Below are 59,177 nucleotides of genomic sequence, written 5' to 3'. Positions count from 1 at the left end.
GCCTTGGGCCTGAGCCGAGATCTCACCCGGACCACTGGACCTAGCCTTCTGTGACAAAGGGGAATATGAAAGAGAGTCACGTGGAAATGAGGTCCCCCGAGATATGGAAATGTTCCAGAACCTTCGTTGCGTGGTAGTTGATCTGGAGCCAAGCTCACTGTGGTGTGTGTGGCTCTGAGCATTAAGGCAACGCTGGAGGGTAACCCTGACCAGCAGAGCTTGGAGTGCTGCTTGTCTCTTCCTGTTCTACCTCATTTGTTTTATCCCTTCCAGGGAGAAGAAAGGACCCTCGGGAGAGTAGCAGACAGAAGGCCGTGGTCTGAAGGAGGATGAAGGGACCGGCACTCAGTCTAACATCATATGACGATAGAAGCGTCCTATGCAATAAAGGGCATTTTCCAAACCTTTCCTGGAGCTTTTATTTAATTACATTTTTCTATCTATGCATCTATCTGTCATCTACATCTGTATCTTTCAAGGTTTGTGAACAAGCTTTCACATAAGCACTAGAGACGTCCACCAGCATTTTCCAGAAGAGGCCTGCAAATTGCTGGGGACTCCTCACAAATAGGGAATGGCCACAACCCCTGCCACACAGACTATGCGCGTGGCCCTCCTGACGTACTCCCACTCTCTCTCTGAATTTCCCAACGTCTGAGATGAGGGTGCTGGCTGGAGGCAATGATCACGTGCAGGCTGAATCTTCTCCAGATTCTGATTCTCTTCCTGGGCCTATCGTCCTCAAGCACAGTCTCCATGTCCCTGGCCACACTGATCTCTCTCCTTCAGTCCTTCCCTCCCTCGCTCTCCTGCCTCCCAGTGCAGAGAATACTGTTTTGCATTTGAGACGACATTTAGTTTTTGTTCACAGAATTCTCACCTGTTCTACTGTGGCCTCCGTTGTGAACATTCCAAAGCTGAGAATTTTCTTTTTTTCTCCCTCATTTCTGCTGAGTCTTTACCTTCCTAATGCAGTGAACTCAGAGTGCCTAGCTGACTGGATGGGGACAAAAATCCAGGGAGCAAAGAGAAATAATAAAAGAATATATCAGTTAATTTTTCATAGTGTTATCCAACTACATATTTTTAAAATTTTGGAATACTATTAGGAATCTTCTCTTTATAAAAAACTGAATTATTGGGCTTCCCTGGTGGAGCAGTGGTTAAGAATATGCCTGCGAATGCAGGGGACATGGGTTCGAGCCCTGGTCTGGGAAGATCCCACGTGCCACGGAGTAACTCAGCCCGCGCGCCACAACTACTGAGCCTGCGCTCTAGAGCCCGTGTGCCACATCTACCGAGCCCACGTGCCACAACTACGGAAGCCTGCGTGCCTAGAGCCCATGCTCCGCAACAAGAGAAGCCACTGCAATGAGAAGCCCGTGCACCACAGCCAAGAGTAGCCCCCGCTCACTGCAACTAGAGAACGCCCGCTAGCAGCAACAAAGACCCAATGCAGCCCAAAATAACTTAATTAATTTTAAAAAATTGAATTAGTTTCAAGGGTACAATGTATAAAAGTACAATAAAAGCCCCCCTTCAGAACCCCCCAACCCCACTCTCAAGATGGAATAGATATGCTGTGATACAATTTATAGTCGTAGCACTACTACTCCTCCCACCACATCCCAAATCCTCTGAGCCAGGTGCAGCAGCTCCCTTTCACAATGCTAGCACCCGCCACACGACAGATGATAATCCCTTTGGACGTTTCAAGGAGCGGCACCAAGGCAACAGTACCTGGGAAATGCCACTGACAGCTCAGAATATCCATGGCATTTCTAGAGCCTCGGCACTGCTCTCGCTCTGGGAATGAAGGTCCAAAAAGCACATCGGAGAATGTTCATAGTTGTAAACAAGCTCCACCTTTGAAACACAATCTACATAGAACCACATATACAAGCCTGCACGATGGAGGAAGCCAAGGTCTCCTCCATGATTTCCCTTCTGACCACCTTATTGTCTCCTCAACCATAAAAGGTGAACTTGAAACTCAGGACCTTGCCTTGTCACCAGAAACATCCAAGCTTGGATCAGTCTTTCTAAGACCAGATCCTTGCTCTCTGAACTATTAGAGACTTGTCACATACACAGAGGTAGAACAGGATTATTTCTATCTACCTGGGGACCTGGAGTCTTTCACATTGCTCCTGTTAAAACACTCACAACAGCAAAACTTTACCTACAAAGGGTTCAAGCTATGACACTCCCAATTTCCACAAACCTCCTCAGCTCTTGTGAGTCACATGCAGCCAATTCCAGGAATTGGAAACATGGTTGTGAGGATGAAACTGACTTTGGGGCTCCCCTTGGATATGGTCTTCCAGACTTACCAAAAGGCCATTAAGAGGAAGGTTTACCCCACCTCAGGGAAACCCGAGGCAGTACTTGCAGTCATAGGGCTGGCCATGGCTTCTGAGCTACATCCAAAAAGAATTTCATACTGTACCTGGATCTGCTGAAGCCATTTCTGACTGTCCGAGAGCCAGCATGTACCGCTTCTCAACTGCCTCCATTGTGGATCATCAGTAGGGCTGTCAGATTTAGTAAATATAAGTACAGGATACCCAGTTAAACCTGAACTTCACATGAATAATAAGTCATTATTTTTAGTATAAGTAGATCCTATGAACTCTTTGGGGCATACTAATCTTAAAAATGTACTTGTTGTTTCTCTGACATTCAGATTTAACTAAACAGCCTATATTTTATCTGTCAACCCTACCCTTCAGAAATGATGGAGGCTCATAGAGATCCAGGAGACGCCTCAGCGCCTCCTCAGCTTTTATTTCTACGTCCTGGACAGCGAGCACGAACCTTCCAGCCCCAGTCTTTGGCTAGAATGGAGGATATTCTCTGTTTTAGAGCGTTTTCTACTTGTCATTGTTATTATCTTCCTTATTTTAAAGAGATGTTTATTTTTTCCCAAACTTCATAGCTCATCCAAAAGTATTTCAAAGTTCATTAGACAAGGGAAAAACAACATGGGTCTGAAAAGTGAAGGAAACCGCCTGGTGTTTAGTAAAGAAGTAGTAGGGAGACTGAAAAAGCCAAACTTAATAAGCAAATCTCTCCAAGGGTATTTTCAGAGCTTGATACCCTCCCACACCCTGAAAATATTATTACATCAAAAACGTAGAACTGCTAACCAAATGTAAGGCTCCCATATGATTCTATCAAAGTGAGGATGCTTCTTTACTAAGCAGTGAGCACACTTGCTGCCCCAGGGACCTTGGCAGTTGCAACGTAGGGCTCTTCCCTCTGGGATGGAAACAGCAAGTTTTCCTGTGGTCTACACGCTGGCCCCAAAAATACTACACTCCCAATACTTGTCAACTTTAAGTATTTTTCTACATATCTCCATTTTTCTGTTACTATTTGGACTACATCCTAGACTTGACACTACATAAATTGCATTCAAGAAGCTATTTTTAAAAGTTGGTAGGAAACCTTAAATCTATAGCTTGCAGTCCCTGGTTTACTTTCATCCAGGTGCATAAGTGTTTTCAAAAGTAGTCAGGTTAGTTACCCCATATCACAGCCCCACGCTTGTGTCACAGATATAAAAATGGAACATGATATTTAAGGTTTTAGTTGCCAAATCATCAAGCCTCCCAGACAGAGGCAATAGGGCAAAATGATTACACAGGCATGGATTTTGATTTGCTCCAGTGTCTTGGGCAAGTCACTTGGCCTCTGTATTTATTTGTACTTATCTGCACTTATCTGTCACTTGGGGGTCATAACTGTACCTGGTCCATGGGTACGTTGTACAAATGATCTGTAAAGTAGTTACAAGAAACCGACACAGAGTAAGCACTCCACAGACATTGGCTATTAGCTATTGGAAATATTTCTCCATGAAACAGATGACTTTATCAGTGGATGACTCGGTGGGAGACAGTGAATCACAGAATCACAGCATGTTGAAAGTGACCTAGTTCACACTCTTATGTGAAAAAAAGAAAAGTGTGCCTGGGTAGAAAATGTCTGAAAGCTTACCTAACAAATAGTTTATCATGTTAACTTGGAGAATTAGAATAAAACAGGAAAGCAGGAAAGAAAAACTTGAGTGTAATTCAATTTCTCTATCATTTGTGTTTCTACACTGAGACTCTGAATACACTGGAAGCGCAATGTTTTTTAATGTGGCGGGATAAAGGTTTTCACGTTTTCCTGATCCATCCGTATTATTATCTCAGAATTGCTGGCAGTTCTTGCCATCTTTGGATCTACAGCCATCTGAGTCAGGGGGCCATTCTGGACGGAGGAGATAATAGAGCAGAAGTGAAGTGAGAGGAAAGGAGGGACAAGATTTTCTCTTTTCTCTTCCAAGAGGAAAGGTCTTTGGAATGGGAACAACTCACAACCAAACTTTGGGGAAAGGATGTGATGGAAAATGAGACAAACATCCTACCCCTGTGATGAGAAGGATTCCCTGGGCTGGATGGAGGGAGGTCACAGGTGGCTGGACAAGGAAACCAACTAGGGAGAAACACACACAAGTGCAGAGCAAACACCCTGAGGCCACTCAGCCTGACTCCATGCAAACATGTGTCCAGCAGCCAGCCCTTCACCTGTGGCTCCCCAGCAAGACAGGTACCTCGGGGGTGCCAACTCATTCTGAGTCCATTATGCCTGGCCATTCATAAACCGCTGTCTAACGTGTGAGGAATAAACTCTCAATGTTTATGAGGAAATTGGGGAAGGAGATTGAAAGGTTACTTAAACGGAAAAAAAAGAAGTTCAGCAAGGCAGGATGGTAGAGAGACAAGAAAAAGACCTTAAAAGATAGAAAGGATTTGCCAAAGAAGAGAAAGAAAAAGAAATGATTCCGAATGGCTTAACCTGCAGCTAGGAAGTTAAGGAAGATTATTGATGGGTGAAGACTATGGAATAAAGTGAATAAAAGTTTTCAGAAGTTGCTGAGAATATGGTAAGAAGCATGATTATCCAATTATGAATTGGCTGCAATGGCATTCTAGGGGGACACTAGGAAGGGGAAGCAAATGTTCCTGAGATGACAGTGGCAGGTGGAAAGTTGTTTCAGGGGAAGAGCAGTCTTGCAGAGGGTGTATCAGAGGAGGGCAAGTGTGAGCAAGCAAGGAAATACTAAGTGTATACGGTTCCTTCACTGAGTGCACCCAGCCCCGTGGTCAGCCTTGAGAACAAGCAGGACTTCAGGTACTGGAGCTACATTTCAGTCATCAAGACTTGAGAAGACACCCTTAACTCAGGTCTTCTCTTCAAACTCCATCTTTCCTTCTTGACCTTCATTTGGCCTCTTCCCTTACCCTCAAGCTGTGGACTGAGGCCACAGAGCAAGATGGGTCACTAGTGTCCTCCATCCCCTGGCGACTGTGGTTCACATCAGTGGAGTACCAAAGGCAATAGCCAAGTAACAGACACAAGAGTGTATGAAGAAGAAGAGATTCTGATAAGGCTTTCTGTGACAGTGTGGGCCAAGTCGGCTCTATATGGCTGGTATCACCTGAATTATGAGCAGCCTTAGGGGAGAAGTTCTCAGAAGGCAGAGCCTGGCTCTCTAGAGGCTCTGCGTGCTCACAGCCCACTCCAAGACCTCAGTTACACCTTCGGCCCCCAATATCTCTCCCTCTGCCTGCTCAGAGTTTTTGAAGGCTTCTTTCCTCCACATTTCTCTTGAGCGGTGGAGGAGGAAGATGAGCTTCAGGCCAGCTCAGACTCCCCTGGGATCCCAGCAGGATGCCTATCATTAACCTCCCACCTTCTAGGAAGCTCCTAAGATCTTCACATTTGGGGCAGTTTTCATTTCAGCTGTGCTTCAAATTGCTGGCTGGAGACGGCCTGTTGGAAGGTGGCTGAAAGCAAGTAGCAATCCTTCGGGCAGCCTGGCCCTTCTCGACTGTCAGACATCTTCAGGGATATTCTAGGAAATGTTGTTTGTTCTAGAGAAGGGAGGGAAACAATCCAATTGTCCAATAATGCTTGAATGGAAAATAAATGATGCTATATGCATGTGATGAAATAATATCAAGCAGTCAAAAATCAAAGACCTAGATCTATATGGATTCACGTGGATAAATCTTGAAAACATAATATTGATTGAAAGAAAATAAGATCAAGAATGTTAGATTGTGATAACAGGTATGTAAGTATTTAAATATTTAAATCAATTCAACATATTGCTTCTATATATATATAGATGCAAGAAAATAAACTTTATCCAAAGAACACATTATTTACATTTCCTATGCTCATTTATCTAGGAGACCCAAAAGAACCCACAGATAAACTAGCAGGAACTAATAAGACGGTTCAACAAGGCACACACATACAAGATCAATAAATTTTAAAAGTCAATCAGGCTCCTCTACACTGGCGATAACAAATTAGAAAGTGTAAAAGAAAATAAGAAAAAAAGAAGATCTAAAAATTGTCACAAGAGCCATATAAATTATTTAGAGCTAAGCATACGTAGAAGGCAATATAACTAACAAACTGAGTACGAACAGTTAAACTCCACCCAACCCAAGGTTAGGAAAAGACTGTTGTTACTTTATGAGAACAGACCCTCTTCTTAAGTGGCAGATCAGTAAGTGAGAGTGAATCAAAGAAACACGGCATTTGAAAAGTCAGCTAGTCCAAGCCTCTTGATGGCACATACAGAAGCTGAAGCCCAGATAGGTTGAGTTACTTGGTAAAGGGCCCAACGTCCTGACTCAAGGACTAGCATTTTTCACTCATTCGTAAGACACAATCAAATGCAGTACCTTGGAAAGAGATGGGAAAAAAATGAAGAAATCAATTATATAGTTCCTCATCTTTAAGTACAGAAATAGCTGTGACAAAATTACACGTATTGAGGGAAAATTGAAGTGCAGAGTTTAAAATGTCAATAATCCACAGGGAAACTGGAGACCACTGAAAATATTCATATTAAATCTCTCTAGAAAAGACATGAAAAGATCTCCACTCAAAATGTGAATTTTATAATAGACATGGTATGATACAATTTATAATAGATATGGTATGAACCTTTCCCTTTCACGGGAAAGGTTCAGCTGGGAAAAAGGAAATGTTCTTGAAAATGGGGCCTGTGCTATTGCAGACACTGTGCTCCACCTAGGTCCACGGAATGCTCTGATGTCATCACTGAGGTCACAGAATTCCACTGTGCGCCTGGCAACCTTGCAAACATAACAGCCCTGGTGAGCACTAGGCAGTACTGCTGGTTCACTAAGTGGTACAAGTTTTTCAGCCATTTAGGAGACTTGACTATTTTTATTTGTATTGAATCATTTCAACGGATTGCCCAAGAGCCAACAAGGGCCAACCTGTAGGGAAGAGGAGGAGTTGGACATCTCTTGAGGCATCTTCTAAGGGAGACTTCTAGTTGGTACCATGAAACGGCGACAAAAGAGGAAACATCTGGAAAATGAAGAGTCCCAGGAAACTGCCGAGAACGGAGGAGGTATGTGGGGGGCAACATGCTGGGGCACATGGGTTTCTGCCAAACTAAACCTTCTCTAGGATGGGGCGGACTGAGAACGTGTCACCTGTGAAGCAGGGAGCGAGAGATCTTGTCTCACTGACGCTGCCGTATCCATCCGGAGGGTCCCTGTGGTGTGAGATGGCACAGAACGGCCAGATGCCCCCTGGGAGATGGGAGGTCAGCTCCGCTGGTCTGAGGACTCTCCCCTGGGGCAGCCGGGCCTGGAGCTTTGTCGGACTCATAGCAGGCTGCATCCTGCTTGCACAGACCTAGAGGTGCAGCTTTTCTCAGTCCCCGATTTCTCTCTTATTCTCTTGGATCGTTCCCTGGGGTCATGAGGTGGGGGATGTGAAGGATGCAAGGATGCTGAGAGAGACCCATGAGTTGCTTGGCCTCTTTTACCAAAGTGGAAAGAGAAGCCCCATGAGTTGAAGGCCCTGTTGAAAAATATCTTGACAAGTGGAATGCACTTTGAAAGAAGATTGTTTGTCTAGGGATGGTGTCATATTGAAAGCAAGGAGGTTTTATTCCTTCAACAGGAAGAATTTCCCAAAGGAGATCAAGGGAAGGGAAGGGTTTTCCAGAGACTGAGACCGCGTGAGCAGGGGTGAGAAATGGCCTCAGGGTCCTGCGGGGAGCTCTGAGAGCCACGGGCCACGGGGTGCCTGCGTGCATTAAATGTAGGCGAGTAGCTTGCCCTGGGAGAGGGGTGGTCACCCCAGAGCTCCAGCTAGAGGCCTCTGCCCCAGATTAGAGCCCAGTAGCTCCTACCAGGCCCAGGGCCCTGGAGACTGTAGGATGGGCCCTGGGAATGGAGCTCTAGACAGCAGGCAGATTTCCAGGCAGTGGCTGGGACAGGCTGGGGAAGGCAATGAGTGCCCCTGACCATTCAGAATATTTTGCTCTGTGTTCCTGTGTGTGAGTGTGTGTGTGTGTGTGGGGGGGGGTAGTGCAGAGAAGAGCGAGATGAATGGGGTTAGAGTGCTTACCAGATATAAAGTCTGCGTGGTAAAGTTCTTGTCACCCTGCCTGGACCTGGCTGACACTCGGTGTACGTAAGAGTGTATACAGAATTCTTGTTAGGGGTGTTTCATGAGACAGTAACTCATACACCCATGTACACTCTGATACAGCAAAAATATCACACACCCCACATATAACTTCCTTAGTAAACCACACACAGCACATGGAGGTATATACATGCATCCCTTCTCTACTACGTTCTCATACAACCCACCTGTATCACAATCGTCTCCTCTAACACCAAACGCTGGAGATGAGATATGTATATAGACACACACACTATATATATAGGACACACACACACACACACACACACTATATATATATGTATCTCCTCAACTCTTGCACAAACACAGCTAACTTCAGCCATCTCTAAATACCTCTATAAGAACCAGTCACGTGTCATACACACCACACTTATAACACATTCTTGAGTAATGCCAGACCCGCTTTGTACAAACCACAGTAAACCACAGTCTCAGTAACCCAGGTCAGGATTGCCAGAGAAAATATGGGCTATCCAGTTCAATTTGAATTCCAGATAAACAACAAGTAATTTTTCAGTAGCAGTATGTCCCACATATTGTATGGGCCATACTTACACTAAAACTAAGTCAGGCCAAACACTGCATGGGAATACTTACACTAAAAAATTATTCTGGGTTTATCTGAAACTGAAATTTAACTGGGTGCCTTGTATTCTTGTTCGCTAAGTCTGGCAACCCTTATATACTTACCACCAGCTGATGTATTATATATTTATTGTAGTTTTGTTTAGTGTGTGTCTTCCCCTACTAGAATGTGCAGCGTTACCAAAGACTACAACAATGGAAGAGTGCCGGATACACAGGAGTAGCTGCTTACTGAATCTTGGTGACTGAATGAATGAACACGCACCATAAATACAAGCCACACCATGTAATGAGGAAAAGTTACATGTCCCAGAATTCCTGACTTGTGAACAGAAACCATGCACACAAAGGCCACAGACACAGATAGACACATCTGCACTGTGCTCCCCATGCCAACCCCACACTTACCACAGACTTAACTGATACACATCACTCACTCTTCCCACACACTCACAGTCACCACCGAGGCCTACATTACCAACTAGACAGTGAGAGAATAAGTATGGATTGGAATTAAATCCTGGAGTATCCACTGGGAACCACACTCTCAACTGTGTGTATTCACTGCACCTGACACGTGTCACACACTCAGTAAATATTTGTGGACAGAGGACTGATGAACCCACCCTGAGCCTTTCATTCTTCCCTCAGGAATCTCGAAGTCACAAGAGGATCCCCCTCGGCTTGGATCCACTGTGGTGGCCCAAGGCTGCAGCCCAGGGCCAGGGGAGGTCTCCTCTGCCTCTAAATACTTCTTCTGTACTTCTACTCGGCGCAAGCTCAGCTACGCTGGTAAGGGCGCAGGGCTCCTCAGGTGAGGGGGTGCTTGGCTGTGAGGCAGGAGGCACACAGATCCCAGGGAGGCTGAGAGGAAACCCAGGGTCATCAGAGGTGATGAGGGCTCTGTGGAGGAGCCTGGGCAGGATGGCTGAGCTGTTCCGAGGGCGTGGATGCCAGCTGAGTCTGGGTGTGTGTGTGTGACTACTGCTACTACCATGGTGGGGAAGTCAAGGAGCAGGGGCCGGAAAGGTCTGGGCTTGAGGTGGAGGGAAGAGGGACCAGATTAAGCATCTTCAGAGGAAAATGTAGGCTTTGTCTTTGCCTTTGCTTCCAGAGAAGGACAGAGTTCTGCATCATACACCTCCAGCCTGAGAGCAGGACCATCCAGCTCAGGTCCACACAGCTCACACATACACGCGCCCTCCAGGCACAGCCCTTCTCAGTGCACATCAACCCCAAGCACGTGCTCCACAGTACTCTCCTCCTGCACCACAGCCCCATTCCACAAGGAATGCACCACCGATATTCCCAAACTCACACTCCTCGTCGTACACGCATCCAGCCGCATCCCTCACATACCACAGCCCTCACCACCATACTCCACACCCCTGTATACAGACACCGCTCCAGTATCCCCCCCACGCACATGAAAAGCCCACAGATGACACCAGATACACCACTCCGTCCTACGGCCAACAGACACCAAGCTCGCGACATAGCTATGTCGTGCCAATGTCCCTCTCTCGTCTACCACACCTGCTCCCTCAGCTTCCGGCATGGCCCATGCATGTTATTATGATTTTAATTTCCTTTTTCAGGAATCCGGAGATTTCATCGAGACACTGCCCAGCCTAGAGCACCCCTAGCCCAGGATCAGGGAGAAGGAGAGACCGCTCCCCCATCACACTGTGTCTCCTCCTCACCCTCTTCACCCTCTAAGAACTATCTGCACCCAGACAAAGAGGAAAGGGGCATGAAAATATACTACATGCAGGTACAAGTGAACAAGGGTGTCGCTGTCTCCTGGAAGACAAAGAAACCCTTGGAGTTGCCTGAAAAGCAGCTGAGGATAGAAGAAGTGACCCTTCCTGAGGATGTGTGCGCAGTAGCCACTGAGCCCTCTTCTGATGTGTCCACCGAAAGCCTCCTGTCTGACAGTGAGCCCACTGGGGAGGAGAAAGAGTATGAGGAAAGGGCAGAGCCAGGCAGCCCATCAGGGCCACCTGCCGTCGAGGAGAGACCCAGCGCCAAGACAGCGGACTGGATGGTGACCATGGAGACCGGCTTCAGGTGCATGGCCTGCTGCCGGGTCTTCCCCGCCTTGGAGATCCTCCAGCAGCACGTGAAGTTCGGCATCCTGGAGGGCTTCAGCTGCTGTGTCTCTCATCTCACCATGGTCCAGCTGATGGGCAATGTGGAACCCAAGAGCACCCCTGAGGAGGAGGACGAGGAGGAGGAGGAGGAGAACGAGGAGGAGGAGGACGACGAGGAGGAGGAGGAGGAGGAGGAAGAGAAGCAAGAAGAAAAGGAGAATGAGGGAGCGCAGCCCACGGGGGAAGGCCCCAGCCCAAAGAGACCCCGCAGGCAGGGTCTTTTCTCTCCTTTGAGTTCCAAACAGCAACTGAGATTCATGGGACCGAAGATCCTGGAAGACGGTGTGGCCGTCCCTCGGAAGAGGTAAGGCTTGAGGCTGGCAGTCTTCTGAGCCTATGTCACGAGGGCCCAGAGGAGTCTAAGGGAAGGGGCCGCACACATGTGCTGGTTGACCTAATGGCTCTGCAGTTGCATCAAATGGGACACACCCAGCACTACCAAAGGCATTGAGCTCTGTTGACGTAAACAAGAAGGTGGAGCCTTTTCCTAGGAGTTTTCTCAGGGTCTGCACGACGGACCTCAACTCTTAGAGGACGTACTGCCAGCAGCGCCTTCTCGGCAGAGAGAGCCAGGAGTGGTCTCCAGAGAGGACAGGGGCCCTGGCAGGACCAGACCGTTGAGGTCTGAGAGCCTTGGGCCTGAGCCGAGATCTCACCCGGACCACTGGACCTAGCCTTCTGTGACAAAGGGGAATATGAAAGAGAGTCACGTGGAAATGAGGTCCCCCGAGATATGGAAATGTTCCAGAACCTTCGTTGCGTGGTAGTTGATCTGGAGCCAAGCTCACTGTGGTGTGTGTGGCTCTGAGCATTAAGGCAACGCTGGAGGGTAACCCTGACCAGCAGAGCTTGGAGTGCTGCTTGTCTCTTCCTGTTCTACCTCATTTGTTTTATCCCTTCCAGGGAGAAGAAAGGACCCTCGGGAGAGTAGCAGACAGAAGGCCGTGGTCTGAAGGAGGATGAAGGGACCGGCACTCAGTCTAACATCATATGACGATAGAAGCGTCCTATGCAATAAAGGGCATTTTCCAAACCTTTCCTGGAGCTTTTATTTAATTACATTTTTCTATCTATGCATCTATCTGTCATCTACATCTGTATCTTTCAAGGTTTGTGAACAAGCTTTCACATAAGCACTAGAGACGTCCACCAGCATTTTCCAGAAGAGGCCTGCAAATTGCTGGGGACTCCTCACAAATAGGGAATGGCCACAACCCCTGCCACACAGACTATGCGCGTGGCCCTCCTGACGTACTCCCACTCTCTCTCTGAATTTCCCAACGTCTGAGATGAGGGTGCTGGCTGGAGGCAATGATCACGTGCAGGCTGAATCTTCTCCAGATTCTGATTCTCTTCCTGGGCCTATCGTCCTCAAGCACAGTCTCCATGTCCCTGGCCACACTGATCTCTCTCCTTCAGTCCTTCCCTCCCTCGCTCTCCTGCCTCCCAGTGCAGAGAATACTGTTTTGCATTTGAGACGACATTTAGTTTTTGTTCACAGAATTCTCACCTGTTCTACTGTGGCCTCCGTTGTGAACATTCCAAAGCTGAGAATTTTCTTTTTTTCTCCCTCATTTCTGCTGAGTCTTTACCTTCCTAATGCAGTGAACTCAGAGTGCCTAGCTGACTGGATGGGGACAAAAATCCAGGGAGCAAAGAGAAATAATAAAAGAATATATCAGTTAATTTTTCATAGTGTTATCCAACTACATATTTTTAAAATTTTGGAATACTATTAGGAATCTTCTCTTTATAAAAAACTGAATTATTGGGCTTCCCTGGTGGAGCAGTGGTTAAGAATATGCCTGCGAATGCAGGGGACATGGGTTCGAGCCCTGGTCTGGGAAGATCCCACGTGCCACGGAGTAACTCAGCCCGCGCGCCACAACTACTGAGCCTGCGCTCTAGAGCCCGTGTGCCACATCTACCGAGCCCACGTGCCACAACTACGGAAGCCTGCGTGCCTAGAGCCCATGCTCCGCAACAAGAGAAGCCACTGCAATGAGAAGCCCGTGCACCACAGCCAAGAGTAGCCCCCGCTCACTGCAACTAGAGAACGCCCGCTAGCAGCAACAAAGACCCAATGCAGCCCAAAATAACTTAATTAATTTTAAAAAATTGAATTAGTTTCAAGGGTACAATGTATAAAAGTACAATAAAAGCCCCCCTTCAGAACCCCCCAACCCCACTCTCAAGATGGAATAGATATGCTGTGATACAATTTATAGTCGTAGCACTACTACTCCTCCCACCACATCCCAAATCCTCTGAGCCAGGTGCAGCAGCTCCCTTTCACAATGCTAGGACCCGCCACAAGACAGATGATAATCCCTTTGGACATTTCAAGGAGCGGCACCAAGGCAACAGTACCTGGGAAATGCCACTGACAGCTCAGAATATCCATGGCATTTCTAGAGCCTCGGCACTGCTCTCGCTCTGGGAATGAAGGTCCAAAAAGCACATCGGAGAATGTCCATAGTTGTAAACAAGCTCCACCTTTGAAACACAATCTACATAGAACCACATATACAAGCCTGCACGATGGAGGAAGCCAAGGTCTCCTCCATGATTTCCCTTCTGACCACCTTAGTGTCTCCTCAACCATAAAAGGTGAACTTGAAACTCAGGACCTTGCCTTGTCCCCAGAAACATCCAAGCTTGGATCAGTCTTTCTAAGACCAGATCCTTGCTCTCTGAACTATTAGAGACTTGTCACATACACAGAAGTAGAACAGGATTGTTTCTATCTACCTGGGGACCAGGAGTCTTTCACATTGCTCCTGTTAAAACTCTCACAACAGCAAAACTTTACCTACAAAGGGTTCAAGCTATGACACTCCCAATTTCCACAAACCTCCTCAGCTCTTGTGAGTCACATGCAGCCAATTCCAGGAATTGGAAACATGGTTGTGAGGATGAAACTGACTTTGGGGCTCCCCTTGGATATGGTCTTCCAGACTTACCAAAAGGCCATTAAGAGGAAGGTTTACCCCACCTCAGGGAAACCCGAGGCAGTACTTGCAGTCAAGGGCTGGCCATGGCTTCTGAGCTACATCCAAAAAGAATTTCATACTGTACCTGGATCTGCTGAAGCCATTTCTGACTGTCCGAGAGCCAGCATGTACCGCTCCTCAACTGCCTCCATTGTGGATCATCAGTAGGGCTGTCAGATTTAGTAAATATAAGTACAGGATGCCCAGTTCAACTTGAACTTCACATGAATAATAAGTCATTATTTTTAGTATAAGTAGATCCTATGAACTATTTGGGGCATACTTATCTTAAAAATGTACTTGTTGTTTCTCTGACATTCAGAGTTAACTAAACAGCCTATATTTTATCTGTCAACCCTACCCTTCAGAAATGATGGAGGCTCATAGAGATCCAGGAGACGCCTCAGCGCCTCCTCAGCTTTTATTTCTACGTCCTGGACAGCGAGCACGAACCTTCCAGTCCCAGTCATTGGCTAGAATGGAGGATATTCTCTGTTTTAGAGCTTTTTCTACTTGTCATTGTTATTATCTTCCTTATTTTAAAGAGATGTTTATTTTTTCCCAAACTTCATAGCTCATCCAAAAGTATTTCAAAGTTCATTAGACAAGGGAAAAACAACATGGGTCTGAAAAGTGAAGGAAACCGCCTGGTGTTTAGTAAAGAAGTAGTAGGGAGACTGAAAAAGCCAAACTTAATAAGCAAATCTCTCCAAGGGTATTTTCAGAGCTTGATACCCTCCCACACCCTGAAAATATTATTACATCAAAAACGTAGAACTGCTAACCAAATGTAAGGCTCCCATATGATTCTATCAAAGTGAGGATGCTTCTTTACTAAGCAGTGAGCACACTTGCTGCCCCAGGGACCTTGGCAGTTGCAACGTAGGGCTCTTCCCTCTGGGATGGAAACAGCAAGTTTTCCTGTGGTCTACACGCTGGCCCCAAAAATACTACACTCCCAATACCTGTCAACTTTAAGTATTTTTCTACATATCTCCATTTTTCTGTTACTATTTGGACTACATCCTAGACTTGACACTACATAAATTGCATTCAAGAAGCTATTTTTAAAAGTTGGTAGGAAACCTTAAATCTATAGCTTGCAGTCCCTGGCTTACTTTCATCCAGGTGCATAAGTGTTTTCAAAAGTAGTCAGGTTAGTTACCCCATATCACAGCCCCACGCTTGTGTCACAGATATAAAAATGGAACATGATATTTAAGGTTTTAGTTGCCAAATCATCAAGCCTCCCAGACAGAGGCAATAGGGCAAAATGATTACACAGGCATGGATTTTGATTTGCTCCAGTGTCTTGGGCAAGTCACTTGGCCTCTGTATTTATTTGTACTTATCTGCACTTATCTGTCACTTGGGGGTCATAACTGTACCTGGTCCATGGGTACGTTGTACAAATGATCTGTAAAGTAGTTACAAGAAACCGACACAGAGTAAGCACTCCACAGACATTGGCTATTAGCTATTGGAAATATTTCTCCATGAAACAGATGACTTTATCAGTGGATGACTCGGTGGGAGACAGTGAATCACAGAATCACAGCATGTTGAAAGTGACCTAGTTCACACTCTTATGTGAAAAAAAGAAAAGTGTGCCTGGGTAGAAAATGTCTGAAAGTCTACCTAACAAATAGTTTATCATGTTAACTTGGAGAATTAGAATAAAACAGGAAAGCAGGAAAGAAAAACTTGAGTGTAATTCAATTTCTCTATCATTTGTGTTTCTACACTGAGACTCTGAATACACTGGAAGCGCAATGTTTTTTAATGTGGCGGGATAAAGGTTTTCACGTTTTCCTGATCCATCCGTATTATTATCTCAGAATTGCTGGCAGTTCTTGCCATCTTTGGATCTACACCCATCTGAGTCAGGGGGCCATTCTGGACGGAGGAGATAATAGAGCAGAAGTGAAGTGAGAGGAAAGGAGAGACAAGATTTTCTCTTTTCTCTTCCAAGAGGAAAGGTCTTTGGAATGGGAACAACTCACAACCAAACTTTGGGGAAAGGATGTGATGGAAAATGAGATAAACATCCTACCCCTGTGATGAGAAGGATTCCCTGGGCTGGATGGAGGGAGGTCACAGGTGGCTGGACAAGGAAACCAACTAGGGAGAAACACACACAAGTGCAGAGCAAACACCCTGAGGCCACTCAGCCTGACTCCATGCAAACATGTGTCCAGCAGCCAGCCCTTCACCTGTGGCTCCCCAGCAAGACAGGTACCTCGGGGGTGCCAACTCATTCTGAGTCCATTATGCCTGGCCATTCATAAACCGCTGTCTAACGTGTGAGGAATAAACTCTCAATGTTTATGAGGAAATTGGGGAAGGAGATTGAAAGGTTACTTAAACGGAAAAAAAAGAAGTTCAGCAAGGCAGGATGGTAGAGAGACAAGAAAAAGACCTTAAAAGATAGAAAGGATTTGCCAAAGAAGAGAAAGAAAAAGAAATGATTCCGAATGGCTTAACCTGCAGCTAGGAAGTTAAGGAAGATTATTGATGGGTGAAGACTATGGAATAAAGTGAATAAAAGTTTTCAGAAGTTGCTGAGAATATGGTAAGAAGCATGATTATCCAATTATGAATTGGCTGCAATGGCATTCTAGGGGGACACTAGGAAGGGGAAGCAAATGTTCCTGAGATGACAGTGGCAGGTGGAAAGTTGTTTCAGGGGAAGAGCAGTCTTGCAGAGGGTGTATCAGAGGAGGGCAAGTGTGAGCAAGCAAGGAAATACTAAGTGTATACGGTTCCTTCACTGAGTGCACCCAGCCCCGTGGTCAGCCTTGAGAACAAGCAGGACTTCAGGTACTGGAGCTACATTTCAGTCATCAAGACTTGAGAAGACACCCTTAACTCAGGTCTTCTCTTCAAACTCCATCTTTCCTTCTTGACCTTCATTTGGCCTCTTCCCTTACCCTCAAGCTGTGGACTGAGGCCACAGAGCAAGATGGGTCACTAGTGTCCTCCATCCCCTGGCGACTGTGGTTCACATCAGTGGAGTACCAAAGGCAATAGCCAAGTAACAGACACAAGAGTGTATGAAGAAGAAGAGATTCTGATAAGGCTTTCTGTGACAGTGTGGGCCAAGTCGGCTCTATATGGCTGGTATCACCTGAATTATGAGCAGCCTTAGGGGAGAAGTTCTCAGAAGGCAGAGCCTGGCTCTCTAGAGGCTCTGCGTGCTCACAGCCCACTCCAAGACCTCAGTTACACCTTCGGCCCCCAATATCTCTCCCTCTGCCTGCTCAGAGTTTTTGAAGGCTTCTTTCCTCCACATTTCTCTTGAGCGGTGGAGGAGGAAGATGAGCTTCAGGCCAGCTCAGACTCCCCTGGGATCCCAGCAGGATGCCTATCATTAACCTCCCACCTTCTAGGAAGCTCCTAAGATCTTCACATTTGGGGCAGTTTTCATTTCAGCTGTGCTTCAAATTGCTGGCTGGAGACGGCCTGTTGGAAGGTGGCTGAAAGCAAGTAGCAATCCTTCGGGCAGCCTGGCCCTTCTCGACTGTCAGACATCTTCAGGGATATTCTAGGAAATGTTGTTTGTTCTAGAGAAGGGAGGGAAACAATCCAATTGTCCAATAATGCTTGAATGGAAAATAAATGATGCTATATGCATGTGATGAAATAATATCAAGCAGTCAAAAATCAAAGACCTAGATCTATATGGATTCACGTGGATAAATCTTGAAAACATAATATTGATTGAAAGAAAATAAGATCAAGAATGTTAGATTGTGATAACAGGTATGTAAGTATTTAAATATTTAAATCAATTCAACATATTGCTTCTATATATATATAGATGCAAGAAAATAAACTTTATCCAAAGAACACATTATTTACATTTCCTATGCTCATTTATCTAGGAGACCCAAAAGAACCCACAGATAAACTAGCAGGAACTAATAAGACGGTTCAACAAGGCACACACATACAAGATCAATAAATTTTAAAAGTCAATCAGGCTCCTCTACACTGGCGATAACAAATTAGAAACTGTAAAAGAAAATAAGAAAAAAAGAAGATCTAAAAATTGTCACAAGAGCCATATAAATTATTTAGAGCTAAGCATACGTAGAAGGCAATATAACTAACAAACTGAGTACGAACAGTTAAACTCCACCCAACCCAAGGTTAGGAAAAGACTGTTGTTACTTTATGAGAACAGACCCTCTTCTTAAGTGGCAGATCAGTAAGTGAGAGTGAATCAAAGAAACACAGCATTTGAAAAGTCAGCTAGTCCAAGCCTCTTGATCGCACATACAGAAGCTGAAGCCCAGATAGGTTGAGTTACTTGGTAAAGGGCCCAACGTCCTGACTCAAGGACTAGCATTTTTCACTCATTCGTAAGACACAATCAAATGCAGTACCTTGGAAAGAGATGGGAAAAAAATGAAGAAATCAATTATATAGTTCCTCATCTTTAAGTACAGAAATAGCTGTGACAAAATTACACGTATTGAGGGAAAATTGAAGTGCAGAGTTTAAAATGTCAATAATCCACAGGGAAACTGGAGACCACTGAAAATATTCATATTAAATCTCTCTAGAAAAGACATGAAAAGATCTCCACTCAAAATGTGAATTTTATAATAGACATGGTATGATACAATTTATAATAGATATGGTATGAACCTTTCCCTTTCACGGGAAAGGTTCAGCTGGGAAAAAGGAAATGTTCTTGAAAATGGGGCCTGTGCTATTGCAGACACTGTGCTCCACCTAGGTCCACGGAATGCTCTGATGTCATCACTGAGGTCACAGAATTCCACTGTGCGCCTGGCAACCTTGCAAACATAACAGCCCTGGTGAGCACTAGGCAGTACTGCTGGTTCACTAAGTGGTACAAGTTTTTCAGCCATTTAGGAGACTTGACTATTTTTATTTGTATTGAATCATTTCAACGGATTGCCCAAGAGCCAACAAGGGCCAACCTGTAGGGAAGAGGAGGAGTTGGACATCTCTTGAGGCATCTTCTAAGGGAGACTTCTAGTTGGTACCATGAAACGGCGACAAAAGAGGAAACATCTGGAAAATGAAGAGTCCCAGGAAACTGCCGAGAACGGAGGAGGTATGTGGGGGGCAACATGCTGGGGCACATGGGTTTCTGCCAAACTAAACCTTCTCTAGGATGGGGGGGACTGAGAACGTGTCACCTGTGAAGCAGGGAGCGAGAGACCTTGTCTCACTGACGCTGCCGTATCCATCCGGAGGGTCCCTGTGGTGTGAGACGGCACAGAACGGCCAGATGCCCCCTGGGAGATGGGAGGTCAGCTCCGCTGGTCTGAGGACTCTCCCCTGGGGCAGCCGGGCCTGGAGCTCTGTCGGACTCATAGCAGGCTGCATCCTGCTTGCACAGACCTAGAGGTGCAGCTTTTCTCAGTCCCCGATTTCTCTCTTATTCTCTTGGATCTTTCCCTGGGGTCATGAGGTGGGGGATGTGAAGGATGCAAGGATGCTGAGAGAGACCCATGAGTTGCTTGGCCTCTTTTACCAAAGTGGAAAGAGAAGCCCCATGAGTTGAAGGCCCTGTTGAAAAATATCTTGACAAGTGGAATGCACTTTGAAAGAAGATTGTTTGTCTAGGGATGGTGTCATATTGAAAGCAAGGAGGTTTTATTCCTTCAACAGGAAGAATTTCCCAAAGGAGATCAAGGGAAGGGAAGGGTTTTCCAGAGACTGAGACCGCGTGAGCAGGGGTGAGAAATGGCCTCAGGGTCCTGCGGGGAGCTCTGAGAGCCACGGGCCACGGGGTGCCTGCGTGCATTAAATGTAGGCGAGTAGCTTGCCCTGGGAGAGGGGTGGTCACCCCAGAGCTCCAGCTAGAGGCCTCTGCCCCAGATTAGAGCCCAGTAGCTCCTACCAGGCCCAGGGCCCTGGAGACTGTAGGATGGGCCCTGGGAATGGAGCTCTAGACAGCAGGCAGATTTCCAGGCAGTGGCTGGGACAGGCTGGGGAAGGCAATGAGTGCCCCTGACCATTCAGAATATTTTGCTCTGTGTTCCTGTGTGTGAGTGTGTGTGTGTGTGGGGGGGGGGGTAGTGCAGAGAAGAGCGAGATGAATGGGGTTAGAGTGCTTACCAGATATAAAGTCTGCGTGGTAAAGTTCTTGTCACCCTGCCTGGACCTGGCTGACACTCGGTGTACGTAAGAGTGTATACAGAATTCTTGTTAGGGGTGTTTCATGAGACAGTAACTCATACACCCATGTACACTCTGATACAGCAAAAATATCACACACCCCACATATAACTTCCTTAGTAAACCACACACAGCACATGGAGGTATATACATGCATCCCTTCTCTACTACGTTCTCATACAACCCACCTGTATCACAATCGTCTCCTCTAACACCAAACGCTGGAGATGAGATATGTATATAGACACACACACTATATATATAGGACACACACACACACACACACACTATATATATATGTATCTCCTCAACTCTTGCACAAACACAGCTAACTTCAGCCATCTCTAAATACCTCTATAAGAACCAGTCACGTGTCATACACACCACACTTATAACACATTCTTGAGTAATGCCAGACCCGCTTTGTACAAACCACAGTAAACCACAGTCTCAGTAACCCAGGTCAGGATTGCCAGAGAAAATATGGGCTATCCAGTTCAATTTGAATTCCAGATAAACAACAAGTAATTTTTCAGTAGCAGTATGTCCCACATATTGTATGGGCCATACTTACACTAAAACTAAGTCAGGCCAAACACTGCATGGGAATACTTACACTAAAAAATTATTCTGGGTTTATCTGAAACTGAAATTTAACTGGGTGCCTTGTATTCTTGTTCGCTAAGTCTGGCAACCCTTATATACTTACCACCAGCTGATGTATTATATATTTATTGTAGTTTTGTTTAGTGTGTGTCTTCCCCTACTAGAATGTGCAGCGTTACCAAAGACTACAACAATGGAAGAGTGCCGGATACACAGGAGTAGCTGCTTACTGAATCTTGGTGACTGAATGAATGAACACGCACCATAAATACAAGCCACACCATGTAATGAGGAAAAGTTACATGTCCCAGAATTCCTGACTTGTGAACAGAAACCATGCACACAAAGGCCACACACACAGATAGACACATCTGCACTGTGCTCCCCATGCCAACCCCACACTTACCACAGACTTAACTGATACACATCACTCACTCTTCCCACACACTCACAGTCACCACCGAGGCCTACATTACCAACTAGACAGTGAGAGAATAAGTATGGATTGGAATTAAATCCTGGAGTATCCACTGGGAACCACACTCTCAACTGTGTGTATTCACTGCACCTGACACGTGTCACACACTCAGTAAATATTTGTGGACAGAGGACTGATGAACCCACCCTGAGCCTTTCATTCTTCCCTCAGGAATCTCGAAGTCACAAGAGGATCCCCCTCGGCTTGGATCCACTGTGGTGGCCCAAGGCTGCAGCCCAGGGCCAGGGGAGGTCTCCTCTGCCTCTAAATACTTCTTCTGTACTTCTACTCGGCGCAAGCTCAGCTACGCTGGTAAGGGCGCAGGGCTCCTCAGGTGAGGGGGTGCTTGGCTGTGAGGCAGGAGGCACACAGATCCCAGGGAGGCTGAGAGGAAACCCAGGGTCATCAGAGGTGATGAGGGCTCTGTGGAGGAGCCTGGGCAGGATGGCTGAGCTGTTCCGAGGGCGTGGATGCCAGCTGAGTCTGGGTGTGTGTGTGTGAATACTGCTACTACCATGGTGGGGAAGTCAAGGAGCAGGGGCCGGAAAGGTCTGGGCTTGAGGTGGAGGGAAGAGGGACCAGATTAAGCATCTTCAGAGGAAAATGTAGGCTTTGTCTTTGCCTTTGCTTCCAGAGAAGGACAGAGTTCTGCATCATACACCTCCAGCCTGAGAGCAGGACCATCCAGCTCAGGTCCACACAGCTCACACATACACGCGCCCTCCAGGCACAGCCCTTCTCAGTGCACATCAACCCCAAGCACGTGCTCCACAGTACTCTCCTCCTGCACCACAGCCCCATTCCACAAGGAACGCACCACCGATATTCCCAAACTCACACTCCTCGTCGTACACGCATCCAGCCGCATCCCTCACATACCACAGCCCTCACCACCATACTCCACACCCCTGTATACAGACACCGCTCCAGTATCCCCCCCACGCACATGAAAAGCCCACAGATGACACCAGATACACCACTCCGTCCTACGGCCAACAGACACCAAGCTCACGACATAGCTATGTCGTGCCAATGTCCCTCTCTCGTCTACCACACCTGCTCCCTCAGCTTCCGGCATGGCCCATGCATGTTATTATGATTTTAATTTCCTTTTTCAGGAATCCGGAGATTTCATCGAGACACTGCCCAGCCTAGAGCACCCCTAGCCCAGGATCAGGGAGAAGGAGAGACCGCTCCCCCATCACACTGTGTCTCCTCCTCACCCTCTTCACCCTCTAAGAACTATCTGCACCCAGACAAAGAGGAAAGGGGCATGAAAATATACTACATGCAGGTACAAGTGAACAAGGGTGTCGCTGTCTCCTGGAAGACAAAGAAACCCTTGGAGTTGCCTGAAAAGCAGCTGAGGATAGAAGAAGTGACCCTTCCTGAGGATGTGTGCGCAGTAGCCACTGAGCCCTCTTCTGATGTGTCCACCGAAAGCCTCCTGTCTGACAGTGAGCCCACTGGGGAGGAGAAAGAGTATGAGGAAAGGGCAGAGCCAGGCAGCCCATCAGGGCCACCTGCCGTCGAGGAGAGACCCAGCGCCAAGACAGCGGACTGGATGGTGACCATGGAGACCGGCTTCAGGTGCATGGCCTGCTGCCGGGTCTTCCCCGCCTTGGAGATCCTCCAGCAGCACGTGAAGTTCGGCATCCTGGAGGGCTTCAGCTGCCGTGTCTCTCATCTCACCATGGTCCAGCTGATGGGCAATGTGGAACCCAAGAGCACCCCTGAGGAGGAGGACGAGGAGGAGGAGGAGGAGAACGAGGAGGAGGAGGACGACGAGGAGGAGGAGGAGGAGGAGGAAGAGAAGCAAGAAGAAAAGGAGAATGAGGGAGCGCAGCCCACGGGGGAAGGCCCCAGCCCAAAGAGACCCCGCAGGCAGGGTCTTTTCTCTCCTTTGAGTTCCAAACAGCAACTGAGATTCATGGGACAGAAGATCCTGGAAGACGGTGTGGCCGTCCCTCGGAAGAGGTAAGGCTTGAGGCTGGCAGTCTTCTGAGCCTATGTCACGAGGGCCCAGAGGAGTCTAAGGGAAGGGGCCGCACACATGTGCTGGTTGACCTAATGGCTCTGCAGTTGCATCAAATGGGACACACCCAGCACTACCAAAGGCATTGAGCTCTGTTGACGTAAACAAGAAGGTGGAGCCTTTTCCTAGGAGTTTTCTCAGGGTCTGCACGACGGACCTCAACTCTTAGAGGACGTACTGCCAGCAGCGCCTTCTCGGCAGAGAGAGCCAGGAGTGGTCTCCAGAGAGGACAGGGGCCCTGGCAGGACCAGACCGTTGAGGTCTGAGAGCCTTGGGCCTGAGCCGAGATCTCACCCGGACCACTGGACCTAGCCTTCTGTGACAAAGGGGAATATGAAAGAGAGTCACGTGGAAATGAGGTCCCCCGAGATATGGAAATGTTCCAGAACCTTCGTTGCGTGGTAGTTGATCTGGAGCCAAGCTCACTGTGGTGTGTGTGGCTCTGAGCATTAAGGCAACGCTGGAGGGTAACCCTGACCAGCAGAGCTTGGAGTGCTGCTTGTCTCTTCCTGTTCTACCTCATTTGTTTTATCCCTTCCAGGGAGAAGAAAGGACCCTCGGGAGAGTAGCAGACAGAAGGCCGTGGTCTGAAGGAGGATGAAGGGACCGGCACTCAGTCTAACATCATATGACGATAGAAGCGTCCTATGCAATAAAGGGCATTTTCCAAACCTTTCCTGGAGCTTTTATTTAATTACATTTTTCTATCTATGCATCTATCTGTCATCTACATCTGTATCTTTCAAGGTTTGTGAACAAGCTTTCACATAAGCACTAGAGACGTCCACCAGCATTTTCCAGAAGAGGCCTGCAAATTGCTGGGGACTCCTCACAAATAGGGAATGGCCACAACCCCTGCCACACAGACTATGCGCGTGGCCCTCCTGACGTACTCCCACTCTCTCTCTGAATTTCCCAACGTCTGAGATGAGGGTGCTGGCTGGAGGCAATGATCACGTGCAGGCTGAATCTTCTCCAGATTCTGATTCTCTTCCTGGGCCTATCGTCCTCAAGCACAGTCTCCATGTCCCTGGCCACACTGATCTCTCTCCTTCAGTCCTTCCCTCCCTCGCTCTCCTGCCTCCCAGTGCAGAGAATACTGTTTTGCATTTGAGACGACATTTAGTTTTTGTTCACAGAATTCTCACCTGTTCTACTGTGGCCTCCGTTGTGAACATTCCAAAGCTGAGAATTTTCTTTTTTTCTCCCTCATTTCTGCTGAGTCTTTACCTTCCTAATGCAGTGAACTCAGAGTGCCTAGCTGACTGGATGGGGACAAAAATCCAGGGAGCAAAGAGAAATAATAAAAGAATATATCAGTTAATTTTTCATAGTGTTATCCAACTACATATTTTTAAAATTTTGGAATACTATTAGGAATCTTCTCTTTATAAAAAACTGAATTATTGGGCTTCCCTGGTGGAGCAGTGGTTAAGAATATGCCTGCGAATGCAGGGGACATGGGTTCGAGCCCTGGTCTGGGAAGATCCCACGTGCCACGGAGTAACTCAGCCCGCGCGCCACAACTACTGAGCCTGCGCTCTAGAGCCCGTGTGCCACATCTACCGAGCCCACGTGCCACAACTACGGAAGCCTGCGTGCCTAGAGCCCATGCTCCGCAACAAGAGAAGCCACTGCAATGAGAAGCCCGTGCACCACAGCCAAGAGTAGCCCCCGCTCACTGCAACTAGAGAACGCCCGCTAGCAGCAACAAAGACCCAATGCAGCCCAAAATAACTTAATTAATTTTAAAACATTGAATTAGTTTCAAGGGTACAATGTATAAAAGTACAATAAAAGCCCCCCTTCAGAACCCCCCAACCCCACTCTCAAGATGGAATAGATATGCTGTGATACAATTTATAGTCGTAGCACTACTACTCCTCCCACCACATCCGAAATCCTCTGAGCCAGGTGCAGCAGCGACCTTTCACAATGCTAGCACCCGCCACACGACAGATGATAATCCCTTTGGACATTTCAAGGAGCGGCACCAAGGCAACAGTACCTGGGAAATGCCACTGACAGCTCAGAATATCCATGGCATTTCTAGAGCCTCGGCACTGCTCTCGCTCTGGGAATGAAGGTCCAAAAAGCACATCGGAGAATGTTCATAGTTGTAAACAAGCTCCACCTTTGAAACACAATCTACATAGAACCACATATACAAGCCTGCACGATGGAGGAAGCCAAGGTCTCCTCCATGATTTCCCTTCTGACCACCTTATTGTCTCCTCAACCATAAAAGGTGAACTTGAAACTCAGGACCTTGCCTTGTCACCAGAAACATCCAAGCTTGGATCAGTCTTTCTAAGACCAGATCCTTGCTCTCTGAACTATTAGAGACTTGTCACATACACAGAGGTAGAACAGGATTATTTCTATCTACCTGGGGACCTGGAGTCTTTCACATTGCTCCTGTTAAAACACTCACAACAGCAAAACTTTACCTACAAAGGGTTCAAGCTATGACACTCCCAATTTCCACAAACCTCCTCAGCTCTTGTGAGTCACATGCAGCCAATTCCAGGAATTGGAAACATGGTTGTGAGGATGAAACTGACTTTGGGGCTCCCCTTGGATATGGTCTTCCAGACTTACCAAAAGGCCATTAAGAGGAAGGTTTACCCCACCTCAGGGAAACCCGAGGCAGTACTTGCAGTCATAGGGCTGGCCATGGCTTCTGAGCTACATCCAAAAAGAATTTCATACTGTACCTGGATCTGCTGAAGCCATTTCTGACTGTCCGAGAGCCAGCATGTACCGCTTCTCAACTGCCTCCATTGTGGATCATCAGTAGGGCTGTCAGATTTAGTAAATATAAGTACAGGATACCCAGTTAAACCTGAACTTCACATGAATAATAAGTCATTATTTTTAGTATAAGTAGATCCTATGAACTCTTTGGGGCATACTAATCTTAAAAATGTACTTGTTGTTTCTCTGACATTCAGATTTAACTAAACAGCCTATATTTTATCTGTCAACCCTACCCTTCAGAAATGATGGAGGCTCATAGAGATCCAGGAGACGCCTCAGCGCCTCCTCAGCTTTTATTTCTACGTCCTGGACAGCGAGCACGAACCTTCCAGTCCCAGTCATTGGCTAGAATGGAGGATATTCTCTGTTTTAGAGCTTTTTCTACTTGTCATTGTTATTATCTTCCTTATTTTAAAGAGATGTTTATTTTTTCCCAAACTTCATAGCTCATCCAAAAGTATTTCAAAGTTCATTAGACAAGGGAAAAACAACATGGGTCTGAAAAGTGAAGGAAACCGCCTGGTGTTTAGTAAAGAAGTAGTAGGGAGACTGAAAAAGCCAAACTTAATAAGCAAATCTCTCCAAGGGTATTTTCAGAGCTTGATACCCTCCCACACCCTGAAAATATTATTACATCAAAAACGTAGAACTGCTAACCAAATGTAAGGCTCCCATATGATTCTATCAAACTGAGGATGCTTCTTTACGAAGCAGTGAGCACACTTGCTGCCCCAGGGACCTTGGCAGTTGCAACGTAGGGCTCTTCCCTCTGGGATGGAAACAGCAAGTTTTCCTGTGGTCTACACGCTGGCCCCAAAAATACTACACTCCCAATACTTGTCAACTTTAAGTATTTTTCTACATATCTCCATTTTTCTGTTACTATTTGGACTACATCCTAGACTTGACACTACATAAATTGCATTCAAGAAGCTATTTTTAAAAGTTGGTAGGAAACCTTAAATCTATAGCTTGCAGTCCCTGGCTTACTTTCATCCAGGTGCATAAGTGTTTTCAAAAGTAGTCAGGTTAGTTACCCCATATCACAGCCCCACGCTTGTGTCACAGATATAAAAATGGAACATGATATTTAAGGTTTTAGTTGCCAAATCATCAAGCCTCCCAGACAGAGGCAATAGGGCAAAATGATTACACAGGCATGGATTTTGATTTGCTCCAGTGTCTTGGGCAAGTCACTTGGCCTCTGTATTTATTTGTACTTATCTGCACTTATCTGTCACTTGGGGGTCATAATTGTACCTGGTCCATGGGTACGTTGTACAAATGATCTGTAAAGTAGTTACAAGAAACCGACACAGAGTAAGCACTCCACAGACATTGGCTATTAGCTATTGGAAATATTTCTCCATGAAACAGATGACTTTATCAGTGGATGACTCGGTGGGAGACAGTGAATCACAGAATCACAGCATGTTGAAAGTGACCTAGTTCACACTCTTATGTGAAAAAAAGAAAAGTGTGCCTGGGTAGAAAATGTCTGAAAGCTTACCTAACAAATAGTTTATCATGTTAACTTGGAGAATTAGAATAAAACAGGAAAGCAGGAAAGAAAAACTTGAGTGTAATTCAATTTCTCTATCATTTGTGTTTCTACACTGAGACTCTGAATACACTGGAAGCGCAATGTTTTTTAATGTGGCGGGATAAAGGTTTTCACGTTTTCCTGATCCATCCGTATTATTATCTCAGAATTGCTGGCAGTTCTTGCCATCTTTGGATCTACACCCATCTGAGTCAGGGGGCCATTCTGGACGGAGGAGATAATAGAGCAGAAGTGAAGTGAGAGGAAAGGAGGGACAAGATTTTCTCTTTTCTCTTCCAAGAGGAAAGGTCTTTGGAATGGGAACAACTCACAACCAAACTTTGGGGAAAGGATGTGATGGAAAATGAGACAAACATCCTACCCCTGTGATGAGAAGGATTCCCTGGGCTGGATGGAGGGAGGTCACAGGTGGCTGGACAAGGAAACCAACTAGGGAGAAACACACACAAGTGCAGAGCAAACACCCTGAGGCCACTCAGCCTGACTCCATGCAAACATGTGTCCAGCAGCCAGCCCTTCACCTGTGGCTCCCCAGCAAGACAGGTACCTCGGGGGTGCCAACTCATTCTGAGTCCATTATGCCTGGCCATTCATAAACCGCTGTCTAACGTGTGAGGAATAAACTCTCAATGTTTATGAGGAAATTGGGGAAGGAGATTGAAAGGTTACTTAAACGGAAAAAAAAGAAGTTCAGCAAGGCAGGATGGTAGAGAGACAAGAAAAAGACCTTAAAAGATAGAAAGGATTTGCCAAAGAAGAGAAAGAAAAAGAAATGATTCCGAATGGCTTAACCTGCAGCTAGGAAGTTAAGGAAGATTATTGATGGGTGAAGACTATGGAATAAAGTGAATAAAAGTTTTCAGAAGTTGCTGAGAATATGGTAAGAAGCATGATTATCCAATTATGAATTGGCTGCAATGGCATTCTAGGGGGACACTAGGAAGGGGAAGCAAATGTTCCTGAGATGACAGTGGCAGGTGGAAAGTTGTTTCAGGGGAAGAGCAGTCTTGCAGAGGGTGTATCAGAGGAGGGCAAGTGTGAGCAAGCAAGGAAATACTAAGTGTATACGGTTCCTTCACTGAGTGCACCCAGCCCCGTGGTCAGCCTTGAGAACAAGCAGGACTTCAGGTACTGGAGCTACATTTCAGTCATCAAGACTTGAGAAGACACCCTTAACTCAGGTCTTCTCTTCAAACTCCATCTTTCCTTCTTGACCTTCATTTGGCCTCTTCCCTTACCCTCAAGCTGTGGACTGAGGCCACAGAGCAAGATGGGTCACTAGTGTCCTCCATCCCCTGGCGACTGTGGTTCACATCAGTGGAGTACCAAAGGCAATAGCCAAGTAACAGACACAAGAGTGTATGAAGAAGAAGAGATTCTGATAAGGCTTTCTGTGACAGTGTGGGCCAAGTCGGCTCTATATGGCTGGTATCACCTGAATTATGAGCAGCCTTAGGGGAGAAGTTCTCAGAAGGCAGAGCCTGGCTCTCTAGAGGCTCTGCGTGCTCACAGCCCACTCCAAGACCTCAGTTACACCTTCGGCCCCCAATATCTCTCCCTCTGCCTGCTCAGAGTTTTTGAAGGCTTCTTTCCTCCACATTTCTCTTGAGCGGTGGAGGAGGAAGATGAGCTTCAGGCCAGCTCAGACTCCCCTGGGATCCCAGCAGGATGCCTATCATTAACCTCCCACCTTCTAGGAAGCTCCTAAGATCTTCACATTTGGGGCAGTTTTCATTTCAGCTGTGCTTCAAATTGCTGGCTGGAGACGGCCTGTTGGAAGGTGGCTGAAAGCAAGTAGCAATCCTTCGGGCAGCCTGGCCCTTCTCGACTGTCAGACATCTTCAGGGATATTCTAGGAAATGTTGTTTGTTCTAGAGAAGGGAGGGAAACAATCCAATTGTCCAATAATGCTTGAATGGAAAATAAATGATGCTATATGCATGTGATGAAATAATATCAAGCAGTCAAAAATCAAAGACCTAGATCTATATGGATTCACGTGGATAAATCTTGAAAACATAATATTGATTGAAAGAAAATAAGATCAAGAACGTTAGATTGTGATAACAGGTATGTAAGTATTTAAATATTTAAATCAATTCAACATATTGCTTCTATATATATATAGATGCAAGAAAATAAACTTTATCCAAAGAACACATTATTTACATTTCCTATGCTCATTTATCTAGGAGACCCAAAAGAACCCACAGATAAACTAGCAGGAACTAATAAGACGGTTCAACAAGGCACACACATACAAGATCAATAAATTTTAAAAGTCAATCAGGCTCCTCTACACTGGCGATAACAAATTAGAAAGTGTAAAAGAAAATAAGAAAAAAAGAAGATCTAAAAATTGTCACAAGAGCCATATAAATTATTTAGAGCTAAGCATACGTAGAAGGCAATATAACTAACAAACTGAGTACGAACAGTTAAACTCCACCCAACCCAAGGTTAGGAAAAGACTGTTGTTACTTTATGAGAACAGACCCTCTTCTTAAGTGGCAGATCAGTAAGTGAGAGTGAATCAAAGAAACACAGCATTTGAAAAGTCAGCTAGTCCAAGCCTCTTGATGGCACATACAGAAGCTGAAGCCCAGATAGGTTGAGTTACTTGGTAAAGGGCCCAACGTCCTGACTCAAGGACTAGCATTTTTCACTCATTCGTAAGACACAATCAAATGCAGTACCTTGGAAAGAGATGGGAAAAAAATGAAGAAATCAATTATATAGTTCCTCATCTTTAAGTACAGAAATAGCTGTGACAAAATTACACGTATTGAGGGAAAATTGAAGTGCAGAGTTTAAAATGTCAATAATCCACAGGGAAACTGGAGACCACTGAAAATATTCATATTAAATCTCTCTAGAAAAGACATGAAAAGATCTCCACTCAAAATGTGAATTTTATAATAGACATGGTATGATACAATTTATAATAGATATGGTATGAACCTTTCCCTTTCACGGGAAAGGTTCAGCTGGGAAAAAGGAAATGTTCTTGAAAATGGGGCCTGTGCTATTGCAGACACTGTGCTCCACCTAGGTCCACGGAATGCTCTGATGTCATCACTGAGGTCACAGAATTCCACTGTGCGCCTGGCAACCTTGCAAACATAACAGCCCTGGTGAGCACTAGGCAGTACTGCTGGTTCACTAAGTGGTACAAGTTTTTCAGCCATTTAGGAGACTTGACTATTTTTATTTGTATTGAATCATTTCAACGGATTGCCCAAGAGCCAACAAGGGCCAACCTGTAGGGAAGAGGAGGAGTTGGACATCTCTTGAGGCATCTTCTAAGGGAGACTTCTAGTTGGTACCATGAAACGGCGACAAAAGAGGAAACATCTGGAAAATGAAGAGTCCCAGGAAACTGCCGAGAACGGAGGAGGTATGTGGGGGGCAACATGCTGGGGCACATGGGTTTCTGCCAAACTAAACCTTCTCTAGGATGGGGGGGACTGAGAACGTGTCACCTGTGAAGCAGGGAGCGAGAGACCTTGTCTCACTGACGCTGCCGTATCCATCCGGAGGGTCCCTGTGGTGTGAGACGGCACAGAACGGCCAGATGCCCCCTGGGAGATGGGAGGTCAGCTCCGCTGGTCTGAGGACTCTCCCCTGGGGCAGCCGGGCCTGGAGCTCTGTCGGACTCATAGCAGGCTGCATCCTGCTTGCACAGACCTAGAGGTGCAGCTTTTCTCAGTCCCCGATTTCTCTCTTATTCTCTTGGATCTTTCCCTGGGGTCATGAGGTGGGGGATGTGAAGGATGCAAGGATGCTGAGAGAGACCCATGAGTTGCTTGGCCTCTTTTACCAAAGTGGAAAGAGAAGCCCCATGAGTTGAAGGCCCTGTTGAAAAATATCTTGACAAGTGGAATGCACTTTGAAAGAAGATTGTTTGTCTAGGGATGGTGTCATATTGAAAGCAAGGAGGTTTTATTCCTTCAACAGGAAGAATTTCCCAAAGGAGATCAAGGGAAGGGAAGGGTTTTCCAGAGACTGAGACCGCGTGAGCAGGGGTGAGAAATGGCCTCAGGGTCCTGCGGGGAGCTCTGAGAGCCACGGGCCACGGGGTGCCTGCGTGCATTAAATGTAGGCGAGTAGCTTGCCCTGGGAGAGGGGTGGTCACCCCAGAGCTCCAGCTAGAGGCCTCTGCCCCAGATTAGAGCCCAGTAGCTCCTACCAGGCCCAGGGCCCTGGAGACTGTAGGATGGGTCCTGGGAATGGAGCTCTAGACAGCAGGCAGATTTCCAGGCAGTGGCTGGGACAGGCTGGGGAAGGCAATGACTGCCCCTGACCATTCAGAATATTTTGCTCTGTGTTCCTGTGTGTTCGTGTGTGTGTGTGGGGGGGGGGGGGGTAGTGCAGAGAAGAGCGAGATGAATGGGGTTAGAGTGCTTACCAGATATAAAGTCTGCGTGGTAAAGTTCTTGTCACCCTGCCTGGACCTGGCTGACACTCGGTGTACGTAAGAGTGTATACAGAATTCTTGTTAGGGGTGTTTCATGAGACAGTAACTCATACACCCATGTACACTCTGATACAGCAAAAATATCACACACCCCACATATAACTTCCTTAGTAAACCACACACAGCACATGGAGGTATATACATGCATCCCTTCTCTACTACGTTCTCATACAACCCACCTGTATCACAATCGTCTCCTCCAACACCAAACGCTGGAGATGAGATATGTATATAGACACACACACTATATATATAGGACACACACACACACACACTATATATATATGTATCTCCTCAACTCTTGCACAAACACAGCTAACTTCAGCCATCTCTAAATACCTCTATAAGAACCAGTCACGTGTCATACACACCACACTTATAACACATTCTTGAGTAATGCCAGACCCGCTTTGTACAAACCACAGTAAACCACAGTCTCAGTAACCCAGGTCAGGATTGCCAGAGAAAATATGGGCTATCCAGTTCAATTTGAATTCCAGATAAACAACAAGTAATTTTTCAGTAGCAGTATGTCCCACATATTGTATGGGCCATACTTACACTAAAACTAAGTCAGGCCAAACACTGCATGGGAATACTTACACTAAAAAAGTATTCTGGGTTTATCTGAAACTGAAATTTAACTGGGTGCCTTGTATTCTTGTTCGCTAAGTCTGGCAACCCTTATATACTTACCACCAGCTGATGTATTATATATTTATTGTAGTTTTGTTTAGTGTGTGTCTTCCCCTACTAGAATGTGCAGCGTTACCAAAGACTACAACAATGGAAGAGTGCCGGATACACAGGAGTAGCTGCTTACTGAATCTTGGTGACTGAATGAATGAACACGCACCATAAATACAAGCCACACCATGTAATGAGGAAAAGTTACATGTCCCAGAATTCCTGACTTGTGAACAGAAACCATGCACACAAAGGCCACACACACAGATAGACACATCTGCACTGTGCTCCCCATGCCAACCCCACACTTACCACAGACTTAACTGATACACATCACTCACTCTTCCCACACACTCACAGTCACCACCGAGGCCTACATTACCAACTAGACAGTGAGAGAATAAGTATGGATTGGAATTAAATCCTGGAGTATCCACTGGGAACCACACTCTCAACTGTGTGTATTCACTGCACCTGACACGTGTCACACACTCAGTAAATATTTGTGGACAGAGGACTGATGAACCCACCCTGAGCCTTTCATTCCTCCCTCAGGAATCTCGAAGTCACAAGAGGATCCCCCTCGGCTTGGATCCACTGTGGTGGCCCAAGGCTGCAGCCCAGGGCCAGGGGAGGTCTCCTCTGCCCCTAAACACTTCTCCTGTGCTTCTTCTCCGCGCAAGCTCATGTACGCCGGTAAGGGCGCGGGGCTCCTCAGGTGAGGGGGTGCTTGGCTGTGAGGCAGGAGGCACACAGATCCCAGGGAGGCTGAGAGGAAACCCAAGGTCATCAGAGGTGATGAGGGCTCTGTGGAGGAGCCTGGGCGGGATGGCTGAGCTGTTACGAGGGCGTGTATCCCAGCTGAGTCAGGGGTGGGGGGCGGGTGTGAATCCTGCTACTACCATGGTGGGGAAGTCAAGGAGCAGTGGCCGGAAAGGTCTGGACTTGAGGTGGAGGGAAGAGGGACCAGATTAAGCATCTTCAGAGAAAAATGTAGGGTTTCTCTTTGCCTTTGCTTCCAGAGAAGGACAGAGTTCTGCATCATACACCTCCAGCCTGAGAGCAGCGCCATCCAGCTCAGGTCCACACAGCTCACACACACATGCGCCCTCCAGGCACAGCCCTTCTCCGTGCACACATGAACCCCAAGCACGTGCTCCACAGTACTCTCCTCCTGCACCACAGCCCCATTCCACAAGGAATGCACCACCGATATTCCCAAACTCACACTCCTCGTCATACACGCATCCATACGCTTCCCTCACATACCACAGTCCTCACCACTGTACTCCACACCCGTGTATACAGACACCGCTCCAGTATCCCCCAACACGCAGATGAAAAGCCCACAGATGACACCAGATACACCACTGCCTCCTACGGCCAACAGACACCAAGCTCACGACATAGCTACGTCATGCAAATGTCCCTCTCTCGTCTACCACACCTGCTCCCTCAGCTTCCGGCATGGCCCATGCATGTTATTATGTTTTAAAATTCCTTTTTCAGGAATCCGGAGATCACATCGAGACACTGCCCAGCCTACCGCACCCCTAGCCCAGGTTCAGGAAAAAGGGGAGACCGCTCCCCCATCACACTGTGTCTCCTCCTCACCCTCTTCACCCTGTAAGAACGATCTGCACCCAGACAAAGAGGAAAGGGGCATGAAAATATACTACATGCAGGTACAAGTGAACAAGGGTGTCGCTGTCTCCTGGAAGACAAAGAAACCCTTGGAGTTGCCTGAAAAGCAGCTGAGGATAGAAGAAGTGACCCTTCCTGAGGATGCGTGCACAGTAGCCACTGAGCCCTCTTCTGATGTGTCCACCGAAAACCTCCTGTCTGACAGTGAGCCCACTGGGGAGGACAAAGAGTATGAGGAAAGGGCAGCGCCAGGCAGCCCATCAGGGTCACCTGCCGTCGAGGAGAGACCCAGGGCCAAGACACCGGAGTGGATGGTGACCATGGAGACCGGCTTCAGGTGCATGGCCTGCTGCCGGGTCTTCCCCACCTTGGAGATCCTCCAGCAGCACGTGAAGTTTGGCGTCCTGGAGGGCTTCAGCTGCCGTGTGTTTCATCTCACCATGGCCCAGCTGATGGGCAATGTGGAATCCGAGATCACCCCGAGGAGGAGGACGAAGAGGACGAGGAGGACGAGGAGGACGAGGAGGACGAGGAGGACGAGGAAGAGAAGGTAGAAGGCCCCAGCCCGAAGAGACCCCGCAGGCAGACTCTTTTCTCTCTTTTGAGTTCCACACAGCAACTGAGATTCATGGGACAGAAGATCCTGGAGACGGTGTGGCCTTGGAAGAGGTAAGGCTTGAGGCTGGCAGTCTTCTGAGCCTATGTCACGAGGGCCCAGAGGAGTCCAAGGGAAGGGGCCGCACACATGTGCTGGTTGACCTAATGGCTCTGCAGTTGCATCAAATGGGACACACCCAGCACTAACAAAGGCATTGAGCTCTGTTGACGTAAACAAGAAGGTGGAGCCTTTTCCTAGGAGTTTTCTCAGGGTCTGCACGACGGACCTCAACTCTTAGAGGACGTACTGCCAGCAGCGCCTTCTCGGCAGAGAGAGCCAGGAGTGGTCTCCAGAGAGGACAGGGGCCCTGGCAGGACCAGACCGTTGAGGTCTGAGAGCCTTGGGCCTGAGCCGAGATCTCACCCGGACCACTGGACCTAGCCTTCTGTGACAAAGGGGAATATGAAAGAGAGTCACGTGGAAATGAGGTCCCCCGAGATATGGAAATGTTCCAGAACCTTCGTTGCGTGGTAGTTGATCTGGAGCCAAGCTCACTGTGGTGTGTGTGGCTCTGAGCATTAAGGCAACGCTGGAGGGTAACCCTGACCAGCAGAGCTTGGAGTGCTTCTTGTCTCTTCCTGTTCTACCTCAGTTGTTTTATCCCTTCCAGGGAGAAGAAAGCACCCTCGGGAGAGTTGGTAGTAAACCAGGGTATATCCTCCCTCAAGGGGACCCGGCCTGCCCTTCATTCAAGATGCTCTGGAAATGGGAACTGACTCATGTTATCCAATTGGCTGAGGGAGCACAACTCCCATGTTGATTCCAGTCAGACATGTTCATCAGACCTAGAGCTTTTCTCCTGATTCAAATCAAGTAGGGTATTAGTAGAGTTCCCATTTATTTCAGCCCTAGAGATAGCACATGAGCAAATAAAAAATCTTTGTGTATCAAAGCATTCTAATGAGCCCTTTCATTTTGCTGTTCATTGTGAAAAACACGCTCACTTTATCTCTGCCAATGAAGTGTTTCCACTTGACCAATGATGCCCCACGATCCCATTAGCCTCACTGAATTTAGGGAGCCCATTATGATGACATCATTTCCCTCTCATTCTTGGCCTGCAGAGAAGAGCAGCTACAGAGCATTCCAAGACTGCTAACGCTCCCCTCACCAATACGTTTCTTAAACCTCTGGCAAAGGAAGTGTCCTCTGAGCCCTCCCAGGGCACATAGGGGGTTTGGGTGAGCAGATCTTATATGATAAATCCACTCCAGTGGTCTGGCATTCCTATGCCTTTGTAAACCTTCTACAGTGGTGGTTCTCAGCTGGGGACACTTTTGGTCCCCCCTCCCAGGAAATATGTGGCAGTGTCTTGAGACTTTTATTTTATTTTTTTTTTGTGGTACGCGGGCCTCTCACTGTTGTGGCCTCTCCCGTTGTGGAGCACAAGCTCCAGACGCACAGGCTCAGTGGCCGTGGCTCACGGGCCTAGCCGCTCCACGGCATGTGGGATCTTCCCGGGCCCTGGCACGAACCCATGTCCCCTGCATCGGCAGGCGGACTCTCAACCACTGCGCCACCAGGGAAGCCCCTTGAGACTTTTTTCTTTAAGGAGCTGTGTTATGAATGAGCCCCACGTGGCTGGTGCACACGGATGTATCAAGGCACTTTTTTTTTTTTTTTTTTTTGGTACGCGGGCCTCTCACTGTTGTGGCCTCTCCCGTTGCGGAGCACAGGCTCCGGACGCGCAGGCTCAGCGGCCATGGCTCACGGGCCCAGCTGCCCCGCGGCATGTGGGGTCTTCCCGGACCGGGGCACAAACCCGTGTCCCCTGCATCGGCAGGCGGACTCTCAATCACTGCGCCACCAGGGAAGCCCTCAAGGCACTTTTTATTGTTACAACTAGGGTGGCAGGGAAGAGTATGTGCCACTGGCCCATCTTACATTGCACAGGACAGCTCCCAACAACAAAGAGCTATCCAGTTCAAAATGTCAGTCATGCCAACGTCAAGAAATTTTGCTACAACATACTTAGAAAGTCCTGGCATTTTGACTTTAGCCTACGCTAACTTTGGGTACAGGTTTCAGTCATTTGAGCAAACTGCTGAAGGCATTCCCAGGTAGCCAAGCTAACACGCTGAGTCTGGAATGGGTGTTGAATGCACTCGTATCAACAAATCCAGCCTAACCCAATATTACATTACTCCCACCTGCTTCAATACCTACAAACTCCACACACATTATTTCTCAGGTTTCTATTGATATAAGTTATAAAATTCCGTATTTTAGCAGATAGTGTCTCCTCATGGTCATCCTTTATACCCGGTGGGTACCCACCCCTTCCCTGCTCCCGTCCCCATTTCAAGGACTCTAGTCTGATTACTAGGTCTGGAAAAACGAGAGGTAGTGGAGGCAAGTCTTGAGGATCCACAGACCCCTGCAAGGAAACTACCTCAGAGTAGAGGCAGACTTCCTTCTAATAGCACAGCAGGCTCAACTAAGAGGTCACAGGTCAGAGGTCACAGGCCTCAGCTTTGTTGGAATCTGCCCATATATTTCCACCTCAAATTTCCAGGATTCTACTCCTTCCCACTGATGCCCTATGACATAAGAGAATCTACAAGGTTGTGAATCAATGTGTTGTCATTCAGCCACTGACTGAATTTGACTTTGGATCCCCTTAAAAAAATAAATAAATAAAAAGGAAGGAAAGAAAGATAGAAATGCTGATTATAACAAGTCCCCCAAAGTGTTGCTATGTAGCCAAGCTCAAAGCTAAGACAGAAAATCCCCAACGGTAAAAACAGATTTCGAGCTCAAGCTATCAACTGGGACTTGAAACTGAAGGCCCTACAAAGGTCAATGGAACTGGATACAAAGCTAAAGATTTAGTCTTTAGCATAGATGGGAGTCAAGGTTAGAGGAAGCCACGCACTGGGAGTGAGTTGTGAACTACTCAACACTAAGAATGGAAGAGCAGCTCTTTCATTGAATGTGAAGAAAGAAACAGGTAGTCCCTAGTTGCTACCACTGTCTTTGAACCAAACTAAAGAACAAGGTCAACCAGAAGGGCAGATATGAGAATCAAAAAGGAAACCTCTCTGGAATCCTCACTGAACCAAGTCTAAGTTCTGCTCTACTTGTGGTCTTTCACTTACAGAGACAAACCTTTTGGGCTTACCACAGGGATCAACAGACTTTTTCTCTGAAGGGCCAGAAAGTAAATATTTTAGGTTTTGTGGGCCATCAGTGCTCGTCACAACCACTGAACACTGTCAGCACAATGGGAAACACTCAAAGATGGTAAATAAATGGATGGGCCAATAAAGAGCTTTTAGGTTCCAATAAAGCTTTAAAGGCAACGAGCCAGGTTGGGCTCACAGGAGGTAGTTTTCCAGCCCTTGACTTAACTCACTAAACTACAAATTACCTTGAGAGTTGGTGGTTTGATATCTACCAAACCAAACCAAACAAGAAAGCCCTAGGATTTCTGACATCTAATGCAATGCAATTTGAGGTAGCATGGACTTTACATACACATGTGAAGGTGTGGTCTAGGAAACCAATCTTGGAAACCTGCCTCTCACATTAAATACATCTTTTGCTGAGTAAAGCCCTTTAACCAAGTAAGTGTTAAACATCAGTGAAATGACCAAGAAGTAGGAAATGGTATGCAAACCTCCTCCTTAACAACTTGTTCCCATCATTCTAGGTTTCTTCCCTATGCACATTTTTCCTTAGGGAATCGTTGATAAATTTTACCTCTAAAACTTACCTATTTCCACTCTCTATCTTCAGGATTTGCCCAATCACTGTTACTTTGTAAACAATTTAAAAAGTTTTTTGGGGGGTAAATTCCTCTTTTCCCACAGCTAATGGTTCTCTGTGTCATAGTGTCTGGAACGACCCAGCTACTTCTCCAGTCAGACCAAGCACTTGAAAGGACAAGCCGGTACCCCGAGCTATCCATCCATTCACCCAGTAAGGAAGCCTGATGAGGAGAACTAGGATGTGTACATTTCTACTGTTGGAATTAAAACAGAATATTCTGGGCTGCATGGATTTATCCTAAACTTCAAATGCATTAATTATAAATAGACCGTTACACTGACTAATATTCTGTCTCTTTGAATAACCATATACATTTTTTCTTTTTTATAACTGATTTCTAGAGGTCTATTCCTTAATTTTGGCCATATATATGTATACCTCATGATGATAGGATTTCTTACTGTGAGGGATTAATATGTTCTTAGTAATTTTTAATATTATATTTTACATTATTTTACTACCTATGTTACTATAAAAATAACAGTATTTTACTGGAAAATTGATGCTCAATGAAAAATTTAAAATATGGAAGTTAAATGTGGAAAAAATCCCTGAAAATCTTGCCACTGTTTACATAAGGGTGAATATCCCTTTACAGATGATAGGATGCATTAACACACACACATGCATGTTTGATAAAGGTATGTGATGTACCTACCTAAAATACATTAAACTGTTACATGCTTCTGTCATTAAGTTTAAGCCATCATTTTAACAGACCTGTCATTACATAAGTATCTTAAAATATAAAGACATTCCTATTGAATATTTCACTTTTACAAAATTTAGTAACATTGACATGCTACTCACCTTTTCTACTTGAATTTCCTAATTATAAGGTCCTATTCTGTGATTTCTATATCAAAGGGACGCACGTTCTATGTTTTGATATGTACTCAGCAACTTCACTTTGAAAATCAATTTTTCAATCCACCGCTAGGAAAAAGTGTGCAAGTCAGTCATTGAATAAATATGTTTGATGAAATTACCAAATTTCAACAAATAATTTTTTTCTTTTTATCTCAGGCCAGAGAGGAGTAAGGAGATAGAGAACTTGACAAAAGTAATCTACTTCACACAGCCTCTTTTCTCTACTTAAGAAGTCCTGATGAAAGTAATGCTAAAACCCTTGGGAGACAATCACATCAAAACCTAGACGGAAATGTGGTGAGTAAGAAACCAACGATCAGTTCATTTACTAAGAAATGTTTGTCCTCTGTCACTGTCATTAGGAACTCTTTCTGACACTTAAACCTCTGCCTTGACGTTCTTGAAAAAAGGGTCAACAGTATGCTTTCTGTATTGCAAGATGAACAATCCATTTTCAGTAAGTCTATACTGTCACAAAAGATAACCAAATTTGTACTGTATAAGGTTCACAGAATATTAGATAGACAAAGTCCAAGATAAGATCCAACTTGAAGCGAGGCTGGGGGGAGACAAATGGAGCTCATCATAACAGGACGATGCCACATTAATATTACAAATTGCAATACTGAGTGGTTTTCTAACACTTCAAATTTTTGTCTCCCTGAATTACTTTTAAGGCCAGATTTAGGTTAACTCCTCTGAATACAAATTTTTATGAAATTTTGGAGGGGATTGCAACATAATTTTCAAAAAGTTTTTCCTCGTTCATTAACTGAACAAATATCGAGCACCTACAAAGTAGCTGACAATGTTCAGACTGTAGATTCAGAACAAATGTCGCTGCATTCGTGGAATTTACGTTGTAATGGGCATAAATTTTGGCATGTTCATCATACTTTTGTACAAGGCCTGCTAAAACTCACACTAAGGCTTCTCCCCTAATATTTAATAGAGGTCAAAGTTCAAACTTACTACACCATTTACCAGAGTTCTCTGCCGTGTGGCCTCCTGGCTACTGGGACATGTTGAGCTATGGCTGAAACACCGACTTTAATGAAACAAATGATTTTTTTTTCTTCTGAACTTGATGACTGGAAGAATTCACATGACACCTGAGTTGTTTCTGTCTCTGTTTTCATCATTTTATGGAACTTTTTTCGTGTGTGGGCTCTCTGATGGTCTTACCACTCCTATCACTTTTATAGGATTTATCAGCAGCATGGATTCTGTGATGAACTGTCAGATTGGAGCGCCAGCTGAAGCTCTTCCCACAGGTCTCACACGTGTAAGGCTTCTCCCCCGTGTGCACTCTTTGATGGGACTGTAGCTGTGAAGGCCGACTGAAGACCTTACTGCATCTGTCACATCTGTACGGCTTCTCTCCAGTGTGGACGCTCTGATGAAGCTGAAGACTTGAGGCCTGAATGAAGTGCTTCCCACACTCCCCACACTTACATGGTTTCTCTCCTGTGTGGACCCCCTGATGCATGTCGAGGTTCAGGCTCCGCTTGAAGCCCTTCCCACACTCCTCACATTTGTATGGCTTTTCTCCAGTGTGGACTTTTTGATGGGCTTGAAGGTGTGAACTCCGACCAAAGCTCTTCCCACACTCTTCACAGTTGAATGGTTTTTCTCTGCTGTGGACTCTCTCATGGGCCAGAAGATTTGAGGCCTGCCTGAAGACTTTCCCACACTCCTCACAATTATACGGTTTCTCTCCGGTGTGGATTCTGCAATGAATTTTAAGATCTGCTCTACGACTGAATCCCTTCCCACACTCTTCACATTTGTATGGTTTCTCACCGGTATGGATCAGCTGGTGGATCTGAAGTCGTGAACTCTGATTGAAGCCCTGCCCACACTCCTCACACTTGTAAGGTTTCTCTACACTGTGGGCCTTCTGATGGATTTGAAGATATGAACTCTGACTGAAGCCCTTCCCACATACCTCACATTTATAGGGCTTCTCCCCTGGGTGGACAACCAGATGAACTTGATAATGGGAGTTCCTCCTGAAGCTCTTCCCACACTCATTACATTTGTATGGTTTCTCTCCTGTATGGACTCTTTGATGTGCCTGAAGGTTTGAACTCAGAGTAAAGCCTTTACCACACACATTACATATGTATGATTTCTCTCCAGTGTGGACTCCCTGATGGGCCTCAAGACTTGAAGGCCGACTAAAGCCTTTCCCACATTCCTCACATTTGTAGGGTTTTTCTCCTGTGTGGACCCTCTGACGAATGTATAGATTTGAGGTACAAATGAAGCCCTTCCCACACTCCTCACATTTGTACGGTTTCTCTCCCGTATGGACTCTCTGATGGGACTGAAGGTGTGAATTCCGACTGAAGCTCTTATCACATGTGTCACATTTGAATGGTTTCTCCCCAGTGTGGACTCTCTGATGGTCCTGAAGGTGAGAGGCCTGACTGAAGGCCCTCCCACACTCCTCACAATTATAAGGTTTCTCTCCCGTGTGGACTTTACAATGAATAGTAAGTGCTGACCTACGACTGAAGCCTTTCCCACATTCCCCACATTTGAATGGTTTCTCTACAGTGTGGACTTTCTGAGGAGTCTGCAGCTGTGAGCTCTGACTGAACTCCTTGCCACACTCATCACACTCACTGTGTTTTCCTCCCACGTGAACTCTCTGATGAATATGAAGAACCGAGCTGTAACGGAAGCCTTTTCCACACTCACTGCACATGAGACTTCTCTTTTGAGTGTAATTGCTGGTGAAGATCAAAGGTGGAGAGATCGGTGAAGGTTTCTTTACATTCATCACACTGGTAAGGATTTTGTCCTGTGTGAATCATAGTATTCTGATCCAGTGTTGAAACCCTCGTGCTATCTTTTCTATAATCGCTGTAGCCGTAAGATTTTTGACCCTTGTGTACTCCATGAGCATCAAGGTGATGTGAAATCCAACTGATGGTGTCAACATCCTCTTTACACTGACACAGTTTATTTTTCATGGAAATTTGCTGGTGTCTATTCTGATAATTCTGGGACTCAGCCAATGAAGTTTTCCTCCAAGAATCCTGGGCTCTCAAAGTTGCAAACCTTGGATTTCCAGTACTACTGGGATCACCTGCTTTATCATTTAATATACGGTTCTCATCTTCAGAAATTTGAATAGAGTCCTGCCCCAATCTGACAGGGGGAATCACCTTGTTTGTGGAACTGACAACTATTTATCATGGAGTCTTGGCATCTGGTTAAGTCATTTGCAATCTGTTGCCAGATTTGCCAGCAGGAAAGCTCTTCACGTGATCCTCTGTCTTGAACGGCCCTCAACTCACTTTGATTGTTTTCTTCTATATGGACAGAGAATTCAGAGATGTGGACACGTGAAAGCTTTGTTCAAAGATTCAAGATTTTACACTTAAGACACAGTATGAGACTTTAATGAACCTCAGGATGGTTCAGCTGATCTTTCGCACGACAAATGAAGTTCTCTGGTTTATATACTAACAGAAACCAAGAGATGGTCTGTTAAACTCCCAAATACTTAGCATTAATGAAACCCATTTAAAACCAAATGACTACTCTGACATACTATTTAAATCATCTTTCAAAAATTACATGTCATTCCTACCATAACACAGTATCAATAAAGACAAGCATTTTGCTGTGCTCACAGCTTTAACAGTGCCTAGCAGTTAGTCAGGGCTCAAGAAATGCATGCACAGGTGAACTCAGTTTGATTTCTAGGATTCTCTACAATTCTGAATCCCAGGTTAAGTTTGAACCAAGTCAGAGAAGCGAAACAGCTTTTACACGTCAGGTATCAGATACAGGAAAAGGACTGGAAAGTACAGTTTTGCTTAAGTTGAAAGGCTGCACCCGAGGCGGCAGCACACCAAGGGGGTTAGTGCTGAGGAGGATATGAAAGGTGCTAAAAACCGGGACTTCCCCGGTGGCACAGTGGTTAATGATCTGCCTGCCAGTGCAGGGGACACAGGTTCGAGCCCCGGTCCGGAAAGATCCCACATGCCGCAGAGCAACTAAGCCCGTGAGCCACAACTACTGAGCCCACGTGCCACAACTACTGAAGCCCGCGTTCCTAGAGACCGTGCTCTGAAACAAGAGAAGCCACTGCAATGAGAAGCCTGCGCACCACAACGAAGAGCTGCTCCCACTCACCACAACTAGAGAAAAGCCCATATGCAGCAACGAAGACCCAATGCAACCAAAAATTAATTAATTTTAAAAAAGGGTCTAAGAATCAGTGGGGTTAAAAAAAAGCATAAAGACCTATGCACTGGATCCTTCTGAGGCATTTGTGCTGCCTAATATGTTCCTCCACTCCCCCTGCCAATCAGGAGTCAAAATTTAGAGGCTAGGGAAGAATGCTGTCTCTTTAAAAACAGCATGGAAAATTTTTGGACACAGATACATTGGTCTTTAACAAGAATGAGTTCCAAAGTGAAGAATGGGGTTTATGAGTGAGCTGGGAATAACTTCCATAGCCTGTGATAAGTATTGAGAAGAAACAGACTAGAAACTATTAAAGAATGATCAAAGCACCCAAGGTGACATTATCTAAAATGCCTTCTACAAGATACATACAAATGCACACACACACACACAAAATGTTTGTAGAGCTAACAAAGATCGATTTCTTATTAGTGAGGTGGGCTTTGGAGGAGGCAAATGGGACGCAGCGGGGCAAATCTTTTAAGGGAAAGGCTAACTCACCAGCTGCCTGTTTTCTGAGACCTGTTCTCCCCTGGTATAAGGGATAAGGAAACAGAAATTTCTTTCCTTCTATGGGAGGGTTACCTAAGAAGTAGACATAAGAATCCTCATTCAAAACAGTATTTCCTCCCCAAATGAATTTGCTCTGCTACTAAGAGCTCAAGGAAAGTCACAGGGAAAGCATTTTACTCAGTTTGGTTATAATTACAGGTTCTATACATATTTTTTGTGCAAGTTGATGAGGGCCAACTTGTACAGAAAGGCAAACACACACATACACACATCATGGGCACCTGAGAAGTTAGAATTAGGCTAGGAATTCATTTGAAGACAAAAAAACATTTAGCAATATCCCTTATTCACTCGGATTTGTTCACCGCCTACTAGCTATTTTCATGGAAGGCTAATTTCTCTATCCATTAACTCATTCGTTTATTCAAGAAATATTTAAGAGTTCCTGTCATGTACCAAGACTATGCTAAGCACTGAGGCTAGTGAGCAATAAACATATAACAGACCAAATTCCTCCTGCACTCCTGGATTACCCTCCAGTGGAAGAAAGAGAGGCGAGAAACAGGTGAACAAAATGTACATGAGTGAAACGCTTAGAGACAAAACAAGGCAGGGCAGAGAGAGTAAGAAAGAGAGGACTGTATTTCCCATAGGGTGGTCAGAGGACAGCCACCTCCTCATCTTTAAGGTGACTGACTGAAAGAAGTAGAGGCCTAAAAGATTACAGGTGAAAGAGCATTCCAGGCAGAGAGAAGGACAAGGAAAAGGCTCTGTGGCAGAAGCATCCTTTGCAGGTCTGGAAAAGATAGGGTAAGAGGGAGGAGAGGTGGTGTATTCAGGGAGGTGGTGGAGAACGAACAGCAGCCCACAGAAGGCTCTAGAAGCCACTTTAAGTGGTTTTTATTCTAAGTAAAAGAAGCCACAAGAGAATTTTGAAACAAGAACATAACCTGACTTAAAGTTACAAAAGATCACTTTGCCACCTAAAGAACAAACTGTGGGAGGAGAAGGGTGGCAACAGGTGACCAGTACAAAGACTATGCAATAATCCTGGAAAGAGATTTCCAACTGGGACCAGGTGATGGACAGCACAGGGCTGGTGAGAAGCAAAACAGATAGACAGCTAACCACAGGAACTCACGACTGCTTGGTTCTCACCTAAATTTCTATCTGCGTTGCTGAATTCATCAACCAAAGCCTCTCTTCTCTTTCTATATGTTTTGTATCTCGTTTGAAGAATGAGAACATGCAAAGTCACAAGTTAACATGAACGGGCTAGAGCGAAAGTTTACTAGAAATTTGAGTTCCAACTGCATATTCAAGGTATTGAAAGCTGTGTTTTTCAAACTTTGTATCACGACCCACTGAAGAAACAGCATTTATTTCACAACCTAGATACACAGGTAGAAAAGTATACATTACTAAAACGAAGCTTGAATGACCTATATCTAACCAATGTCTCTTTTCATGAAATCTGTTCCCACTGGCTCTCACACCACTCATGCCATCGCCCAGAGTTTCTGCTGCAATGTGTTGTACTCTTCCTAAGAAACTCTGATATTTTCTATACTATTTTATTTCATTAAAAAATCACACGTAGGGCTCAATAAATTGGCTTTATGATCCACTAATGGCACGGAGGGAAATCTGAAAAAGAATACACAAGGTACAGCAAGATACTGTCGATTTACAGTTCTTTTACAGAATAATTGAAAAGGACCTGAAACACACTGTTTGGAAAGACCAGAGGCATCCTCTCGTGTCCCACAGGAATTGCAAAAGTCTGGTCCCCAAACTCAGGGAACCACCTCAAGAGGCCCAAAGCCTTGAAACACCAAGGTCACAAAGACACTCGCAGAGAAAGGCTGTCCTCACCCACTGAGACCAGGTTCCGGAAGTTTTCCACCATCACATCCTGGTACAGCTTCCTCTGGGCCGAGTCCAGCAGCCCCAGCTCCTCCTCTGTGAAGGCCACGGCCACGTCCTTGAAGGTCACCGCCTCCTACGACAAACACCACCACCTCAATCTTATACCCAGTGGCCAGTGGAAGAGGGGCAGCCCCGAGGAGACGAGGAGGATGGGAAGTTGCTCCGGCTCCTGTGAGGTGTGCAGACTTCCCAGCACCCCCTCCTTCCATCCTGCCAATGCCACACACTGACTTTCCTCAGCCTCACCGGACGTGCAGCTATGAAAGAGAAAGCTTTGTGTATTTACCTGGGGCTCTCAGACAACTCATAAGTAAACTCCCTAGAATTCTAACCCCTGGATCCTGAACTAAAAAGCTTTCACTGTTTAATTATTATTGCCAAGTGCCCCAGAAACAGTTACCAATTTAGTCCTGGCAGTATTTGATGGCACCTGCTTTCTCATTGAGGTGGGAACCAGCTGAGAAGGAGTGTTATCTGTGGAAACTAACCAAAAGGCCATGCCAGGTCTCTGAATGAAAACTCTCTCTTTCCCCGTTTCTGTCTTTCGCTTGAATGCAATACTCTGACTCCAGACCCTTGGTTTTCTGGGTGAGTCTGAGTTGGTTCCTCCTTTTTTCACAACCCCTATTCTTTATATTTAAAACAAAGATGAAACCAAGCACCTCTTTATACAATTGTTCTGAGCTGTCTATGCAGTGACAAGTGCTTTAAGTACCACTGGACTTTTTAAACTAAGGTCATGTATTACTCTGATTAGAAAAAAATAGAAGATGGAAAAAGAAACAAACCAGTAAATAAAATACACAAAGGGTCTGACTCAAGCATGGGGAAGACTGAATCTAACTCTGGTCGTGAGAAAACTTCTAACCATACATTATTTTTTCTGCGTGAAGCAGCAGTTTGATCCTGCTGTGCTCTGCCGTATTTGGATATTCTACCAAAAAACATCCAAGGCACCACATGGAAAACATACCTCTTAAATTCTGAATACCTAAACCTACTATGTTAAGGGCAAAAAGGGGCAATATTCTTCAGAACAGATATTTTGAGAACAAGGTTAAATCAGGAACACTGTCACTGTAGTGCTCCGAAAACAGGAGAAGTCTTTCAACTCAATGTCTGTGAATAAAGAATAGTTTAAAAAATAGGTGCAGGGCTTCCCTGGTGGCGCAGTGGTCGAGAGTCCGCCTGCCGATGCAGGGGACACGGGTTCGTGCCCCGGTCCGGGAAGATCCCACATGCCGCAGAGCAGCTGGGCCCGTGAGCCGTGGCCGCTGAGCCTGCGCCTCCGGAGCCTGTGCCCCGCAACGGGAGAGGCCACAACAGTGAGAGGCCCGCATACCGGGGAAAAAAAAAAAAAATAGGTGCCTAAGTTTGCAGGAACATGATAAAGCAATTAAAAGTGAATGTTAGCTAGTATTAAATGAAAAAAACAATTTAAAACTGTATCTATGTTATAAATACAAATACACATCCATGAATACATATGATGAAGAGATTACAGAAATATAAAAGCAGCTAATTTGTAAGCAGGTAAGCAGTAGACTGGAAGATGTCCTTCATTTCCCTTAATTTTTCTTTTACTTGTAAAATAAAAAAATGATGAAATAAAACAAAAATTAAAACCGAAACCAATTAAATTTAACAGGAATTTTAAAAAAAGCACACATGGCACACTCAGGTCCTCATATGCTTAGACTCTCCTTGAAAGAGAAAACCCATATGGAACTATACCCAATATTTCGTAATAACCTATAAGGGAAAAGAATCTGAAAATATATGTATATATATGTATAACTGAATCACTTTCCTGTACACCTGAAATTAATACATTGTAAATCAACTATACTCCAATCAAAAAAAAAAAAGAAAAAGAAAAAAGAAGAGGAAAACCTGTGTCCAACCTGAGTACAAAAATGGCGTTTTTAACAGCAAGAAAGGCAAGCTCTACTCACCTGGAATGTGCTCATTTTCTCTCTCCTTCTGGGGCAGTGCAGAGTCCTAGCAAGACAGACAGGGAAAGAAGAAGTCAAACTGGAAACTGGTTTAAAGAAAAAGAAGTCACTAACCCACGTGGTGCTCATTGTGAATTACCAAGGCTCCCAGTCCTCGGGGTGGCTACAGCTGATTATGCTTGATGAGCAGAGCCCCACGCAGATACCAGATGCCCCCGTGAACCCCCTCAGTGGCTGTGTGAGGAATGACCTGCCCATTCATACACAGTGGCCCCCTCACAGTGTGCCTGCAGCTTCCACAGGGGTCATTCTTATTCTGGGTATGGTGTAAACAGAGACCATGTAAGTCAGAGTAGGTTTTGGAGTCAATAGGCATGGGCTCTGATCAGGCTACGCCATTCACTAGCAGTGTCACCCTGGGCAAATTATGCACATCCCTTCGCCTCAGTTCTGTCCTCTGCCAGTAGGGGAGAACACGGGCATCCACCTCGTGAGATCGTCATAAGGTAGGAAGCTCTGAGAACACCACTGTCAGGGTTTCTTATTTCTTAGCAACTGCGGTAAAGCAGATGATATTTTAGTTAGAAATTATCCTTAGAGATGTGATTTCTACCAACAGAAGACTGTCAGACATGTGGAGGTCATATGTTGTTGCCCTGTTATGTGAGAGTCTTTAGACTTCTGAAAATCTCTGCTTGTCTTCCTAAAGATTTTGTGACTGCAACAATAATATTTAAATTGACACGGACAACTTTTTACAAAAGGTATAAAAATACGTTAAGTTTCTTTTTAAACAGGAAGTACCCTTTTGACAATTATGCACAGAGGTAAAGAGAACTAATAAAAGCCAGGATTCTGCAACAACAATAAAAAATAGTTTGACAGTCCATACCTAATTCAAATGAAAAAAGACAGGAATCTGAATTGTAATTATATCATCATAAATATAGGAAAGTTTAAGAAATAAATGGGAGACTTCCCTGGTGGTGCAGTGGATAAGACTCCACATTCCCAATGCAGGGGGCCCGGGTTCGATCTAGTACAAAAGATGGCAATGATTCCACTCCCCAAAGCTTGGGAGAGAGACATCTTCACAACTTCTAACGACCTCCATTTTGACTCTACACTTGCTAGCTGTCTTCTGCTCAATTCAGGATTCTGAAAGGGGCCCTGACAGTTGACAATAATTAGTGGGGGAATAAAATCATTGGACTAAGTAGGGCTTTGGTGAATCCAGCTCAGTTTTATCTGTGACATCCAGCAGGGTCAATTTCCTCGGCCTCAGTTTCCAGAAAAGACCCTCTCTTGAGCTTCTCGAATTTTCACGTGCATGTGAATTACTGCGGGATCTTGTTGGAATGCAGCCTCCTGGGCCCCCTACGCAGAAATTATAAATCAGAAGGTCTCGAATGGGGCTCAAGGCTGGGCATTTCTATCCAAGTGATGCCAATGCCGCTGGTTTGTGGACCACAATTTGAGTAGCACTGCAGTGTAACATCAGTCCCACAAAAAACAGCCTCCACTACACAGAAACATACACAAAGAGTAACCAGACAAAAAGGCACTAAAACATTAACAACTGCTATCTTTACATCCTAAAGTTATAGATAATTAAAATTTTTCTTTATGTATATATCTGCATTTTTCCATAATGATTATGCTGCTTCTATGATATACATATTATTTGAAATAAAATAAATGACCCAGTTGAGAAAACTATCTTAAAAACTCATAAAATAGCCTAAACCTTGCTCTCAAGGTCCCCACAATTAAGTCCCAACCTACTTTCATGATATGATTCTAGCCAGTACCCTATGCTCAAAGAGAATATACCAAAGGGATTAGCAAACTCAGCTGCTGGACTCAAACTGCCTGGGTCCCAACCCCAGCTCTGCCTCCTACCATCGGGGTGAGGATGGGCCAACAGGGTTGTGTTCCCTGCCCCCAGCTCCTCAGCCTTAAAGTAGAGAAAACAGCAGTACCAATTCACAGAGCCACTGCCTGATGGAAATGTGGTCATGTGCATAAAGCTTTTAGAATGGAAATTAGTGACCAAGGCTCAGTTATCATCGTTACCCATGTCCCATACGTTCTACAATTTATAGGAATATCTTAAGTAGAAGAATGCCAAGTCCTACTCACGTGGGGCTCTGTTGCCTCTTCCTCCGTGCAGTGCTTTTTGAGAAGCCAGGGCTGGGGAAGGAAAGGAGACTGTGAAATACCAGGGCTGTTGTTTCCATCCCCACTAATTCATACCGCACCCCCTTCCGCCCCCGTACCAGCTAGAAGTCCTCTCCTTCCAAAACAGGCCAGGAGTCCAGGACAATTCAGCTTCCTGGGCTCACAGAATCCCGCTGCGAAATGGGTGCCTCCCGAATTAGCGTAGTATTAATACCAACAACGTATCAGGCAGTTGTAGACCTTTTACTTGTGCTATCTCGTTTCTTCTCACAACACTATGTTAACAAGGCATTCCTTTTTCCCCCCTTTTACCGAACAGCAACGGAGGCACAGAGGAGTTAAGCAACTCACCCAGTGTGACGCCGTATGAAGCGGTAGGGCTAGCTCATAGGTGGGGGACGGGGTCAGGTTAGGGGTGAAGAAAACCGGGGAGACCCTCAAACCCCAGGAGGCACGACCTGAGCCCACCCCATCCCGGGTACGTTACCAAACGCAAAGAAGCTCCGCCCGCGGGACGTACATCACCACTCCAGGCCCTCAAACCTCCGCTTTTAGCCGCCCCTCCTCTTTCTCCCCAAATGAAAGGTCTGCAAACGTTGGCCCCAGGCGCATGTCGGGGAAGCTTGAATGGGTCGTGAAGAGCGGACCTGAAACACCGCCATCACGCAAAACATGGCTGCTACGTGTCCTCCTGGGGCGGAAGTGCCTGCGACTAACCCGGAACTCCTGGACCACATTTCCCAGAATTCCGCGGGCAAACCTTTACAGCGAGGCGTTACTGTAGCTGCAGTATATGGGACTACACGAGTTTACGAGCTCTGGACTACATGTCCCAGAATGCAAGGGTGGGTGCGGGGGTGTCTACCGGCACCAGCTCTGGACTACATGTTTTCACTCTGGTTTTCACTTTCCGGAATCCCTGAGAAGGTCTCGGGCAGTCTTGCCGTTCTACTGTGTAGGCTTCAGAAGAGTGTAGATTCTGTTCATTGAAAGGCGTACAAACTCAGTAGAATTTTGGACGTCTTCAAGAGGCTAAGCGACATAAAAGCATTACCAGCCACGAAGGCTTCCTGGTAAACCCCAAAGAGTTTCACCATTGGAATAAGGGGAGAAGGAAACTGGGCTTTCTTTGGCAGGGACTGAAGCCAAACGCCAAAACACCTCATTCCCTGAGATTGTGTAAAGGTGAACGTGTTTTGTTAGCATCTTACAACCCGTGCAGAAGCAAGGGAAAATCCTTTCTAGAGACAGACATCAACATCCTAGGTCTCAAGTTATTTCTGTAATTATAAAATCTGTGACATTGCTATTTGACCAAGTGAACTTTAAGGGGAAGGAAAAAGCATTACTTGACATACGGAGGGACACTTCACAGTCATAAAAGTTTCCAATTATCAGAAACTAATAACTTCAGCTGATACTTTATAAAGCAAAAATTGACAGAACCATGAAGAGAAACATTCAAATTCATAATTGGATCTGGAGATTTGAACACATACATAGAGGGAAATGTTGAGCCTTAAAAGCATATATTAAAGTAGAAAGGGGGGCTTCCCTGGTGGCGCAGTGGTTGAGAGTCCGCCTGCCGATGCAGGGGACACGGGTTCGTGCCCTGGTCCGGGAAGATCCCACATGCCGCAGAGCGGCTGGGCCCGTGAGCCATGGCCGCTGAGCCTGCGCGTCCGGAGCCTGTGCTCCGCAACGGGAGAGGCCACAACAGTGAGAGGCCCGCGTACAGCAAGGAAAACAAAAACAAAAAAAAAAACAAAACAAAAAAAAAACCAAGTAGAAAGGAAGTTGAAAATTGATTCAGAAAACATCCATTTCAGGAAGTTAATAAATGAATAATAAAACTGAAGAAGGCAGATGGAAAAATATAAGATCAGATTAATGAAATACAAAATAAAGTAGATCCCACACACACCCACAAAACAGAAATTAAAGAAAAAAACAAAACAAACAAAAAAAGATCATCCATAGTATAAACAAAGATTTTTTCAAAAATTTGTTCCAAATTCTTTCAGGAAAATATCCTCCAAGAACTATTCCTGACTTAAGCCAACATAGCACACAGGATTTCTTTCCACTACAAGTAAAGTGAAATCTTGGATATAGCATGATGAAATACGGTAACATGATTAAGTTTTATTTATTCACCTCCTGTTCCCTGTGGCACCCTCCACTCCCTTCTCTACCCCGTAAGCTACCATTCTAATTTGTTTGATGTGTTTTCTTTTGGGTGTGTTCTTGTGCACAATGTGCACTTGTGTATATTTTCGATTCATATAAATAATATTGTGTCATAAAATTCATTCTGGTGTTTATTTCCTTCATTCAGGAGTATATTTTTAAGATTCACCCATCCGGGCTTCCCTGGTGGCACAGTGGTTGAGAGTCTGCCTGCCGATGCAGGGGACGCGGGTTCATGCCCCAGTCTGGGAAAATCCCACATGCCGTGGAGCGGCTGGGCCCGTGAGCCATGGCTGCTGAGCCTGCACGTCCGGAGCCTGTGCTCCGCAGCGGGAGAGGCCACAACAGTGAGAGGCCCACGTACCGCAGAAAAACAAACAAACAAAAAAAAACATTCACCCATCTATCTAATTTGTTTCATAGAGTTCCATTTTCTGCACCCACATTTTACCTGTACTCTTCCAACTGCCATGCCAATGACAATAAAGTAAACATCTTCTTACATTTGTTTATAGACGTATCTGAGAATTTCTTTGGAATACATACCCGAGTGAAATTATTTCATAGCAAATGTGTATACTTTAATAATATAGCCAGATTGACTTCCTGAAGGGCTACACCAGTCCAGATTACCAAAGAGTTGCACGTCAGGTTTTTGTGCAACCACTTACCTTCATTTGGACGACTCATCACCGTTTTGCTAGTGTATTAAGTGTATAGTAGTATCTTGTTTTAGTTAAATTTCTCTGATTTCTAATAAGTTTGATCTTTTATTCAAATGCTTGGTAGCTTCATCTATAAATGTCTACTTAAAACTTTTGCCCCATTTTCTAATGTGGATGCTATCTTTTTCTTCCTCATTTCTATTACATATTCTGATTATTAATACCTTTTCAGTTTTACCAATTACAAGTATCCTTTCCTAATTGGGCACGTGTTTCTAAAATTTTTCTATTGTGTTCTTCATGGAATAGAAATCTTTAATTATAAGATAATAAACCAATAATTTCTTAATATCTGTGCTTCTGAAACTCCTCAGGTGAAAAAATATATTTCTACCTTTTAAAAATTAACTTTCTAGACTTATCTTTCACATGTAGGTCCTTTAAATATTTTGGAGTCTATTTATGTACATTTTATTACATGGGATCCACTTTTATTTTTCTCCAAGAGAAATTCTTAAAAATAGTGATATTCATGGCTTGAAGATTCAATATTACAAAGATATCAGTAATCCTCAAAATGATCTATAGGCTCAGTCAAACCCCAATAAAAACACCAGCATTTTTTCCCCTTGGAAATTGATGAGATGTTTACAAATATTATGTGGGAAAGCAAAGAGCTACAAGAAGGGCTGGGGGCTTCCCTGGTGGCGCAGTGGTTGAGAATCTGCCTGCTAATGCAGGGGACACGGGTTTGAGCCCTGGTCTGGGAAGATCCCACATGCCACGGAGCAACTAGGCCCGTGAGCCACGTAGTGAGCCTGCGCGTCTGGAGCCTGTGCTCCCCAACAAGAGGCCGTGATAGTGAGGCCCACGCACCACGATGAAGAGTGGCCCCCGCTTGCCACAACTAAAGAAAGCCCTCGCACAGAAACGAAGACCCAACACAGCAAAAATAAATACATAAACTCCTACCCCCAACATCTAAAAAAACATAAAAATAAAAAATAAAAGAAGAGCTGGGACAATCTGAAAGAAGAATGAAAAGAAAGATATTAGTCACATTAAATCTTACTATAAATCTACAATATAAGATAGTCTGGTGTTCGCTCAAGGATAGACAAGATAATAGACATCAAAATCCATGTTGAAACAGACATTATAACAACGTGTAAAAAGAAAACACTGCAGGGAGTTCCCTGGTGGTCTAGTGGTAAGGATTTGGCGCTTTCACTGTGGTGACCCTGGTTCAATCCCTGGTCAGGGAACTGAGATCCTGCAAGCCACGCAGCACGGCCAAAAGAAAAAAGAAAGAAAAGAAAACACTGCAGCAGAGAGGGGAAAGAACTCTTGTTAATACAGTTGATCCTTGAACTAGGGTTCAAGGGGGTTAGGGGTGCCAACCCTCTGCTAAGCTGAAAATCCAAGTATAACTTATAGCCAGTCCTCTGTACGTACATGGTTTCTCCATAATCGGCAATTCTGCATCTGAGGATTGAACCAACCTTGGATCGTGAAGTAGTGCAGTATTTACTATTAAAAAAAATCCTCGTATAAGTGCACTTGTGTAGTTTAAACCCATGTTGTCCAAGGGTCAACTATTGGTTCTCAGTCAGCTGGATATCCATATGGGAAAAATATTAATCATTACTGCATAGGATATAAAAATATAAATTGCAGAAGATCTGCAGACTTAAATTTGAAAAGTAAACAATGATGCTTTAGGAAAGAAACGTAAGATAACAGCCTTTTTGCCTTGGAGTAGGAAGAATTTCTTAAGACCAAAAAAGTCACCAACTGTGAAAGAAAAAATTGAAAAATTGGACTATTTTAAAGTTAAGAAACACTGTAAACCCAAACGCAGCACTCTTGGGCCAAAAGTGAGAGATATTTTAAAAACATCTATGGAATAAAAGACTCAGATGCATCCCTCATGCCCATGCATTCTTCAAGGGTCAACTGTATCTACCAAAGTTGAACATATACCCTAGAACCCTTTGGCTCCACCCATAGAAATATCCCTCAAACAAGTGCACAAGGCACATTCTAGATTGCTCACATCACCACTAACTGTGATAGCCAAGAATGGGGAAGTACCCAATACCCACCAATAATGGGATTAATAAATAGATTTTGATATGTTTACACACTGCAATAATATCCACCAATGAAAATGAATCAAAGGTATCCACTCCCAACAATATGGATAAATGTCATGGATATACTGTGGAGCAAATGAAGCCAACACAAAATAGCACCTGTTACACGACTCCATTTATATCAAGTACAAAATAGGCTAAGTGAATCTACACCATTACAAATTAGTGGCTACCATATGGAAAGGAAGGTTACTAGAAAGAGCCAAAAAGGGATGCTTCTAGGGCTTGGGGTTTGTCCTGGTCCTCCAAGAACTAGACGGCAAAGTGCTGAGAAAGACTTTAATGAACAAATCTTTCATTAGGGAAAACATCGGAGAGGAAATGGCAGGGAGCTCTGGAAGGCTGGCGGAGCTATCAGCTCATAGTGCAAGTCTGACCCTGAGTGAAGATTTGGAAGAAAGATTTGGTAGATCATCCGAGACTGCCTTGTCATCCACGTAAACTCCTTCAAGGCTGTCAGAGTCCTTGAAAAAAGGTCACTGGACAGAGGAATCCTGGTCTCCAAGAAATGGCCTGCCTTAGGATCCCTGCTGTGCTGACTAGGAGCAATCAGGGGCAAGGCCGGCCTCCAGGCAAACCTGGTGATGGGTTTAAGAGCAGCAGCTGGGACCTTTGGCCAGTTATGCTCCCTGTGGTCATAACTGTGAAACAGGAGACTCTCAACGTGGATGCTTCCTTGCGATAAGATCTGGTTCTTTATTTCTGTCAGTAATAGTACTGAAGCAACGTTGCGTCCTTCTCAGTATAGCATACCCCAGAGATCTAAAACGTTCGTTTGTTCTGTTATTGATCATGTTCATCTCTTGGCTAAGGTAGTGTTCACCAAATTTATACCTACTGTATTTCTTGTTGTGATTAATACTTTGTGGAGAGATACTTTGGGTTTTGTAGCATCCTGCTCCTTGTAAACTTTCAACCAGTAGTTTTATAATTCATTGATTACTCTTGCCAGAACCTATCATTACTATGATGGTTGTAAATAAGGATTTTTTTTTTTTTTTTTTTTTTTTTTTTTTTTTTTGCAGTATGTGGGCCTCTCACTGTTGTGGCCTCTCCCATTGCGGAGCACAGGCTCCGGACGCGCAGGCTCAACGGCCATGGCTCACGGGCCCAGCTGCTCCGCAGCATGTGGGATCTTCCCAGACTGGGGCACGAACCCGTGTCCCCTGCATCGGCAGGCGGACTCTCAACCACTGCGCCACCAGGGAAGCCCGTAAATAAGGATTTTTACATTACATCATTCCTTCTATATATTTATGGTTTGGCATTCTATTATGAGAGCCCTTCCTTCCCTCCCTTCCTCTTTTTTTATTCATATTCTGTATGATAATTGTTTATTTTATGGCCAAATTGCTCAGATTTACCCCGTGTGAGTCTCTTCAAGCTGGATCTTTTTACACATCCCGCCACTCTTTCCTACTTTCTGGCACAGTAAATTTTCTCCAGGATCATTCTACACTTTCCTTGCTCCAGCCCTGAAATAGAAACGTGGATATACATGCTTATATACATCACATACACATGTGTGTGTTTGTATATCCTCACACTTCCATATCTACTTCTGTAAATACCTAGCATGTGCACTCACTCCCTCTCTCTCTCTACAGATGGGTGGACGGATGGATGGATGGATAGACAGATCTGTATAAATAACTTATGGTCAGACTTCCATATCCGTGGTTCCTCTGTATCTGCAATTCTGCAACCATGGGTTCAACCAACCACAGATCATGTAGTACTGTAGTAATTACTATTAAAAAAAACCCTGCATATAAGTGGACCTGCCCAGTTCAAAACCATATTGTTCAAGGGTCAACTGTAACTTGCTAAATAAAGCCCTTTAACCAACTATATTAAAAATACCACCATTGGTCTGCGTATGGAACGCCATCCAAACCTGCTTTGTCCTTACTGGTTCCACATCCAGAGGGTCCTCTGCTATTATGCTCAGTTCTCTCCCCTTGTGCATCTTTTCAACAAGAGCAACTTTTTTTTTTTACACCTCCACAATGTAGGTATATCCACTTTTGTTTCTAGCTCCAGGATTTTCCCTCTCCCTATTATGGATCTGTAGTTAAAGCACAGCATAAATAATAAAGCTTCAATTGTTGAAACTCATGAATTTTTCTGTGTATGCAAAATAATCTGAGAACTGTTTTGTTTTTGAAATTGGCTTCCGGAGTTCCTACCATAATTTTGATCTTATATGCCTTATGACAATATAGAACAATCATATAAGGTCTTAACTTGCTATTGCAGAGACTGCGCTCAACCTAGGTCCACAGAATGCTCTGATGTCATCATTGAGGTCACAGAATTCCACTGTGCGCCTGGCAACCTTGCAAACATAACAGCCCTGGTGAGCACTAGGCAGTACTGCTGGTTCACTAAGTGGTACAAGTTTTTCAGCCATTTAGGAGACTTGACTATTTTTATTTGTATTGAATCATTTCAACGGATTGCCCAAGAGCCAACAAGGGCCAACCTGTAGGGAAGAGGAGGAGTTGGATATCTCTTGAGGCATCTTCTAAGGGAGACTTCTAGTTGGTACCATGAAACGGCGACAAAAGAGGAAACATCTGGAAAATGAAGCTCCTAAGATCTTCACATTTGGGGCAGTTTTCATTTCAGCTGTGCTTCAAATTGCTGGCTGGAGACGGCCTGTTGGAAGGTGGCTGAAAGCAAGTAGCAATCCTTCGGGCAGCCTGGCCCTTCTCGACTGTCAGACATCTTCAGGGATATTCTAGGAAATGTTGTTTGTTCTAGAGAAGGGAGGGAAACAATCCAATTGTCCAATAATGCTTGAATGGAAAATAAATGATGCTATATGCATGTGATGAAATAATATCAAGCAGTCAAAAATCAAAGACCTAGATCTATATGGATTCACGTGGATAAATCTTGAAAACATAATATTGATTGAAAGAAAATAAGATCAAGAACGTTAGATTGTGATAACAGGTATGTAAGTATTTAAATATTTAAATCAATTCAACATATTGCTTCTATATATATATAGATGCAAGAAAATAAACTTTATCCAAAGAACACATTATTTACATTTCCTATGCTCATTTATCTAGGAGACCCAAAAGAACCCACAGATAAACTAGCAGGAACTAATAAGACGGTTCAACAAGGCACACACATACAAGATCAATAAATTTTAAAAGTCAATCAGGCTCCTCTACACTGGCGATAACAAATTAGAAAGTGTAAAAGAAAATAAGAAAAAAAGAAGATCTAAAAATTGTCACAAGAGCCATATAAATTATTTAGAGCTAAGCATACGTAGAAGGCAATATAACTAACAAAGTGAGTACGAACAGTTAAACTCCACCCAACCCAAGGTTAGGAAAAGACTGTTGTTACTTTATGAGAACAGACCCTCTTCTTAA

At 45.1% G+C, this 59,177-nt stretch overlaps 2 protein-coding genes and 1 pseudogene across 3 annotated transcripts; 2 read left to right on the top strand and 1 right to left on the bottom strand.

Moving 5' to 3' along the window:
* Positions 1-19,294: 19,294 nt before the first annotated feature.
* LOC308610515 (protein FAM170A-like) lies at positions 19,295-24,183 on the top strand (the record flags this gene model as incomplete). The annotated part of the gene is made up of 3 exons (XM_081259621.1): positions 19,295-19,364; positions 22,637-23,495; positions 24,095-24,183. The coding sequence occupies 3 exons, from the start codon at positions 19,295-19,297 to the stop codon at positions 24,120-24,122; spliced, it is 957 nt and encodes a 318-aa protein (XP_081115747.1). The 3' UTR covers positions 24,123-24,183.
* A 9,770-nt stretch (positions 24,184-33,953) lies between these two features.
* Positions 33,954-39,291, top strand: LOC308610516 (protein FAM170A-like; annotated as a pseudogene). Its single transcript has 2 exons — positions 33,954-35,235; positions 39,178-39,291. The product of its transcript is annotated as a protein FAM170A-like (transcript).
* Positions 39,292-40,107: 816 nt separating this feature from the next.
* Positions 40,108-57,134, bottom strand: LOC308610513 (uncharacterized protein). Its single transcript, XM_081259619.1, has 5 exons — positions 50,867-57,134; positions 50,730-50,780; positions 48,588-49,964; positions 46,579-46,705; positions 40,108-43,307 (listed from the first exon to the last, which is right to left on the bottom strand). Exon 5 carries the CDS (start codon positions 42,770-42,772, stop codon positions 41,123-41,125), a length of 1,650 nt encoding a protein of 549 aa, XP_081115745.1. The 5' UTR covers positions 42,773-43,307; positions 46,579-46,705; positions 48,588-49,964; positions 50,730-50,780; positions 50,867-57,134; the 3' UTR covers positions 40,108-41,122.
* Positions 57,135-59,177: the final 2,043 nt, after the last annotated feature.

Source organism: Mesoplodon bidens (assembly GCF_964165515.1).
Source record: "Mesoplodon bidens genome assembly, contig: HAP1_SCAFFOLD_856, whole genome shotgun sequence".
Lineage (NCBI taxonomy): Eukaryota > Metazoa > Chordata > Mammalia > Artiodactyla > Ziphiidae > Mesoplodon > Mesoplodon bidens.
The sequence above is the reverse complement of the archived record's forward strand: the minus strand, read 5'-3'. Positions and strand labels throughout refer to the sequence as shown.

Excerpts from the sequence above, each read along its gene's own strand:
- LOC308610513 (XM_081259619.1), bottom strand. The coding sequence starts at position 42,772 with ATGAATGTAAAGAAACCTTCACCGATCTCTCCACCTTTGATCTTCACC.